Here is a 50523-nt window from a genome sequence, read left to right as displayed (position 1 = left end):
AGAGGTGGGTGTGGCTTACACACCTTAGACTTAATTTCCATCTGGAAGAGTTGCCCATCCACACAGACCATGACCTAACACATGCTGGTTCTCACACTGACCCTTCCTGTATACCACTATTCACACTTTTTAAAAAATTGAAATCTGTCAACTAAGACAAGGGAAAGAGAAAGGGTGGCTGTCACATCCAGAGCCTCTCGTTTCCTTTATAAAACAACAGCCCCTTGTTATCTGGATTGTCAAACCATATCTGACGACACTAATACACTTAAGAGATTAACCATGAAAACCCGGCCTCTCAGGTGACTAGTAGGTACAATTAGGTAATTAAACCTGATCCATTCTCAGCTTTACAAGATAATGTCCCCATTTCTAGAAGTGCTATGAAACATGTGACCAGTGTTCACAGGCTAAAGGCCATCGGAAGGCATGTTCAGAACACAAGCATGAAGACTAAAGCAAACGTGTGGGGAGCATGCGTCAAGGCACCATAAAGGCACCGATGGCAACTGAAACCCTCAAGGTCAGGGAAGTCTTTTTTCCAGTTGGTTCAGGAAAACTAACGGACATTAGGGTTGCAGTTTTTTTTTTTGGAATGTCAAAGACACAAAGAACTCTCCACGTATTCAGAAAGGCATTCTAGTATAATGAGGCTGAGGGCCTGCCTGCTCAGGAAAGGGATGGCTGAGCAGCCACCAGTGGTAATGAGACCTCCCCTCTTCTTAGACACAGGCCCTCTGCACACCGCCCCTCGCACTTCACAGGCCTTGCCCCTCAAGCCTACCTAGGTGGGCTCCCTTTCCTCCATCTCTCTAGATCTCCAAGAGAGCCTCGCTAGCCCTGAAACCTATGCTAGGATGGCAGACTTCAGACCCCTCCATTCTCCTAGCACTCCTAGTCTTTGGGAGGTGCTGCCCAATCCTCCTGACTCAACCAAAGGGACAAAGGCAGACACCTGGAGTTAGGTGTTCAGTCCAGGGCCTGGGCCCCCACACTGTAGCACCCCTCAGTCCTACTGGCCTTCGCTCCAGGATGTACCACAGAGGAGGATTCTCAGCCTTTTCTCCTCCTGTGAACAACAAGAGGTGGCATTCACCTGCATGCCACTCCCACGGGCCTAGGGACTGGCCAACTGGTAAACCCAAGCTGGGTGCCTGCGACTCCACGCTCTTTCCTCCCACCTAAATGACATTATAAGCATAACCTTGAATTTGACCTAATCTATACACATTCATGTGCTTTAAACCCTCACTAGTACCATTTCTGGCACCTCACAATCAAATGTGACTGGTACAGAACACACAAGAGACTGGGACAGCAGGTTTCAAAAACTCACTTTATTCCAATGTGAAATGAAGACGTGATGGTTTAAAAACAAGAAAAAGTTCTTGATCAGCTGTGGGGATGCTTTGCTTGCTAGCTCACACCCACTCCCTTTGAAACAAGGTATTTGGACAGACCATACCCATAAGCAGCTCTCCGCAAAGCCCCCAGGCAGAGGCCCGTTCCTGGGAACAGCTCCCTCAAGCTCACAAGGGTGGCGATCTCCCCCTACCCGTTGGGGCTCCAACAGCAGGCACAGAGAAGCAGCACAGGCAGGCAAGAGAGGGAGTAGCTGGGGCCTGTGGGGGCCATCACCTTCCACGCAGCCCCCACCCTGCCACTCCCAGAGCTACTCCCTATAGAAGGTGCTTGTGTAGCAAGGACCAGGTAGGGAGCTGGGCTCCACAAACAGTGACAATCACTCCTGTATCTGGTAACATCCCCCCAGGATCCATGATTCAGCCCTGGTTCCCCTACCCCTCACTCTCCCCACCCCCACTGTGCGTTAGGCAGCTCAGGTTAAATGGGGAGAAGGATACATTCAGACTGTAGCCCCCAAGGTGAACCCCAACTGGGGTGCAGGGGGTGGGGAGGCAGCGCCTCCTGCTGAGGCCCAAGGGCAGACAGGCCACTGCTGGGCACACGGCTGTCTGGGGAACCACCGCGGCCACCCACCCCTTTCCCCCACCCTCAGCACAGCCAGGCCAGGCCCATCCGGATCAGTAAAGCCGCTGCTGCAGCTCCCACCTTGCCACAAAGCTAAAGTGCACCCCAACCCTCCAGCCCTGCCACGGAGCTCTGGCTCCCCATCCCAGGACACAGGAAAGCTCCCCTCTTTTCGGCTTCAAACCTGGACTCTAAGCCAGGTTGGACCCAGGGGTAGTGGCAGCAAAAGCAGCAACCATAATGTCAAACATACAAATGACCTGAGAAATCTCATCTGCACGTCACCCACTCAGAACTGACTCGGGGCTATGTACAAGTTAGGAAGGACGGGCCGAGACATTCATGGGCACGGACACACTCGCACGCACTGCTCGAGGATGGGGGGCCTGAGGGGACACCTGCCCCCCAGTTGGGAACTGATGCCCACACACTCCATTCACATGTCTTCAATTAGGCCTCTGCATTGTATATTCATTGAACCAGTGCAAAAACATCTTTCGGGGGACAGGCAGGCCAGGCCGGGGTCCCAGGAGGATGCTGGGGGTGGGGCTGGGGTCGGAAACGTGGAAGAGGGACTTGTTTCCTCTCCTGATCTGCAGGGCATGCCCCCCTTCTCCTGGAGTCTGGATCACTGGGTAACGGGGCAGCTGACTGTCCGTCTGTCTCTCCCTCTCTACCCCTGAAAGCTTGAGGAAGAAGGGTCCTTGGCAGCCTGGGGCTGGGAGGCCACGTCCTCTGGGGCCCCCGCTGGCTCAGGCTCGGTGGCCATGGGCTCCTCAGCTTTATCCCTGTTTTTGCTGGCCTCCTGGAGCTGGTGCCGCCGCGCCACCTCGGCTTTCAGATTCTCCAAGTCTTTTTGGCTGAGTAGAAGGATGGGGGTGTCAGAGTGGGACTGGTCCCCCGTCACCTTACTGGCTTTGCTTAAATTTGGGACAAGATCAGGCTCTGTGCTTTGTTCAGTGAGAGATGTGTGTGGAACAAGTGCTTCCCTCCCCAGGCAGAGAGGCCCAGAAGTGCTAAAAAGTAAGAACTCGTGCACTCGACACACCCTCCAGGTAAGGCCAGGCTCCCACTCAGCCTTTACGTCTAGTTCCAACCCGCTGCACCGCGTGGTCTCTCCTACAGCAGGTCACACACAGGAAACGAGTAGGGCAGGGTGCCCTCCCAGCAGGTAGTGGCAAATGCCCTAACCCCTGGTTGCCCAAACCCACATCCCACACTGGGGGGAGGGAGACAGGATCAGGGGCCCACGAAGGCAGCACTTTTTTAAGAGCCACACTGAAACTCTCAGGGCCTGGTTGTAAGGCACATCTCTACAGCGGAATAGCAGGAGGCCAGAGAAAGGAAGCCACTCTTTATGGACTGATGTGGAAAGGCTGCCAAGATACATTAAGTGTAGGGAAAAAAATACCTGTGTGCATGGCTTGCTACCATTTTGTGCCAAAAAAAAAAAAGAGGGAAAAAAGATTACAGCTATATGTTTGCTCAATTACACATGGAGTATTTCCAAAATTCACAAGGAACTTTTCACCACTGGCTGTACTTTCCAATTTTAAGCCATGTCAACGTATTATATATTATAAAAAACAAAAAACTAAAGGCCAACTTCCAAGTGGGGGAGGGGGGCAGGTGGGGGAGGGGGCCTCACCTGAGAGGAATGAAGAGGATGCCGTTGATGACATTGAGCTGTTCCAAGACACTGGCCATGCTGGGGGCTGTGAACTGAGGGTGGCAGGGAAGATGAGCCAACACGCGGGCGCGGGGAGGCTGGGGTGGCCCACCCAGCTCCACCTGGGGATGTACCTTGAGGGGCGGGATGTTGGCAGTGGAGCCGTTGCGGTAGATCTCGTTCATGGTGCGCTGCAGGGCCACGGCCTGCTGGGTCAGGCACTTGAGGTACTCGGAGCTCTCCTTGGTCTTCTCGTGGTCCTCACCCAGCTATGGGGGGAGAGGCAGCATAGGCAGGAAGAGATCAGGGCTGCCTACAGCCCACAGGCCCAGCTCCGCCCCCTCAGTCCCTGCCGCGGCCCACCTGGGTCTTGTAGATGGTGTAGCCTTCCTTCTCATGCTGCAGGGCTGACCGGAACTCGGCTTTGCTCTCATAGACCCGGGCGACAAGGTGGTGGCTGCAAGGAGACATGGCGTGGGGGGTGAAGGAGGATCATGAGTGGGCCAGGGAAGTGGGGGCCTGAAGGGGGGATGTGCACACTACTCTGGGTTCTGCTATGCAACCTACCCACAAACAAGTCCAGGACTCAGAGAAGAGATGAAAGTTGAGAGAAATTTTCTTAAGAGTCAGTGAGAGACAGAGCACTGGATCCCGTGCCCACCTCAATCCAAGTGCTTCCTGGAACCCTGTCCCTGTGGCCTTGGTATCTGGGTCTGGGGACCCCCCTAACCCAGCACAGCCTCACCTGAGGGCCACCTTGAGGGATTTGGGCCCGTGGTACTTGGTGCTGACGGCCAGCGCATTCTCCAGGAAGCGCAGCGACAGGTCACACTCCATCACTCCGTGCAGCACCAGCCCGATGTTGTTCTGGGGGCAGTCGGGAGGGCCCTAGTCAGCTCCCGCTCCCCTGGGGATGAGGCTAGTCCCGCTGCCACTCCCCAGCACTCACGTCCAGCAGTGCCATCTCCGGGTGGTCTTCCCCGAACACGAGCAGTGTGAGGTAGCGGGCGCGGTACAGCAAGTTCAGGGCCGTGGACAGCTGGCTGCTGGCAAAGCAGTACAGGGCCAGGTGCATCTGCGGGGGCAGCTGCGTCAGGCCAGGGCGGCCAGAGGCCCCGCCCACCTGCCCAGACCCCGCCCCCGATGGCTACTCACATATTCCTGGATGGTGTTGGGGTGCTCAATGCCCATCACTCGCTCGCTCATGAGCACTGCCTTCTGTTGGTTACTCAGGGCCTGGGAGGAAGGGGGGTCATCATCCCAGGGTGGGCACTGCCCCACACCGACTCTGCCTGGCCTGTGAGCAGCTCAGCCTCATCCCCTCTGGCTGCACCTCCTATTTTTACTTTGTACAAAGCCAGCGGAGAAGGGACCGAAATTCAGCTGTTGTGACCATGGAAGTCTATGCCCCACTCTGAGAGTGTTCTACTATTTAAAAAAACTTGTCTTAAGCCTTTTTTCCCCCTTAACAAAGTTGATGCAAATACATATACACAAATCTAAGATTGCACTAAAAATAAAGTATTTTAAAAAAAATAGGCTTCTGTAGACAAAAGACGACACAAGAAAACAAAAGAAAGAGTTGCTGTGGGTGAAGGGTGAGTGGGGAACCTACAGTGCGTCTGCCCCAGGAAACAGCCTCTGGAAGCCTCGGGGGCTGACAAGGCAGGTTCGCACCCCCAGGCCACATGATGGGTAAAGACAACAGCAGAGACACACCTAGCAGCTTCACATGGCACTTACGAGGTACCAGGTGCCGTGAGTCTCAAAATTTACCCTTCCCAACGTCCCTGCCATCACTCCCACTTTGTCCACAGCCACGGCAGAGACACGGGGAGGAAGCCCAGGCAGAAAAAGTGACTCGCCAGGTCTCCCTGGTATCTGTCTGCTCCTCCCTGGGGGATCCAGAAGTGGGCAGCATCCTAGGCCCCTTAGACACGGCTCCAGTTCCGCAGGCCTGGACTCCCACTTCCTGTTGCCGCCAGGGAGGGAACACAACCCCAGCCCCCTCACTCGCCATCCCCCAATGCCAGGCCAGGCCCCAAGGCCTCTGCTGACACAGCCCAGAGGGTGCTCAAGGCTCACCTCGGCGTAGTCACCCATAATATAGTGGAGACGGGCCAGGAGGCGCAAGCAGGCGCAGATCTCCACATGCATGGCTCCGTACACGTTGTTAAACAGGTTCAGGGCCTCATTGATGAGCTCGCAGCCCTCCTTCAGGAAGCCTGCAGGGCACCCCCAAGGGTACCAAGGTCAGGGCCGGGCGAGGGGACCCCCCTCCCCCCAGCTGCACCTGGCCACGCACCCTGCTGTACTTTGGCCTGCCCGCTCTGGAAGAAGTGGAAGGCGTCTGAGGCCTTCGGGTTGACGTGCTTGACCACAGGGAAGATGTTGAGCACATCCTCCTCGGTGAATGCGGGTTTGTGGCGGCTGTCGAAGCTGTACTCCTTCAGCAGGATCTAGAGGACACAGCCCAACATCCACAGGCAGCCTCAGCCCCAGGCTCAAATGGCCAGCACCTCCCAACCCACCACCCTGTGTCAAGAGAAAGCCACCTCCTGCCATGGCCCTGGGGCCCCGCAGGAACTGGGGCACAGGAGGGACGATGAACCGTGCCCACCTGGATTCCGGTTTTCAGGGAGATCTCCCGTAGCAGCGTTATCTTCTGCAGGCCGTATGTCTCCACAGCCTGGTCCACGGTCTCACTGGGGAGAAGCGGCAGGTGGGCCAAGCAGCCCACACTCTGCCCCTTTCCCAACGGCTGCCTCCTCACCTGAGAACCAGGCCCGGGCACCCCTCCCGGCCACTCTTGCCCTCCAGCCAAGACTCGGACTTATAGCTCCCATCCCCACTTCCCAAAACGAGTCCCGCACAGCTCCCTCCTTTCTCCTCTCCCCGTCCACTGCCCCATGCTGTCAGAGGACCTCGATGCTGGTGGGGGCCCAGCACCCCTGTGCCTGCCACGCTACCCACGCACCACTCGAGGCTGAAGTCGAAGTAGTTCTTGGCCTCCTGGCAGATGTTTTTCCAAAGCTCCTGGGGGGTCATGACAGCCCAGGCCGTGTTATCTGCCGCCCCTGGGGGCCGGTTTCTCCTCCTCCTGTTCCTCTTCTTGGAGACCAGCTCGTCGGCGGGCAGGTGGGCCACGGGGTTGGGGTAAGAGCTCAGGAAGCAGTTTAGGAAGTGGCTGATGGCAGCCGAGAGGCCTGAGAGCTCAACTCCCTGCGAGGGAGGTTTGGATCAGTCATGAGGGTCCTCAGGCCTCAGCCCAGGGCTCGTCCCGATAGGCTGCATGACCCGGGCTGGGGAGGGAGCCATGGTACCTGTAAGTATGTCTTGAAGATGTGCTTGGCAGAGCGGGTGATGAGCTCTCCAATGCCAATTTTCTGCAAGGGTTTAAAGAGCGAAGTCGGTCGGGCCCCAGGCCTCCGTCTCGGCCCCACTGTCATATGGCCCACCCTAAGCACCACTCACATAGATGTGGTCCAGCTGGTCTCGAGCCGGGCTCCGGAGCACCAGGTCCAGCACCTTGCCCAGGTAGCGCATGTTGATGCCACGCTGGCGCATCACCTCAGCCAGTGTGGCCCCGTCCATGGGCAGCACCGCATGGTCTGCACAGTCCTTCACCTGTGGGCTGCAACAGGTCAGGCTCCCCAGCCCAGGTCCTCGGCCTCCTCCTCCCTGGGTCTTCCCAGGGGAGCTCACACTCTGCTGAGGCCCTGGGAAGGAGGGGACTAAGGTCCCAGCTCCCAGTCAGGACGAGGGAAGGAGATAAAGCAGCAGCGAGGATGTGAGAACTTGTACCACAGCCTTCTGTACAAGCCACAGGAAAGGAACAGCAGTCACCCTGGGAGTGTCAGGCCCACTTGATGGGGAAACAGGGATGAGTCAGCCCCAGAGGTGATGAACTGAGAGAGCCCAGCAGGCAGCACAGGCTCCCCCGTGTGGAGGAGCTTCCTTCCTCCTTGCAGGAAGGAGCAGAGGGGACCACTCGGGGGCCACAGCTTCACCCTACCCCTGTGCCGAGCCTTGGAGGAGTTGGGCAGGGGCCGGGCAGGGGTCTAGGGCACAACAGGCTCACCTCAAAGATCTGAGACAAGCGTGCCACTGACCTCAAGGCTGCCTTAGGAAGCAGCAAGCACCCTGTCATCCACAGGGCCTACATATAAAGCTTGTGAGGGTGAAGAGGACAGGGCCCCCCCCACACCTTTTCTCCCAGATGCCCCCCTGACCCCTCTGTCAGCCATCCTGTCACACAGGGGCTCAGGGGACCAGACCCCCAGCTGCCAGCCCACATGGAGGACACTGTAGAGCAGAGCCTGCGCCTGATGCCTCCCCTCGGCCTCTCTGGGTCAGCAGCCCCATTTGTACAACAGGGATGAGCACTCTGCCCCGCCTGCCTTGCAGGTCAGCAACTCTAAGGAAGTCACTCCTGTGAAGCTTCCACAAGCTTCCAAGGTCGGAGATGGATGAGACCCCAGGGCCTGTAACTGCACCCTCCGTGCAGGCCCTCCCCCCTCGTGGCCCCCCCTCACCAAGCCGGGGATCTGGCAGGAGAGCAGGAAGGCAGCAGCATCTTTCAGCAGCTGCTTCTGGTCCCGAACTTCCTCCTGGCAGGACTCGGGGAAGCGAACCCCTGCAGGAGGAAGAGCAGAGGCTTGAGCCAGGCAGAAGGGAAGCAGAGGAAGATGCCAGTGCTCAGGTGGATGGACAGGGCCCCAAGATGACCCCCACGGCACTGTGCCTGCCCTGTCCCACCGCTTGCCTGGCGAGAAAATGTCAGGGTTGAAGCGAACGTCGAAGGCCGTGCTGCTGATGGAGCCGACTGCCTTGCACGCGTTGCGGATCACCTCCCGGCTCCGAGGGTCTGCTGTGGAGACACGGCCTGGTGGGAGGCAGCCCACTCCACCATTGGTGGGGCCAGGCTGCCCCGAGCCTCCCCCATCTCCTTGAAGAAATGTCTGCCTGCCTCTCTCGGGGCTGGGTCATGAGCCACCCTGGCAAGCACGAACTGCCAGGACAGGCCTGGGGCTCCCCCGGCATCCACAGCAGCCCCACCTGTCCCGTCGTCCGAGGCGATGGTCTCCGCCAGTTCCTTCACCTTGGCCAGGCCACTAGCACTGCTGCCCTCCTCCTCACTTCCCGCCTCCGGTCCCGGAGGGTCTTTAGGCTTGGACTCCGGAGAGGGAAGACCGCCGTTTTCCAGCGAGGTGGGACTCTCCAATTTGCTGGCTTTCTGCTGCATCAGCTGCAGGGCAGCCAGCTTCATGAAGAGGAGGTACCTAAAGTGCAGCAGATAGGGCAGAGCAGGGGATAGGAAAGGGGAATCTAGAAGCCCGGCTGGCCTGGCAGCTGCCTGCAGGCTGTCGGGAGCAGAGACAGGCCCCAGGCTTCCGGCCTGCTGGGGTTAAGGAAGGTTGGGGCTGGACACCCTGGGACATGTCCTGCCCAGTGTGTAAGAGTCAATGCATGCATGCAGGCGCCAGCCCAGCAACTCTAGCAGGTGGCAGCAGGGCACAGCACAATCCGAGATCTTCCCAGACAGGAAGAGGACAGCTGGGGGATGGGTGGGGGAGTGGCTCACCATGCAGGCCGGGGCTCTCAAGAGTGACAGGAACCCCACTGGCATTTTGAGAGGAAGAATTATTCGTGGTGTGGGACATCTGATGTGGCTGACACCTAAGCACTAAATGGCTGCAGCAGGAACACCCCTGCCCCTCCTCCTGGCCCCTGGCACTGGGACATTCAAACTCACCCTAGCAGATTTCCACATGCTCCTTAAGGGACCAGCATGGCTTTGGTTGAGAGCCACTGGTCTAGCTGCTCACTAGTTTTCAACCAAAACTAAAGCTCTGGATGTCTGTGTTGGGGACCCTGATGTCAGAGTGGGTGGGGCTGTGGCTAGGGCTATAATGACTGCAGCCAGAGCTAGCTCTTCTTCACTTTCCAAAGCCCCTCCCGTCAGGGATCAGGCCCCAGAACCACCTACCGGCTGGGTGCAGCCCACCCCGGCCTCCCAGGCCTTGCTCCTTACCTGTGCTCCACGAAGGCATCCACCAGCTCCTGGCGCAGGCAGCAGAGCTTGTGCCGGTGGGCACGGGGGAAGCCAGCACGGGTGCACTCCTCAGGCAGCCCCTCACCAGGCACGGGCAGGAAGTTGAGGTCAGGGGGAAAGGTGCGCAACAGGTCGAGGATGTAGTGGCGCCCATCGTTGCCGATGATGCCCTTGCACTCCACGGAGGAGCAGAGCTCCACTTCCTCGTCGCGGTCGTTGAGCACCCGGTGCCGCAGGATCTTGAGGGGCCGGCTCGTGCGTTCCAGCAGCTCCAGGTATCGCGGGTGCGACACCACTGTCTTGCCAAAGTCAATGGAGCCATAGATGACGCTTTGCTCCTGGTCCCGCTCCAGGATGCCGGGGATGATGGACTGGGCCGTAACACGGTAGCCACGGTAATCCACCACCACCGTGCCCAGCGTGTAGAGCCCCTCCACGTCCACTGCGTTATATGTGCGCACGCCGTTCAGGTCGTTGGTGGGTGCCACGTAGGCCGCCACGTCCCCGCCAAAGTCCTTGTAGTGGTCACGGACATCAAAGCCCAGGCTGAAGAAGATGTTGTTCCAGATGAACATTTGCATCTTCGTCTCCTCACTGGGATTGATGGCCATCACGTTGCCATCGATGACCGCCATGGCACCGCGCGTGGCTGCTGCAGTAAAGTCACTGTGCACCTGGGGGGGGGGGGCGGTTGCAAGGGTGAGAGGCTCCAACCACAAGAGCCTCAGCTTTTGTCCCCCTGGCCAAGCTCACCCAGATGGTGGGGGCAAGAGGCCCACTGTGGGGGTCAAGGGACTCGAGCCTCCATTTCCTGACAATTGGAAAAGGGCAAGAAACCCATTTTTTGAAAAAACTTAACACATATTCAGACGACAGAGCTCAGTGACTGAGAGAGCGGAAGGACTGGAGCGGGTTTGGGATCTGCCGATCATGTGCCAGGTGAACTTGGACAGGTCACCTCTAGACCCGTTTTCTCATCTATAAAATGGTGACAATAAAAGCACCAACCTTTACAAGGTGTCTGGAAAACTACAAGAGATGATGCCTACAGAGCACCCGGCACAGCCCCCGGCAAAGTGAGTATCCAGAACACTTAGATCTTATTTTTACCATTATCATCTCCAGGCAGTAAGATTATGGGAGATTTTAAATTTAATTTTTTTTTGAAAGCACTATTTTTTCCTAATCTCTCTACCTCAGTAAAAGCACTAATAACATCACAGTAGGGCACATGACCCCAGGTGAGGGCCCCATGGCGGTCAGCGGAGGGTGAAAGGCTGGAATGGACCCTGTCACTCATCCCACATTGGAGGCAGGTCCTTCTTTGCCTATGGACTCCAAGTTCCAGAGAGGCCAGAACAAGGAGCTGGGGTGGTCTGCCAGGAGGCAGAAGGCAACAGAACACCCTGCAGGGTATCCCAGCTTTCCTCCTGTCCACAAGAAACCAGCTGGCAGGTGGCAGGTGGGCCAGAGGCTGCTAGTCAGGCAGGAGGGGCTACAGGCACCTTGAATATGGCTCTCTCTCGCAGCAGCCGCTCGGGCAGGTTCTTGCGGGGCAGTTCCCTTGTTGTCTGCAGCTCCTCATTCCAGTCCCGGGTCTGCAAAGGGCCCAAGGAGGGAGACACCAGCTCAGCCTGTGCCCCACAACCTGCTCTGGTCAGTCCCTTCCTCCACCTCCCCATGGACAGTCCTACAGGCTCCCAAGTGAACAAGACAAGCAGATGGAGCCTCCAGGGAGGCACACAGAACCCGGCCTGGCACCCACCAAGGGTGGGGGAGGGAGGTGCCCAGGGAAGGCAGGGCTGGGCCACAGGCACCTGTCCGGGAATGTGCTCCTCGTAGCCCAGCCTCGAGGTGTAGGCATCCTCCGCGCGCACGCAGTCCATGGCATGCTCTGCCTGGGGGGCCGTCCAGCTGTACACCTGGAACGGCGTGGCGATCCTCTCGAACGGGTGGCGCTGGACCCTGCGGCAGGCAGAGGAGGGGAGATGGGGCAGCCCACCAAGCTCAGAGCCCTGCCCTGGGCCCCCACCAGCTCCAGTGTCTCCTTGTCCTGAGACTCCATCCCTGGAGAATCCCACAGAAGCAGATGGGTGCCTCTCCTACGGATGCTGTCTCAGGGCCTGGCTGACAGCTCCCTAAAAGGAGCTGAGGGGCTGGGGGCTGAGCTTCTTAGGGCAGAAGTGCCGCAGTGCAGGCTGGCCTGTTCACCCCAGCCCCTTGTGGTACAGCAGACAAGGGGCAGGGACAGAGCAAAGGCACTACCTTTTCTTCTGCAGCACGGCAAAGTTTTTTTTGAAGGTCGGGCTGATCTGGTTGAGCAGCTCCACCAGGGAATGGCTGAGGAAGCGAGGGCTGGCAGGCTTGGGGTTGAAGTGGTACGCTGTGGACCTACAGGGAGAGGGTGGTCACGGAGGGCACCCCAAGTGGCTGTGCACAGACTGGAACAGGCTCGCACAGGGACTCACTGGTTCAGGTAAAAGCCCCGTGTGGACGCTGTGATGCTGACTTGCCGGTCCTCGGCCGTGATCACAAACAGGTACATGAGGTCCCCATGCATCTTACGGTTCCCAGGGGGGGGGTTCCAGCCGCTCATGGTGAGCACCTTCAGGCACTGCAGTGGCTGCAGGAATGGCCAAGCATGAGTGGCCAGGCCTCCCCGTGTGGTGGCCCCCGCCCTACCAGAGACCTCTCGGCTCTGCTTTGGGAGTCCCACCTTCCAGTCACGGTTCTGGGGCTGCAGGGGACACAACGGCCGCTCCCGGCTCCCTGGAAGGATGTACTCGGGTGGCGTACAGTCGATGGGGTCCATCTCCAAGCCCTTCTTCCGCTTCCCGCTGTCTGAGGGACCCGAGCCTGGTGGTCAGCACAATGCCACCCAGGAACCAACCATCTCTCAGCCTAAAATGGGCCCGGTCTGGGTGCCTCCAGCCCCACCCTCTCTGGGTGGGAAGGCCTGGCCCTCAGCCCCTTTGTCAGCCTCTGGCCAACTTGCTCCCAGCCCCTCTGCCCAACCCCTGGCCCCAACGCCTCCCGCACCTCCCAGGTCGCCATCGGTAAAGACACTCAAGAAGGACAAGGAGTTGCAGTCAACCCCGTTGAAGGCATCGGATGGGTCCAGGCTCTTGAGCAGGTCTCGGACATGGCGCACGTGGATGCGGGCCTCACGCACCGTGTATGGCTCTGTTGGGAGGGGGAGGGGGAGGGCGTTACCTGCAACATCCTACCCAGCATAGAGATGTTGGCCCTAGCGCTACCATGGGTGGTCTTGATTTTCAATTCTAGGCTTCCATTTACAAATTCCATTATGAACACCTAAGTTGGAGTTCTGGTTTCACCACAGACACCTGCCTCTGTGTGGGCAGGGATCTCTGATTGCAAAGAACCTTCTGCCAAAGGGCACACAGGCCTCAGAGAGCCACAAAAGCCCCCTGCTCTGTCCATGGGCAGCACAGTGGGCAGGCGTGCAGAGCTGCTGGGCCCCTGTGGCCTTGATCGTGTCTCCCAGGACAGCCCTCGCTCAGGGCTGGCCTGAGGACTTACCAGGACCCCGAACTACAACACTGTCCCCCAATATGTGTTTAGTGAAATTTTAATGGGGGCTCTTTGTGGGGAGGAGAGAGGTTTGTGATCAAGTTAAGTTTGGGCACAGCTGGGTTACATTTTTTCCACATTTGCTGTTAACAGGCTAACGTGCCCAGAACCTCTGAGCCACTTCTCCCCAGGGGACTCAAGTTCACAGGAACTTTTATTTTACAAGCAAACCAGCCTCACCACACCAGCTGATTACTCCACACCGGGCCTGACTTCCCTATTAGAGAGCTGTGAAACTTGTTTCCTTAGAAGATTTAACGTTTATCTCTATACAATTTGGGCTGATTTCAAGCCCTTGCTTGGTACTGTCTGTTTTTTTTTTTTTGTTAATCACGACCCTGATATTTAACCCACGAAGTTGGAGGGTGCGCGTGTGTGATGGCCTGAGAAGCAGACCTGTGCTCCAATCCCGCCTCCACAAGTTCGATTCCGCTCTGAGCCTCCATGCGCTCATCTGTGACACAAAGATACCAGCTGGGACGGGTGGAGTACTGCCTGTCCCTGTCTCCATGTGCCCTCCCTTGCCAGGCCACCCGACTGCCGGACAAACCTTCTACCACACGTAGCACAGAGCCCTCCTGCAGCCCCTCCACACTGCGCAGCTCTGAGAAGTGGTCCAGCATGTTGCCATCCAGGTGCAGTGAGAAGCAGGTGCGGTGACATGTGTCTTCACGATCCATGAGTACCTGGTGGATTTCCTGTACCATCTCCTGGGGGGACACCTGCCAGGGAGAAGGCCCCGACCACCCTGGTGAGGACAAACCACTTTCCCCAGCCCAAAGTACCTGGGTCCCTAGAATCAATGCCCTAAATACTCAATTTCCCGCTTTTTGGCTATTAAATTCCAGGCCCTGTTCATAAATACCATGCCCATCTGCACCTGTGTGTGTGTGTGTGCAGGACAGAGCCTGGCCCTGTCACCCTCAGGTCTACTATTCCTGTAGACCAAGAGCAAGCCCTGAGCAGAGGAGCAGGAGATATAAGATTAGGGAAAAGAAATTAGCAATCTTGCCTCCGTCCTTGCCCAATGCCAAGGCCCCCAAGACAAATGGCCTCCCCTTTCAAAGATTTTTTTTATTTATTTATTTATTTATTTTTTCCCCCAAAGCCCCAGTAGATAGTTGTGTGTCATAGCTGCACATCCTTCTAGTTGCTGTATGTGGGACGCGGCCTCAGCATGGCCAGAGAAGCAGCGCGTCGGTGCGAGCCCGGGATCCGAACCCGGGTCGCCAGCAGTGGAGCGCGCTCACTTAACCACCAAGCCACGGGGCCGGCCCTGGCCTCCCCTTTCTAAGAAGGGATGCTCTGGGGCCCAAGCTTGCGGGGTACAAAAGACATAAAAGCACATTGCCTGGTTCCCCAATGAGTTACCAGTTTGCAAGACCTCTGGGTTGGCTTTTCTCTCAGGCAGACGGTAAAACCAAAGCCAGAGAGGTGACTTACCTGAGGGCACAGAGCAAGAGACTGAGGAGCCCTGGGACCCCAACACCACCCAGCCACTACCATACCTTTCCCCAAAAAGGGGTGGCAGTCCCAGCTGGGAGCTGTCCTCTAGCAATGGGGCAATGACTTGAACCTGGACTCCCACATCCACCACGCTAGCTGAATGACCTTGGGCAAGGCACAGGACCCTCAATTTCCTGCCTATAACATAGGTACAGGACGAGCAAAGGCAAGGCTTGGCTTTCCGGCTTCATCCTCCCTAACAGGCTCTGGCCCTGGTCCCCAGCACCCCTCCCCCATCTCACCTGCAGGGAGAAAGGCTCAATCCCAGGGGCCAGGATCTTCACAGAAAAGCCTGTGTCCTGAATGACAATGACTTCCTGTCCAGTGGTCTCCTCTCCCGGCTCGGCCTCATCCAGCCCATTTTCCCGGGGTGGTTCAGTGGCCCCCTCTTCCCTCTTCAGGCTCTCTGGACAGTCCCCATTCAACAGCATGACTGACGGCAGCTCTGCAGGTGACAAGAAAGGAGTTGAGTCAGATGGCCCTAGTTAGTCAGATGGGGCCATCCGCTTCACCCACTAGGCTGCGCACGTGCCCTATAGAATGGTTTCTCCACGTCCTCCCGAGACTCCACAGTCTCACCTCACACTGGGCAACAACTTCCCCTAGCCCTGGCCACCTGCAGGCCAGGGCCTTCTCCATGCCACACCCCAGGCACCCCCTTGCATCCACTCCTCAGTCCACCAGTCCAGCTTACATCTGAGCATGCCATCCAAACCACTCTCCCTAGAGTCACCAGTGCCACCCTGAGGGCCACACCTCAGGGTCTTCTCTGGCCTTAATGTGTCTGCGTTCTCATCAGCCACCCTCCCACTGCTCACTTCCTCCTCTTCTTCCCTGACAGATGCTGATACTCTTGTTCCTCCCTCTCCAGCCCCATCCTCTTCTAGCAGTCCGAGCCGTAGGTGTCCCTGGGCCCCAGCCTCTGCTCACTCTCATCTCACCCTCTCCCATGGCTTCAAATGCCCTCCTGCCTTGCAGCTCACATGGCCAATCCAGGCCTTGCTCAAGCTTTTCAATACGCGGCCATCCTTAGGCATCATCAAAGACTCATCTTGTCAGCATGGAATTCATCTTCCTCCACAAACCAGCCCCTTCTCTGCGAATGCTCCCCCAACTCCTATCTAGTCACCCTATCTAATCTCCAAATTGGTCACGGGACCTAGCCTCTGCAGCCATGGCCCTGGTGCAGGCCATTTCTCCTATTTCAAAAGCACCACTTAGAACCTTCTAATACTCCCCACTGCTCACCAGAGCCAAGCTTCTTAAGCCAACATTCTCAGGCACCAGTCTGAAGGCCATCTCAGCTCCTGCCAGCTCTCCCTGTGGCGGTATGGCCACACCAAACCACCTGCAGCCTGAGAACAGGCCACACGTCTTCCCTTCCACCTGTGCTTTTGTTTATGCTGTCCCCGATAAACCATTCCATGGGGCAAATTCCTACTCACCCAGACAGGCCTGGGTGAAATAAACCCTCTTCTCTAAAGCCTGCCCAAATGACCCGACAGCAGAATTACTGCCTCCTCACTGTCCCCAGAGACTTGGTTACCACCTCCCAGGGCACTTGTTCTACTGCATTCTGGGTGGCTGGCTGTTCACACCAGCAGCTCTATCTTCCTCCTCTGTCTTGCCCGCACTCAACAGAAAGGGTACTGAAGTAATGAATTAATTACTGTAAACGTGTAGTTAAGTCCAATATTTGTGAACAGTACTGAACTCACACGCTGTGGAGAGAGGCGGGGGAGCAGGTGACAAAACCTTCCATTTCTGCCCAGGCACCAAGGGAAACAAAGGAGAGCCCCCTCCCTGCTCTGGGGAGCAAGAGGAGCCTCTCCAGCAAAAGACAGGCCTGCCTAGATCCCCATTTGGGGATCCACTGGGCCTTCCCACCCAGGGTCCACCTGGCAGCTAAACTGGCCCCTTGCTCATCTGGGACTTCCAGACAGGGCAGCTTGCCCAGCTCTGCTCTGGACCCTAGCCTATCCCGTCCAGAACGCACCTCCTCTTCCCCACCTAGCTGTTAGGAGTGGGGATGAGGTGTATTTCCCCAGAGCTGTGTAGGCCCTACCCAGACCCCCCAGAAACGTGGAGCAGGGGCCTCAGGAAAGGAGATAAGTCCAGCACACAAGGGCACGCCAGGGGGACGTGGAGAGAAGCCACTCCCTCGTCTCGGTGCCCCCTCCACTCAGTGAGAAACAGGACCTCCAGCAGCTCAGATATAGTCCCCTCCTCCTTCCCCCAAATAAGGACGTCTGAGACCCAGAAAAGTTCAGTCTTGCCCAAGGTTAAGAGTGGACCCCAGATTCCCCATCAAGAGACCACACCACCACGTGGCTGCACTGCCCTCAATCCTGACCACTGTGGACCTTCAATGACTGTCATCACCCCTGTCCTACTCCCAGTATACCTCTCCAAACCGGAAACTCCGGAGAACGACAAGGACCCCTCCTCCCAGTGAGCCCACAACCCCAGGCAGGGTGACCCCAAGCCCCTAGAAAGTGAGCAGCTGGCCCCAAAGGGAGAACTTGGCCAACTCTATGACAAAGCAGACAGGGACAGGAGGGCGGGGACAAGGGCGGTGGTTGGTCAGCTTTCAAAAGACAGCAAGAGGGATGGCAGATATAAGGAGGCACTTCCCCCAACAGTCCTTGAGAAAGAGAAAGGCTTTGCTGGCTGGCCATCCCCCAGGATGAGGGGAGATGCAGTAAGGGGACCCCATCCAATACGGAACAGTAGCTTTGAGGTCTGAGACCCCAAAAGTGGGATGTCAAAGACCCAGACAGGTAGCCTGTGCTCCCTGAGTTCAGACCAGGGAAGACGGGGAGGAGGGCAGGGAAGACAAGGCAAGAGTAGCCACAGCTCCAACTCCCCCTTCCTCAGCCCAGGAAGCCTGCTCAGAAGGCACCTCGGCACCAGGTTCCTGCCCCAGGGGGCACTCAAGCCCCTATCAGATTTCAAAGGAATGTGGCTGGTTCCCAGGGGCCTCCTCTCACCCAGGACAGCCCGCCCTGCCCCTCCTCCTTCCTCCAAAGGACCCTGAAGGTCTCCCTATCACTGGATTAAGACCAAGTGATCTCCCCACAAGAGGCCAGCCACCTGGCTCACTGCCCCCACAGCCCACCTGGTGCAGTCGGCGGCTGCCCTCTCCTGGGCTCTGGAGTCTCAGGACCGCCATGGCAGCGAGGCAGCCAGCTCTCCAGTTCAGGCCCGGCAAAGCCTGTGTCCCCTGGTCTGGTCTCTGCTACTACCCTTGCCCCCATGCAGCTGGTCGGCCCAGGGCTGGAGCTCCGGCTGGCTTCGGGTTTCACTGGGGCCAGGCCTGCCGGGACGGCCCTGGGAAGGGCACACTCCCCCTGCCTCGCATCCTGCTCAAGGTCGGCCAGAAGGACAGTTGTGGGCCAGGAGGCCCCGGTGGCTCCAGGACTCCAGGTGAAGCTGCTACCAGTGCTCAGGCCCAATTTCCTGATCCCTCCAGAAAGGGGGTCACTGCTGCTGAAGCTGCTAGAGGGGCAGGAAAATCCTGCGTTTGGGGTACCTGGGCCCCTCTGGATCAAGGGCCCCAGGGACTGGCTGGCAGGGGCAGGGCCCAGCAAGGGGGTCCTCTCCTCACCCCCAACCCCAGAGGGAGTGCGCAGGACCGCTTCAGCCAGCTGCCGGCAACAACTGGCACAGACCTGGGCCCAGGCCATGAGGTGGCCGCCCCCTGTCCACCAGGCGCACACACTGAGCACCCTGCCTGCCTCCTGGGTCAAGTGACTGGCCAGGACCTCTGGCTCATGCTGCCCCCTGCAGGTGATCTGGCAGCTCTCCCCTTCCTGAGAGTCACTGGTTCTGGTGGGAGGGGGATGGGCCCCCAGTCTCCCAGAGGACAACTGCACCCGTGCCCCAGGCCTCCAGCTCTACCAAGAAGCTGGCAGGCTCCATCTTCCCTTCCCAGCAGCCCCTGCGCTGCCAGGAGAAAACCAAGTCTCCCCCCCGGGGAAAACAGAGCTGGCAACAAGAGGCCGAAGGCCGTTCGGCTGTGGAGAAGGAACATGCCCAGCCTCGCCAGGGCGCCTTCCCAGGGCCTCTAACTTGTTGCCAGGGCCCAGTCAGGACTGTTCTGGCATCCATACTAACCAGGGTGGGGGCGGGGAGCCAGGCTCGCTCCAGCCACCACCCCCCGCACCCCCCACGTCCAGTCTGATCCCAGGCAGCCCTGAGGCACCAGCACCCAGCACACCCTCAGCCTTTCCATAGCCCCCACAGATAGTTCTGGCTCACACACACTGACCCTGGTGTGTGTGGTACAAAAGGCCAGGCCCAGGCAGAGCCCCTCTTATCCCACCCTCTCCCCAAACACACCCTAACCTTCTGGAGAAGGGAGTGGGACAGAGCGGCCTGGAGATGACCCCCTGAGTGGTGGTGCCAGCCACCTCCATTCTGGTTACCACACAGCCATTGCTCACTCTAGGCCCAGCCCACAGCAGGTCCCTCAATCAGCTCAACCAGCCCATCTCACTTGAGGAAACTGAGGCTCCAGAAAGCTAGTAAGCAAGCAAGCTACCCAAGGTCGCAGAGGCAACAGGAAGCAAAGCCAGGTCAGGAAAAAACCAGGCCCATCAGATGCTCAAGCCCATGGTCCTGAGTGCTACTCACCCAGGCTACAGCACCAACCAGGTACACAGTCCTCCCTTCCCCCTCCAGGCCTCAGGCCTCCGCCCAGGACGCAGGTCTATCTTCGGCTACAGGATTCCCTCCTCAAGCTCTACAGCCCTGGGCCGGCACCCCTCCTCTCATATCCCAGGGGCCACCCCTGAGGGTCTGGGCTTCAGGGAAAAGGTGGTTCTCTGCAGAATGGGGAGGGGCTGCCCAAAGAGCACTGCACACACACACCCTCAGTCTTCACTGGCCACATCAGAGTGAAGAGATAAAGTGTACCCCTGCCCTGGCCTGGGAGCACGGGGACCCCAGGGGCAGCAGAAAGGAGTTTAGAAAAGAAACTTGGGCCATATGGCGTGGCCTCTGTGTGCCTTCCCCAGCTTGGCATGGCCTCCCTCAGTAGACTGTGCCAGGGCCAGGCCCCGCCCCAGCGAAGACCTCAGCAGATGAGGTTCCTGCAGGAAGCAAGGCCACAGAAGACACATCACCCTATCCCAGGAACCCACGGCTTCAAGGGAAAGGGGTGGGGACAAGCAGGCAGCCTACGGAAGACGCCAAGGAGGTGGGCACCTCTTTTGCCTCATTCCTGTTCCCTCAGGTCAGAAGCAGGTCTGCAGGGTGTGGAGTTAGTCCAGTGTTCCTCGAGCTGCTCTCCTCAGACATACCCAAGAGAAGAGCTTTGGGATCCTGTCAGGGACCTCCCCTAAGCCCTTAAGTCCCTCCGCAGTCTGCCAGCCCCCTTCTCCACTCTGGGCCTCAACTCCAAGGAGCCCTCCCCTAGACAGAAGGAACTTGACACACCACTGTTAACTTGAAAAACCTGCCTGTTCTCTTAACCCCTAAAAGCAGCTTTATTCCCAAGAAGGTAACTGACCCTTGCTCCTCCCAACAAAAGGCCTTAATCACCTCCTCAAGGGACTGTAGAGCCTTCCAGAGCTGGATCCTGAGGTCAGAAGCCTGAGTAAGAGCCTGCTGAGGGACTCCAATAAAGTCCCCTCCTTCTTTAAGTAGATTCAGGCTGGCTGTAATTCGAGTCCTAGCTATCTACACCAGCTTCCCAAAGATGTAAGGAGCCTGCTGGTATGCTCCCAGTTTCCCCAAAATGAACAGCTGTGCCCTTCCCCCAGCCCAGGGTGCCCCAGACAGAGCCTCTCAGCACACAGCTGAGAAGGGGCTTCACTCAGGCCCTCAGAGAAATCCTCCAACAGACTCTCCCTTCCTCAGCCCCCACATTCTCAGCATATGATCCCAATATGCCTGTCCCAGCTTCCTCTGGGGCAGGCCAGAACAGCCTTGGCACGTTGGCTGTGAGCCGGAAATCCGAATGCTCCCCCCAACAGCTAATTCGTCGTGTGACCTTGGGCAAGTCGTTTCATCTCTTCAGGTCTCTTTGCTAGAGGGAAAATCAGCCAGCCCAACCTCCTCTTATCTAGCCTGCCCCACTGATTCAGAGCCACATCAGGGCAAAGCCTGGCAGGTTGGAGTCACCAGCATTTGTGGTTCTGCTCAAACCCTGGGCTTGTCTAGGCAATTAGCAAAGCTGCCACAGTACCTACCCCCCATCACAAGGTAACCCTGCTGTGACAAGGTACAGGGTCAGAGAGTCTACCTAACGTTGCTCCCCTCCTGACTCACTGTAGCTGGGAAGGGAGATGAAGATGACATGGCCCTGTTGAGCAGACTGGGGAGCGTGGGAGACAGGAGTAGTTCTGCACACCCACTGCCGCCCAGGGCAGAGAGGGACCACAGGCCAGCCCTGGGCTCTGAGGAAGATTTGGAGATGACAACTGAGGAGCTGGGAAGGGGCTTCCACCCTTAAGGCTGGATTCTAAGACATGATGGAAAAAACAGAGGCGGCTCAGGAGAAATGGACAGAAGCAGGCCCCACCTGAGAAAAGCTGCAGCCACTCCCAAAGCCACTGCCACACAGCCCCCAAGGGGGAAGAGCTGGAAGCTGGACTCCACACGGACGACCTTTGCCTTAAAAACAGCAACTCTGGGCTGACCCACTTTTCGCAATAAGACGGGTTAATGATCAAGTTCTGGCACAAACACCTCCTCCTGCCAAGGAGTTTGGCTTTGCCCGCATACACAAGGAGACCCCTAGGTCTGCCAACCAGGCCAACACCTAACAGGGCAGAGATCAGACCCTGAAGACCTGGGGTTAAAGCCTTGCCTCTGGGAATGAACCAGAGAAGCCCCCTCAAAATACACACACCCAACTCGCGCTCTCTCCTCAGACCAAGCCTGGTAAGTCCCAAGTTGAGCCTCATTGGCAGGGCTGCAGCCCTGAGCACAGGGAATACTTGGGATCCTGACGCGGAGGAGTGCCTGACGAAGCAAGTGTCAGTGACCCTAGCCCAGAAGGCTCCCCATTCCCGGGCGCGGAGGGGGTGGGTCCGCCGATTCAATGTCTGCGGCGGCGGCGGCACACCCCGAAACCGCGTGTGCGTGCACGTGTCCCCACGATCTAGGGCGCGTGTGACCGCCGCCGGTGCCCGCCACTGCTGCCCTCCCCGGGACCCCACGTGCGAAGCCGGGGCCGCAACCGGGGGCGACAGTGAAGGTGACCTTCAGGGCGGGGGCCGCCCGGTGGAGGGGCCAGCGAGATGCTACCTGGCCTGGCGCGGAGGGAAGGCGGCGGTCCCCGCGCAACCCCGAACCCGCCCGGCCGCTCGGCCCGGTCCAGCCGCCCACCCGGCTGCCCGCCGGCCCCCGCCCCGCTCACCGGCCGCGCCCGGCCGCCCCTTGCCACCGGCTTGCGAGCTGGGCTCCCGGGTGCTGTCGGCCGGGGCGGCCGCCGGCAACTCGTCCGTTTTGATGACCATGGCGGCGGGAGCGGGCGTCCGGCTAGGCTGTCCGAGCCGCCCGCCGCGCCACTAACCCAAGTGCCCTGCGCGCCGCGGCCGCTGCGGGAAGGACGGAGTCACCGGCCCACGTGGTGCGCGCTGTAGCCTTTGACCCCACCACCGCTCCCCTGCCCCGCCCTCGCGCCCGGCCCAGCCCACGGTGGCGCGCGAGGGACAAAAAGCGCAGCGCCTCGTTGGCCGTTTACCAACGCGGTGACTTTCCCGAACGCCTTAAAGGGAACGTACCCTGACTCAGGCGAGAAAGAGGCTTCCGGCCCCCTCGAGGGGCGGGGCTGAGGAGAGATGTCCTTGCGATTCCCTGCCCGTCGGGCGGGCGTCTTGACCTTGGGTGGAGACTCTTCCAGGACTGCCATTGCTAACCGTCCCCTCCCCCAATGTGCCACTGCTTCCTATTGCAAATCTGCCAAATGACCACGCGGTCTCTAATCTGAGGTGTTAGTGTGAACCTCAGCGCCCTCCTCACCAAGCTGCCCTTTGCTCCGAAGGTGTGGAGCTGGGGTGCGTCCGGCTTTTTGAACAGGGGGTGGAGGGCAGCCTAGGGCATGGTCACTAGAGGTGAGGGTGACAGGTGGCTAATGGAGATAAGTGTCAGAAATAGACCCACCAAACTGTCCTGAGCCACAACGGGCTCCTCCCTACCAGCGGCCTCGACCCCCTCCACCAGATGGGTCCGCACTTCCAGGCTGGTACGTTATCCCCATTGTGCAGTGGAGGAAGCTGAGACCAAGGTCACAGAGAGCTGGGTCAGGCGAAATGTGCAGCCTGGACACTTTACGGTAGTTCATATTACGGTAGTTCAGTGTTTGGGGCTGGTGAGGACTGAGAAGTGAGGTCAGAGAATGCTCCCCCGGGCGACATTTTACCAGGTCTTGCCAGTGAGCTTAAGTTCTCCAGGCTGGCAGAGTGGGGAGGGTCTTCCGTGCAGAGGCCCAGGAAGCCATTGGGAAGCACCTAAGGCCTGTTCCTGACGTTTGGCAGGATCTAATCGCGATTGAGAAACTGAAGCTGCAGAGGTGCACTGGGACGGGCACTAGGACCTCGTAAAAATTGCAAAGGAAAGTGAACTTTGTCCTGGAGTACACGTGGTGGGAAGGGGAGCTAGTGAAAGGCTTTAAGCATTTAAGCAGGAGGAAGGGAGGTGAGAAATGCTCTGGCTGCTGTGTAGAGGATAAGGAGGACTGAGCCTGACTTGGGGGAGATGAATTAGGACTATTGCACAAGAAGGCTGGAAACAAAAGCAAGACCTGACTACTGTGTGTACGGGGAAGGCAGGCAGCCAGAGTAGTACATGAACCTAACATTGGGTTGTCCTGGATTGGAAATCTGCATCCTGCCACCTCTACCTTGTCTCTTCTTGTAACCTGGAGCAAGTCACTTGACTTGCACCCCACTGAGTCTCAGGTGCTTCCTCTGTCAAATAAAAACGGCCGTCTGTCTAGCCTCACTTAGCTGTCAGGGGATGGTGGTTGTCAAAGCACTTTAGATATGTAAAACACTCAGTGATTTACTCAGTCTTTCTAGCACAGCTTGCAAGAGCTCAGTGCTGCAGAAAGATCAGAGATGAACCAGACCCAGTCCCTGCCAGGAGAATTTTCAATCTGGTGGATGAAGTGAGAGGCTCACAGTAACTTCATGTCTAAGGCTTCAGAATAAAGGCGTTTAAAGAAGGCTGTTTTGAGCGTGCAGCGGAGGTAGTCAGGGAGGGCTTCTGGAAAGAGGCTGCTCTGAACTGAGCTTTGAAAGTTAAGGAGGATTTTAATGAACAAGGCAGAGGAATCATATGGGTAGATACAGAAGGAGAGACTCTGGGAATTTATTCACTCATTTAGTTATTTATTTTTAAAAAACATTTTAATAGTATTTAGAATTTTGAATAGGTAATAGATTCACATGGTTCAGGCTTCAAAAAGTACAAAAGGATATACAGTGAAATTTCCCACCTGCCCCAGCCACCTAGTTTCCCTCCTCAGACCACCAAGGTTACCAGTTCTTTTATATTCTTCTAGAGACAGTCTTTGCATATAAAAGTATATATATATATATGTCAATTATACCTCAATTTAAAAAAATATATATATATCTTTTTCCTTGAGTTACACAAATGGTAACACTGTACCTCCTTTTCTTCACCCTGGTTTTTTTACTTAATAATATATTCTGGAGATTGTTCCATATGAGTACAGAAAGAGCTTTCTCATTCTATTTTATGGCTGGATAATATTCCGTTGTGTGGTTGTACCATAATTCTTTTAAACAGTCTCCAGACTGATGGGTACTTAGTTTGTACTCATGAAACTCAAAGAATTTGGAGAATTGTACCTAGTCCAGGGTAGCTGAAGTTGGAAGCCCCCTCGTGTTGGTAACACTACTCATAAGCAGAAGCATAACTCAGTTTTGACACTGGCCAGCAAGCCTGGGGACGGGGAAACCGATACACACAAAAAGCATCGTCCTCTGACCACATTCTCGATAGTCTGGTGGTCTGACCTCCGATCATATATTGAGCAGACTTTTCTTGCTTTCAAGCTGCCTCCACCAATGTCTTTTCATCATGGTCTTAACAGCAACTACTCCCACCGCTTTCCTCAACTATTTCCACCATTGCCTATACATTGTGCTGTGGGTAAGGTGTGTGGTGTGTGTGGTACGTGCCATCAAGTTGGCTCTGACGCCTGGAGACCCTGTGGATGAATGATATCCACAACGTCCTGTCCTCAACAGCCCTGCTCAGCTTCTGTAGACTCACGCCTATGGCCTTCTTTACGGAGTCAATCCATCCTCATATTTGGTCTTCCCCTTTTCCTGCTGCCTTCTACTTCTCCCAGCCTTATTGTCTTTTCCAAAGAATCCTGCCTTCTCATGATGTGCCCAAAGTTGGACAGCCTCCAGTTTTATCATTTTTGCCTCCAGCGATAGTTCAGGTTTTATTTGCTCTAGGAGCCACTTGTTTGTCTTTCTGGCAGTCCAGGGTATCCCTAGATCTCTCCTCCAACATCATATTTCAAATTAATCCAGTTTTTTCCTGTCCTTCACCACCCAGCTTTCACACCTGTACATAGTAATTGGGAACACGAGGGTGTGGATAGTCTTGGCCTTAGTCTCTAATGACACTTCCTTACACTTGATGATGATCTTTCCTAATTCTTTCATTGCTGCCCTTTGGAGTCTCTGTCTTCTCTTGATTTCTTGGCTGCAGTCTCATTTAAATTGATGACTGAACCAAGGTAAACAAAATCTTTAGCAATTTCACTGTCTTCATTGTCTATGTTAAAGTCGTGTAGTTCTTCCGTAGTTATGATTTTTGTCTTCTCGATGTTCAAATGCAGTCCTGCTTTGGCACTTTCTTCTTTCACTTTCATCAGAAGTCGTTTCAAGTCATTGCTGCTTTCAGCCAGTAAGATGGTGTCATCTGTGTATCTTAGATTGTTGATATTTCTTCCACCAGTTTTCACTCCTCCTTCATCTGAGTCTAGCCCAGTTTTTCGTATGATATGTTCTGCATACAGATTAAACAGATGGGGATGGTTAAGGTGACAGTATAACTTATCATCCAAACCAGGACACTTTTGAGAGTAAAGGTGGACACTATTAATAATAACATTGGAGAGCAAACATACATCAGTACTGTCTTGGCCAAACTGGAATGTCTGGTTCTCAGGTGGAGTCCACTGCTAGACTGGGGGACTTCTTAAAGGCAAGGACCATACCTTATTTATCTGGGTATCCCCAGCATCTTCCCAGAGGCTGATGCATAGTAGGTGCTTAATGCACATTTGTTGGTTGAATGGATGACCCAGGAGTAGGGGGGTGCCAAGCAGTCCTTTTGAGAGCTCCACAGGATGCTGAGGGGGGAGCATTGCTGGCAGCCCGGTGTTTCACCTTTGACCCCCATCATTATTTATAACATCTGGGCTTTCCTTGCAGATATCACTTTTGTGTCCTGTATGCTTTGACCTTTGTATCCAGAGCTTCAGAGCATTTCCGCAATGCCCGGCTGAGACCCACCGGTTTGAGCCCTAGAGAGGCACCAGCCTGCACCATGCCCTGGCCTTCCTTCCCTGTCCTCCTCACGGTCAGGGGCTGAGTGCCTAGTGGTCAGCATGGGTGCTGGTGATCGTTCTGTCCATGTGTCTCATGACTAACTGGTTCCAGCAGCTTTAGAACCTGCAATTTGGCTTCTGTGGATCCCCTTCCGCTTTCCCTAGCAGGCTCCTGTTACACAATCCCCACCCTCAGGGCAGCCTGGGTGGCATTCTTGAGCACCTCAGTTTCCCTATCTTTAGGGCCCCTGGGTAAAGATGCTAAGTAAGTATGAAGGGAGGTTTATCGAGGCTGAGACCGAGCCTACATAATTAGCCTGCTTAAAGCCTCCCACCTCCCTAATTATTGTTATGATGGAAGCACCCACTCGGCTGGACATGCCTGTTTCCCCTCGCCTTCTTAGAGTTCCCAAGGGGTTGGAGAGGTGAGCAGGAACTCAAACCCCCTGGATTGCTGGAGGGAGTCTCCTACCTCACAGGCTTGAGTCTAGGGACCCATGAGAGAGGAAATGCCCCACCTCCCTCAACCCCAAACCTGTGTGGGCAGAACTCCCAGGAGGGAAGGGACGACAGCGAGCCACCCTGGGCCTCAGTCTCCCCATCTGTAAAATGAGGGAGTTGCACAGCTGACCTCTGAGTTATCTGGTGCTGACATTGCACATCTCCACCCTGTACTGTGACTGAGCTGGGCTCAGCCGAGCACCCCCAGGGATCTGTGGGAGGACCCGAAGGCCAATCCCTTCTCTTCCTTCCCCTTCTCTCCTTTTCGCGAATTGAACATGGGACCCCAGAGTCCTGGGCAAATGTTTATCCAGAGCTGGGTCTTCCATCCCCTGGCTGCCCTGGGAGATAAAAGGCCCGGGACAAGCAGAGGCCTGGGCCGTACTTCCCAGGTTTGCTGCAGGTGTAGTCCAGTCTGCTGGACATCCAGGCTGATGTTCTGCCATTTTAGCCACCCTAGAGTGTCCTTCTCAATAGTCCTGTTTTGTTCCCTGTTGTATCCTAGCACTTAACTTGGTGTGTTGAATGAATGGTTCCAGTAAAAGTCCTGAGATTGACTCTCATTGGCTCAGACTGAGTCCAGTACCCATCTCCAACCCAATCAGTGTCACAGCCCCCCCACAACACATGGACTGAGATGGGAGAAGGGCAGTTGCCCGAAAAGGAGGTGATGGGTCCTGTTATCAGAAGAGAGGTTGCAGGCAACAGCAATATGTCCCCTGCATCCTTAGAATGCAGAGCTGCTGCTTTTTCTCCTAGAGCCAGCCACAACATAGACTTACACCGAAAATGTACAGGCTCGAATTCTTGTGGGTGCTGGGTGTGCTGAGCTCCCAAGCTGCAGTCCCAGGATAACCCTCATTAGTGGAAGATAAGAATAGGGCTCTTCTCTGGGATGCAGCTGGATCAGGTGGGGGTGGGTGTCAGGGAAGGGGAACCAGCATGGCCAAAGATGCCAGAACCCCAGGATTCCTTCTGGACCAGGACAACAGGCAATTCCAGGCATGGAGCTCTTGCAATTTATCCCTCCCAATTCTAGCCAAGAGCCTGTGATCTAAGGCCTTGTTTGTTCATTTGGTTTGGGGTGGCATGGAGAGAAGGACAGGGCTAGCCTGAGCGTCGGGTCATCTCAGATGAGTACCTTACACCTTATGTGAGGAATATCTGAGGGGACTCCAGAGTCTCAGCTCCCAGTCTCACCTAACCCACTGGCTGACTCCCGAACTGCTCGCTATCTCCTCCACATCCTCTCTCCACACTTGTGGGGATGGGGGTGAGGTGAGGCAGAGTGCCCACAGAGAAGAGGTCTGACTTATGTGTTTTTCAGATATTTTATTAAGAATAAGGCATATGACAGTCACCCCTAAAGCCCAGGGCTCTATTTCTGTGGGTGAGTGAATACACTCTGAAAAGCATTGGATTAAAAAGCGCAGCCAACAGAGAATTTGGAGCAGGATTCCTCTGCCCCACCCATAGGGCTCCTGCCAGGTGGTTCTGAAGCTCTCATGTCCCCCATTCAAGGCTGGCACCTCAGTGACAGGGTGCTTAGGCATGCCCCACTCTCCGCACTGAGGAGATGCTGCTCCACACCCTCTTGGCCTCCTTCTTCTCTACCAGGGAGGCCTCTATTCTGCTGCTTATTTGGGGAAGGGCTACCCCATTTCAGCCCCGGACTGGTCCCTAAACTGCAGGCCACTGTGGGTGGGATATGGGAGGCAGGGGTAGAGAGCCTCATGCTGCATTGCCCACTGGTCCCTGGCTGGCTTCCAGAACAGGGAGGGGTCCCCACCTGCACTCTCCTTCCTGGGTCTGTCCACACTTGGGGCGTGGCTGGAGCTCCAACTAGGGCCCCTGAGTGTCCCTGTCAACATGCCCCTCCCCCAGTGGGGATTCATGCAGCAGAGAAGAGGGGGAAGAAACAATCCTTTCCCTTCTACTTACCCAGGTGTTCCAGGGGCTTGTGGGAAGGGGTCTTTCCTTTGCCAGGGTGGGTCCCCCAGGCTAGGGGAGGGGGAAGGCCAGAAGCTGAGGGCAGGGCCTCTCCCAACCCTGAGGGTGAGGCCAAGGGCAGGACACTGACTCCCAGTCCCATTGTGCTGCACCGAGGGTTCTGTTCCAAATCCAGGGGGCAGGTGGGTGGAGGAAAGTCTCTAGTTTTTTATTTCCAGGAGAGGGATGGGGAAGGGGAATTTCTGTTAAAATTGGAACCCCGTATCTGCCTCAGCTCCTCCTCCAGCTTACTAGTGGAGCGGGGAGGGTTGCTTTATTTCCTTTCCAAGCACCCCCAACACCTCAGCTGAGAGTCAGCTGCCTCAGGACTCAGGACTTTCATCTGGGGGATCTCCAAGCACCCCACAAACAAATATCATTATCTCAGGTTGCTGGAAGAGGGACAGGAGTTGGGAGGTGCTGATGGGGTCACTTGGGGAGAGACAGGCAGGCCACTGGAGGATCCCTGGGGTGGGGGTGGGGTGGGGGCCCCCCAGCCAGACATCTTGGGTACCCAGGAGGGAAGGGGGAGGAGGGCTATTGCTATAGAGCTGGGGGGAGGCCAGGCGGGCATCGCTATGGCTTTTAGTAGGTGGGTGGGTGGATTAAGTACTTCACCATCTCTGTAGAAGAGTCAGTGTAACAAAGTCACCCTGTTCACTCCAAAAGTGTGGTTGTGGAAGATGAGGATCTGGGTGGATGCCTCCCGAAAGACACCCTTTCCCTCCTTCCCACATCCTCTGGGCTCCTTGAAGTGAGTGCAGCCAAGAGAGAAGAGAGGCTTCCTCACACAGACCCGTTCTGAAAGGGAGGGCAACAGAACGAGGGGTACAGGGTCACGCACACTTGAGGGGAGACACAGAAGGCAGAGGCACAACCATATAGACTGGGGTGGGAGGCAGAGCAAGGACCCTGGGCCACTACTGTGGCCCAAGTTAGACTGGAGAGCACTGTCTGTCTCAAGGATGCCCACACCTCGGCCGTATGATTCCAGCGGCTGGACACCCAGACCAGGCCTGGCTATTGCTCAGTGGTCTCAGCAATCCTGAGTGCTGCCAGCTGGGAGGGGGCTGCACGTTGGTGTGGGCTGGAAGTGTGCTCACTGGGTTTGCTTCTTGCTGATTTCCCGCTCGCTCTAACATGATAGAGTGAAAGAGGGTATGATTGGGGATATCCCCCCTCTTCTTCAGGGGGGCTGTGATGGGAGGAGGGTTCATCACCCCCCGAGATTAACTCTGCTCACCTCCCGGATCCCTGGGTGACACAGAATGTGTGGCCTCAGCCAGGGTCAGGACCTGCCAGGATGGGGTGTTTGTGAGGGAGGGAAAGGCCTCTCTCTGCCCCACGTCCTCCCTCGGCAGCCCCTGGAAGACCTCACAGGCACTTAGGACTCAATGCAGGACCAACAGAGGAATGGCATGGAGGGGCTCTAGGGGTTTGTCTTTCTTTCTAGGCTGGGCTTGGGGTGGGGGCAACCAGCTGGACTGGAACTGCACTTCCTGCCTTTGGTGGGGAGAGGGGAACAACGCAGCTAAGAGGTGGGGCACGGTCCGCTTTCCGGTTCACCATTGCTCAACCTAGACAGAAGGGCACCAAGCACCTCACCACCCGACAGGATTGGGGACCTCCCTGGAGGGGGCCAGGCTGAGGACTAACCTGTGCTCCCTCCTTCCCACCCCAGCAAACTCAAACCTCTACCAACTGCCACTTTCAAGCAGCCAGGCCCCTTTCCCGCCTCTGGGTGCAGCCAGCTAATTAGGAAGCTGGGCAACATGAGCACCAATAAACAGGACTAGGACAGCTCCCAGGGCAGCCTTCAGGTTCCCAGCCACCTCCTGAAGGCGGCTGTTGCCCTTCCATATTCTGGCAGGGCAGCCCGACTCCGGAGTGTTCTCCCTCAGTCCCCAGCATAGCTCCTAGTCTAAATACCGAGGTTGGCATCCTGGGGAAGCACTGAGCTGCCCAGGTTCTGCCACCAAACCCACTCTGTAATCCTCTCTAAGGGTCTATGGCTGCTACTTTGCAGAAGGTCAAACTTCCATTAGGCCACACTTTCTCCCCAGGAGCTCTGGGAGGAGGTTCTCCTAAAGTGTTCGGTGCTCACCTGTAAGGACCTATCAGCGGGGGAGGAGTAGGAAACGCGGCTTCCGAGGGAAAGGTCCAGCCTCTAGCCCTCAGCCAGAGCCTCTCCTCAGAGGAAGGCTCGGTGGGAAGGGCAGCCGTGCAGGGCCGGGGGAGGCCACAGGGAGGAGCTGGAAGGCGTAAGGGTGCTAAGTGCCACTCTGGGTCCTTTCCGGAGGCCAGCCCGGCCTTCCCCCTCCCGCCAAAAGATTGTCAGCTTGCCTGGGGCAGGGCGTGACCCTTGCCCCCTCCCCTCCCAATGGCTGGGTGGGGACCAGATAAGGATGGGCACTGCAAGTACGCTCGCTGAACCCCGCGGAGGAGCTCCCTCGCGGGAGGGGAGAGCTCGAAGCTTCGGAAACATCGGGAAATACAAAAGGCGGGGGCGGTTGGAAGGGGTGGGGGAGCGGGGGACGCCTCCGCCCGCCCCCTGGAGGAGGGACCGGCTCCCTCGGCCTCTGGGACCTGCCAGCGCCGCCCGAGCTGCGTCCCCAGCCGGGGCCCGGGCTCGGGCCGGCCTTCCCCCACTCCCCACCCCGCCAGCCCCGCGCCTACTCCGGGTCCCCGGGCGCACTGGGCGGGCTGGGCGCGCCCGGCGGGCTCCGGCAGGGCCCGGCCTGCAGGCCGGCTTGGTCCGGGGGCTCCTGGCGAGGCGGCTGGCGCGGGCTGCGGCCGCTGGGCCGCGGGGGCCTCCGGGCGCAGAGGAAGAGCGCGGGGTCGGGCATGGGGTCCACGTCGTCCAGGGCGCTGGCCGCGCGGTCCCAGGCGGCCCAGTCCCGGCCGGGGCCCTTGGCGACGGCCTCGGCGGCGGCGGGCAAGCGGCGGGCCCGCTGTGCGCGCCGGCGGGGCCGGGGCTCGGCGGTGGCCCCGGGGCCCGGGCGCGGAGTCTGCAGTCTCTGGCGCGCCGCGTGCAGCTGGCAGGAGAGGTAGGCGGCCGCCTCGGTGTGCTTCTGCAGCTCGGTGCCCAGCACGGTGGCGCGGTGGCTGCGGCGCCGCAGCTCCTCCAAGAAGCGGCGCTCCTCGGCGCGCAGGCTGCAGCGCAGCGCCGACACCAGCGCCTCGCGCTGCGCCACCTCCCGCCGCAGCTCCGCGTTGGCCGCCGCCCGCGCCGCCAGCTGGGACTCCAGCGCGCGGCACTTGCTCTCCAGCTCCCGGGACGCCGCCTCTGCAAAGAGGAGATAGAGGGCAGAGGTGACGGTCCCCCCCTGGCCGAACCTGCACAGCCCACCGATGCGCGTAACAGAGCCCCGCACCTCCCCAGCTACGTGTCCTGCCGCTCTCGGTCACTCCCCACGCACCGGCTACACTGGCCTGCCTTCCTCAGGGCCCTCGCACCTTCCTGCCTTCTGCTTGGCCTCTCCTCTAATTCTTCAGGTTTCAGCTTAAATGCAAAACCCTCCCTGACCATTTATTCACCCCAGAAATATTTGTTGAGCCCTAACTATGTGCACTGTGTTAGGCACTGGGGATATGGTGGATAATAAAACAGTCCTCATGCAGCTTACAGCACTACAGCATAGTAGGGGACGTATAGTACAGAATCACAAATGAATGTGAGGTTGCCTCTGTGACATGTGCCAATGCCGTGACTGTAACAGGAGAATGTGACCTAATCAGGGCAGGCTTCTCAGCAGAAGAGCTGCTTGGGCTTGGCTCCGAAGGATGAATAGGAGTTAAGTAATGAAGAGGGGAGAGAAGGGTGCTTCGGACAGAGGGAACAACTTGTGCAAAAGCCCTGTAGCAGGAGAGACACGCAAGAGCAAGGGACTGAAAGAACTGGGAGCGTGGGCAGGAGAGGGGAGTCAGTGTGCCCGAACTTTGTTTCCTTCACAGAGAAAGCAATTTACTGCACTTTGTAATTTTTAAATTTGTTTGTCTGCCTTTGCCACTGCAGTGGCGGTTGCCTTTGCCACTGGATATATATTGGAACCACCTAGAGAGCTTTATTTTTATTTTTTTATTTTATTTTTTTGTGAGGAGGACTAGTCCTGTGCTAAGATCTGCCAATCCTCCTCTTTTTTTTGCTGAGGAAGACTGGCCCGGGCTAACATCCGTGCCCATCTGCCTCCACTTTATATGGGACGCCGCCACAGCATGGCTGGCCAAGCGGTGCGTCAGTGCGCGCCCGGGATCCGAACCAGTGAACCCCGGGCCGCCGCAGGGGAGCGCGCACACTTAAGCGCTTGTGCCACCGGGCCGGCCCCACCTAGAGAGCTTTAAAAAAATAGTTTCCCAGGTCCAACTAAAGACCAATTGAATCAGAATCTGAGATTGAACCTGGGAACTGGTACTTCTCAAATCTTCCCAGGTGATTCTAATGTACACCCAGAGTTGAGGGCCCCTGCCTCCTGGATCACAAGCTCCATTTCAGCAGGGACAGTATCCTGAGGTAGCATATGTGAGTGAGTGTAGGGACATAAGTAGTGGACAGGTGACAAAAGGTAGGCAAAAGATGGAACTGGAAGGGATATGAAAATCACTCCGTGATTTTCATAGAAGAAAAGGACAAAAAAAGAAAGCTCTCAAGGCCACTGAGAAAGAATGTAAAAACCAGAACACTGTGGCAGTGCCTTGAGCCCAGATGACCCCAAAAGCCCTTTCAGAGGAAGGACAGTAGGGAGAGTGGAAACTGCTGTTGTCACAGAACTGTCCTTACCTGGTGTCTGGGATGTGTGCCCCCTTCCTCCAAGCACCTAGGCACCAAGAGGTCGCCACTTAAAGAAGTGGGCAGAATTCGTTCAAGTCCATAAGTGTTTAGATCCTTATGCACAAATATACAAAGCAATTTGTAGGGCTTCTAACATTTTGCCTTAAGCTTCCAGCCTTCCCTATCCCTAACTCTTGGTCATGCAGCTCTTGCTCTATAAGCAGCACATTAATCTGGCAGGGAGTCCATTCTTAAATCTCTCCCGGCTAAAAAAAGGCTATTTTTGTGATTCTTCTTCTTCTTCTTTTTTTTTTTTGCTGAGGAGGATTGGCCCTGGGCTAACATACGTGCCCATCTTCCTCTACTTTATACGTGGGATGCCTGTCACAGCATGGCTTGATAAGCAGTGCATAGGTCTGCACCTGGGATCCGAACCTGCAAACTGGCCCCTGTGATTAATTTTTAATTAAACATTTATGGAGTCCCTCTCCATGCCAGGTAATGTGTCTTGTACTTGGAGACAATGGGTCACACCCAGTCTAGTTCTTAGACATCAGATAATCTGGTGGTTAAGATCTCAACAATGCAACCCCTCCCATTTAAAAAAAGTTTTAATTGTCATAAAAAAAAAACTTAAAATTTACCATCTTAACAATTTTTAAGTGTAGTTCAGTAGTTTAAGTATACTCACATTGTTGTGCCACAGATCTCTAGAACTTTTTCATCTTGCATAACTGAAACCCTATACCTACTGAACACCATCTCTGCCCCATGCCCCATTTTATGGGGGAACTAATAATCTGTAAACAAATCTTTTAGTGGAATTGCTACATTGGCAAGAAGTCATGCTTTTGCAAAATGAAGGATTTGCTAATGTGTGTGTCTCTTTTCCCCTCATCTAGACTTAAGTTCCTTGAAGTCAAGGACCCCATATTGTCATTGTGTTGCATCTTGACACTCAGCATCTTGGAGGGCATGGACACTGACCATGGGAATCGTTTGTGCAAGGATGGGAGGGATTGGGGAAGTGGGTCACAGAAAGGAATGAATTCGGCCAGGTAGACTTCCTGGGCACCATCTCCTTCCTGCATTCATTCTGGTACTTTGGACAGAGACATGGATACAGGGCACTACGTATGGTGGTGCAGGTTGTTCACTGCACAATGTCACCCAGCTGAGTGGGCAAGTGGGGCTGACATCCCGCATCTGCTTAACAAGCTGAGGAGTGGAGTCCCCAAGTCTGGACTGGGGATGGAGAAGGCTTGGGTCCTACTAAGTGGTGGGGAAAAGGTGACCTGTTGGCCCCGTGGCACTTCCCCACCAGTCATTCTTCTCTTACCTTGTTGGTGAGACTGGGCCTCTCTCATCTCCAGGTCATGGGTCAGTTCTGGGGGAGAGAAAAGAAAAGGCAGTCGTGTCTGTGTGTGTGTGTGTGTGTAAGAGAGAGAGAATGTGTGTGAGAGAGATCAGGGAATCACAGCCCAGTAAAAGTGGCAATAAGGATCCTTAGAAACGCCCCCATACCTCTTTGACCACAGCCCAGTGAGCGGAACAGATGAAGAGAGGTGCCAAGGCACAGCTTAGTTTCTAAGCCCAGAGATCTTTCCAGCGCAAGCTCTGTGGCCTGGATTTGGGGGTTAGTTCAACCCTTGTGGAACTGAGGAGCCTGGCTTGCTTTTGGGGCTGGAGAAGTATGTGCCCCTTCCCAAGGGTGACATGCAAATACTGAACATGCCAACCAATCAGGGTTCTTGAGGACCCCCTGCTGCGCAGGGGCTGGACCCTTTATTTTTTAGTTGGTAGATCTGGGAAGGCTTGAGTGTCCTGGGCTGCTTGGGACCACTGGACGGGGACTCAGGGCAATGGCGATTTACCAATAGGACACATGCGTTTCACTTTTCACAGCCGGTACCGCTGTGCCTCTGTTATTTTCTGAACATCAGCCCTGCCCCTTTCCAAGCCTTGGTTCCGCCATATTCCGCACGGCGGGAGGGGGCTTCAAGGAGGACAGCGCCACCTGGCGAGGCAAAGCCTGCATGGCACTTGGCTTGGTGCTGAGGGGGCGGGGCGGGGCAGCCAAGGAGCCCGCCAAGGGCGCCGGTGCAGGAGCAGTTTCCTCCTGGGCACTGGCAGCCTAGCCACCATCCCTCTGCCTGCCTGACTTCCCAGTCCCCATTCCTTAGAGCCCAGAATGCCCCACCCCTCAGCCAGCAGAGTTGGATCATTTTTCCAGCCCCGCCCCCATTCCGGCAACTCCACCAGGGCTCATGAGCTGCCAAGGGGCAGGAGGGAGTAGGGGAGCTGCAGCTGCCTGTGACGGAGGGCACCTACTCAGGAGCACCTGTGTGCGCCTGCAGGGAGGTGTGTGAACCTGGGGGTTGGGGAAGGTAGCAGGTCTCTGGGACCACTGCCCAGCAGCACCTACAGAGACTAGCCTCGTGGGCTCTCTGCCTGCCCCTCCTCACTGCCCCATCCGCTCTTCTGGAGACCAGGGGCTTCGCTGGAGGTGCCTTCCCTGGGGAGGCCAACTATTGCTAGGAGACAGAGAGCTTGGGGTGCCTGGGCTTTCTGCTGTGACCAGAGCCTGAACCTCCTCCCTGGGGCCCCTGGGAGGACTCGGATGCCTCCACCCCTCAGGGCTTCCTGGGGCCAACTTGGCCCTCCTCCAAGGCCCTGCCATGTAGCCCAAGGAAGCCTGGACTAGGTTCAGGGACATAGCCCAAAGGATTTTAGCTCTGCCATTAACTCCCTGTGGGCTGGTTTCTCCTCAGCCCTTAATCACCGGAGCTGGGGGAGGGGAAACAGAATTCCAGCTGGGCTCTGCTCCCCCATCCATCAAATCTCCCTGCCCATCTTCTGAGCAGAGTCCCCAAGGTTTAGATGAGTATGCTGTGAGGCCACATACATTGTGTGACCTTGGGCCTGTGACAGCACCTCTCTGAGCCTCAGTTTTCTCATCTGCACAATGGGGACAGAATCACACCTACCTCACCAGGGGCTGTTGCTGGGATTAAGTGAGAGAAAATAAACAGAGGGTTCAGCCCATGGCTGAGTCAGTGCTGAGTACACGGGGGCAGTTCTTGTCATCCAGGCTGCCCACCACCCAGAACACACCCACCCACCTCTCAAGCCCCTCCATTCTGAGTTGTCACCCCTTTCTGGCAGGCTCTCCTGCAGCTCTGCCCCCATAGCTCCTACACCAGCCCCTCTCCTCTCCCATCCCCTTCCCAGCCTCTGGGTCCCTTTTTAATCTTTTTTTTTTTAATCTTCTCCTTTGCTCTACTCTTTTCTCTTCCTCACTCTCCCACCCCTTGGAGGGAGGGCCTTATTCAGTCATATCAGCCCCAAGGGTGGCTGTTCCAGGCCAGAGTTATTTTTATCTCCTTAATCAATAACCAAGAGGCTGCAGGTCCACACCAGCCTGAGAAGGGTGGGAGGGGCGGGACGAAGGCCCTCTGTTCCTGCTATTACACCTTCTTGGGATCCTGGTCTGTGTTCTGAGTGGAAGGACCAAGGTCTTCAGGATTAGGGCAAAGCAAAAATAAATCAGAGGAAGAGCTGTGGGGTTTTAGGGTTTTCTCATCTTAGTTTTCCTTTAGTGTTGTCATTGCAATGAGAAAGTGGTACCAGGCAGGAGTGAGTTGGCCTGGGCCATCCCTGCCCCCTGGGCCAGCCTCTCTTGTCATCCAGGCTTTGTGCGAGACTGCAGGGAGCCTGGCCTTGGGATGTGACAGGTGCTGGAGGAGGCTGTAGGGGCTGAGAGTCAGGACTGCTGGCTCCTCGTGCCACAGAGTGAGAAGCCAGGCAGGTCATCACACCCTCTGGGGGATGGGGGGCCTCCCATGAGCAGAACCTGGAAGGGAGGTAGAAATCTGAGCGTCTTGGGGAGAGAATGTGCAGAAAGCTGCAGAGGCATGCATGACTGGGAGTCTGGAGCCCTGGGTTCTAGTCCTGGCTCTGCCACTAACATATTGTGACTCTCTCTGGGCCTCAGTTTACCTACCTGTACAATGAAGAGGTTGGGCCGTTCCAGCTGAGACATTCAAGGAGTCATTGGCTCTAAAGCCTGCACTTGGAGACTCAGCCTGGATGAGCACTTGGCCCAGGACCAAGCCTCTGAGAGGCCCAGGCAGCCAAGGCCTGAGGGCCAGGAGTGGAGGTCAGGCCTGGGATTTAGTTCATCCTTGGCACCTCCCTCTGTTCTGCTCACAAATCCAATCAGTTGCCAAGTCCTTTCCTTCAATCTGCCTCCCACTGGTCCTCCCCTTTCCATCCTCCTTCATCTCTCCCCTGTCACTAGTCTCTCTGCCTCCTCTCCCACCAATTCATCTTCCATACCACTGCCAGATTGAGTTTCTTTTTTTCTTTTCTTTTTTTTTTTTGTGAGGAAGATCAGCCCTGTGCTGACATCTGCCAATCCTCCTCTTTTTTTGCTGAGGAAGACCAGCCCTGGGCTAACATCCGTGCCCATCTTCCTCCACTTTATATGGGACGCCGCCACAGCATGGCTTGCCAAGCAGTGCATCGGTATGCGCCCAGGATCCGAACCGGGGAACCCCAGGCCGCCGCAGCGGATCGCGCGCACTTAACCGCTTGCACCACCGGGCCGGCCCCCAGATTGAGTTTCTTAAGGCAGCATGATGCTGCTCAAAAACGTTCAGTGGCTCCCCACTACCCAGGAGGACAGGCCAAACTTCTTAGCTGTCCTAATATCTGTCAAGGTCTTCCGCGATCTGGCTCCAGCTGGATTTTTCATCAGCTTTAAGCATAGCTTTATCCAGTCAAATAGAACTTTTCAGGAGCTTTTGGTTTCCTACTTTCAGGACTTTGCCATGCTGTTCCTGTCATTTGGAATGCTTTCTCCACCCTCATTCCCCCGTAATATCTCAGCGTGTCTAAATCTTGCTCAGCCTTCAGGAAGTGGAAACGCTCCCTCCTCTGGGGAGCCTGGGATGCCTGGTCCCCTCCTCCATCACCCACGCCTCAAGCTGGACATGATCCTGCCCGTGAACTCCCGCCGGCTTTCTTTATTTTCTCTATATCTTAATATAACCTGTTAGTGTGTGTGTCTCCCCACCTAGACTAAGGGATCCTTAAGGCTGGGAGGTCCTTGATGGACATTTAGTAGAAAAGGACAGGAATCCCCAGGAATGTCCCCAGGTTTCCCTCTGCTACCAAACCAGAGCCCTGTGCCCTGAAACTCGTATCTCACCTCCCCAAGACTCAGTTTCCTCATCTGGAAAACAGGTGATGAACACCCACCCTGCAGGATTGTTGTGAAGCTTAAAGAGGCTCATGGTGGGCACCCTATCAGAGATAGTGCTTATGATGGGGACAGTCGCCCCCGCCCCCACCCCTCACCCAGCTGTCCCTCCTGGCCTCACCTGAGCAGCGTTTCTGCAGCCTCAGGATTTCCAGGTGCAGGTCTCGCAGCAGGGCCATCTGCTCTTTTTTCAGGAAGCTGATGTGTCGTTGCACGCTCTGGATCTGATGCTCCAGGGACACGGTATCCATGGCAACCCAGGCCTGGGCCCCACCTGGGGAGGATGACAAGGTGATCCCACATCTTCTGGGCCCATCTGCCCTGCTCATACTCAAATCCCACAGTCTCCTCCAATCTGGGGTCCTGCTGCCACCAGGTAGAAAATTCTGCCACCACAGTCGTTGCCCCTGTATTTACTCACTGAAGCTTCATGAACAGGTGGGTGTGTTGGTAGGGAAGATTCCCATTTAACAGATGAAGAACCAGAGGCTCAGAGGGAAATGGCTTCACTCCCCTGCACCCATGTAACTTTAGCCTCTTCTACTTCTCGGAAAAGAAAACAAACGGAGCAGCAAAGTCAGCAAAGAGAGACAGAGACTTGGGCTCTATCCTGCTTCTTACCCAGCTGGGTGACTTTGGGCAAGCCCTCTGCCTCTCTGGGCTCTTGGTTTTCTCATGCATAAAATGAGGGAATTGTGGAGTGGATGAATCCTGAAGTCTCTTCCAGCACTGCCATCCTGCAAGCATCCTAGCTCAAGGGTGACTGTCAACTGGCAGGGCAGCATGATGGTTAGAGCACATCCCTCTCCCAGTTCAACTCCATTTCTCTGACTTAACCTCAACCCAGGACTCTGGGTTCTTCCAGATCACAGAGGAGGAAGATCTGATGAATGTTTTACTAACACTGACTCTGGGCTGAAGGCAGGTGGTGGAGTTCCTTTTTAAAAGAGGAATGGAGGAGGGTGATATGGAGACACAAGCAGTGAATCCATGGTGGAAACTTAAGACACTGTGATGGGAGGGGGAGGTTTGCATCGCTGAATCCTGATGATGGCCTGGTTTTCAGCTCTTTTCCGGCCCCACCCCTTTCCCAGTGAGTCTCTTCTGTGACGAACAGCGTCCTGGAAAAGCAGAGGCAGAGGGCAACAACAGGAGGCAGAGGGCAGTGGAGGCCCAGACCTTCGGAGCCCAGCACTCAGAGCTCATGCCTTTTCTGCCAGGGACTCCCTAAGCTTTGAAGGACCCGCCTCCACCTGCCCCAGGAATTCCCTGGGCAGTGGAGAGGGAGGCCAGTGGATGGACGGTTCTGTTCAGCAAATGGTCCCCTCCTGACTGGCTTCCATGTCAGTCTCTGCAAATCGAGATTTTCATTTGTAGGGTCACATCAAGCAGGTCCACTGGAGAACCTCACATTCACAGGTTCCTCTCTCCGAGCCCCCTCCCCTTGTACCCCCAAGCTCCCTCACCCAACCAAACAGGGCTTTCATTTCAGCAGGGGCTGGCCCTTTGGCCTGTGGGAATCAGTGGCTACATTTGCTGACTATCTGCTATGTTTAGGGAACTTTATACACGTTATCTTACTTCTGCCAACCACTCTTCAGGAGGTAGTACCACCTACATTTCACAGACAAAGAAGCTGAGACTCAGAGCAGAAGTGACTTGTGCCAGTTCACATGGGCAGTAAGTGGTGGCAGACCCAATTCTCCAGCCAAGTCTTTTTTATTTTTTGTGAGGAAGATCAGCCCTGAGCTAACATCCATGCTAATCCTCCTCTTTTTTTTTGCTGAGGAAGACCAGCTCTGAGCTAACATCTATTGCCAATCCTCCTCCTTTTTTTTCCCCTAAAGCCCCAGTAGATAGTTGTATGTCATAGTTGCACATCCTTCTAGTTGCTGTATGTGGGATGCAGCCTCAGCATGGCCAGAGAAGCGGTGCGTCGTTGCGCACCCAGGATCCGAACCCGGGCCGCCAGTAGCGGAGCGCACGCACTTAACCGCTAAGCCACGGGGCTGGCCCTCCAACCAAGTCTTGAATCCAAAGAAAGTTCCCAATGTTTGCACCGAGAACAGTCCTGGGTTTGAATCCTAGGTCTTTCAGTTACCTGCTGTGTGACTTTGGGCAAGAAGGTTAACCTGGTTTCCCTCTCTGTAAAATGAGGCTACTAACAGGGACAGCCCTAGGATAGCTGAGAGGATGAAATGAGATTAAAGGGTGTAGAGCACTTAGCACAGGACCTGGCTCAATCAATGCTGCATCCCTTCTCTTCTCTGCCTTTTTGTTGTGTGAGCAGGTTAATCCCTGTCTTTTATTTTGGTGAGGAAGATTCGCCCTGAGCTAACATCAGTTGCCAATCTTCCTCTTTTTCTTTTTTGCTTGAGGAAGATTAGCCCCCACCAACATCCATGCCAATCTTCCTCTATTTTCTATGTGGGACGCCTGCCACAGCATGGCTGACAGAGTGGTATAGGTCCGCGTCTGGAATCTGAACCTGCAAACCCCGGGCCACCGAAGCGGAGCACGCTGAACTTAGCCACTATGCCATGGGGCCAGCCCCATCCCTGTCTTGATTTGCTCGTTTGTTCATCATTCATTCATTTAATGATTTACTATTACCAACCACTGTGCTGAGTATGGGGGAAGCAGTGATAAAACAAAATTCTTGCTCTCATGGAGCTCAAGGGGTGAGGAGGAGTGAATCAAACAAATAAATACATGCATCAAACAGACAAATAATAATACAAATAAGTATACAATTGCAATCTGTGATAAGTGCCATGAAAGAAACTTACAGGGTAATGTGAGAGAATATAAAGTGGGACCTATTTTAGCTTTAGGGTCAGGGAAGGGCTCTCTGAGGAAGTGATTTTAGGCTGAAACCTTCAGGCAGGCAGAATTCCAAGATGGTGTCCAAGATTCCCAGCCCTGGTGTGCACGGCCTCCTGTACCATTCCCCCTCCTTGAGTGTGGGTGGGGCTGTATTATGATGGATTTCACTCCTGTGGTTAGGTTATACGACAAAGATGGGGCCTGCCCCGTGGCTTAGCGGTTAAGTGTGTGCGCTCCGCTACTGGTGGTCCGGGTTTGGGTCCCGGGCGCGCACCAACGCGCCGCTTCTCCTGCCATGCTGAGGCTGTGTCCCACATACAGCAACTGGAGGGATGTGCAACTATGACATACAACTATGTACTGGGGCTTTGGGGGAAAAAATATAAATATGACAAAGGTGAAGGGATTTTTCAGATGTAATTAAGGTCTCCAATCAGTTGACTTGCAATTAATCAAAAGCGAGATTGTTGTGGGCAGGCCAGTTCAAAGGGCCCTTACTGAAGGAAGAGATCTGAAGCCTGAGAGAGATTCTGCTGCTGGCCTTGAAGGGGTAATCTGCCACACTGTGAGCGAGCCTATGGAGGAAGCCACAGGCAAGGACCTGAGAGAGGCCGCTAGTATTGAGAATGGTCCCTGGCTGACAGCTGGCAAGACAAAGGGAACTTCAGTCTTACAACCGCAAAGAAGTACATTCTACTAACAACCTAAGGGATCTTGGAAGTGGATCTTTCCCCTGTTGAGCCTTCAGATGCAGCCTGCCTTGATTTCAGCCCTGTGAGACCCTGAGTGGAGGACCCAAGTAAAACATGCCAGACTCTTGATCCTGGGAAACTGTGAGACAATAAATTTATGTTAAGCCACTTAGTTTGTGGTAATTTGTTATGCAGCAATAGAAAACTAATACAGACTTGAAGGGGGTGGGGTAGGAGTTAGAAGAGTAAAGGGAAGAGCATCCCAAACAGGGAACAGCATCTGTGGAGGCCCAGAGGGAGGGTAATAATGATAGCTTACATTTATCGAGTGCCTACTATGTGCCAAGCCCTGTGCTAAGTGCTTCACATGGTCTTTTTGAGGAACAGAGATATTGCTACCACTGGAGAAGCCTGAAGTGGAAGGTATTGGGGGAGGGTCTCAGGAAGTGAGGTTAGCAAGAGAAGGATCACACAGGGTCTTGTCAACTATGTCAAGAATTTTGGGTTAATAGTAAGCGAATTGGGAAGTTAAAGGATTTTAAGCAGGAGACAGGTGTGATATGATTTGCATTTTTAAAACAGCATTGGCTGCTCTGGGGAGGGCGGATTAGGGGGGTGGGGAGGTCAGCTGGGAGAATGTAGCAGTGGTCAAGGTGAGAGATGATGGAGGCCTGGACCAGATGATGGAGGTGAGATGGGGAGAAGTTCCAGGTGTATGTTGGGGGTAGAATTGGCAGGATGTGGGGATGGATTGGATTAGGTCATGATGACGCGGAGAGCAGTTCTCCAGCTTTGCCAACTCAAGTATGAAGGCACATTTGCTGGATCGTTCCCCACTTCCTCATCTTTCACATTAGACCTCTTCTCTATCTAATCACCCCTCAGGTGATCTCGTCCAATCCCATGGCTGTAAATACGATCTATATGTTGACCCCTAGACTAACTCTCCCCTGCACACTAGACTGATTCCCTAATATGTCCATTTGGATGTCTAATAGGTCCTTCACAAGTCCCAGGACTGAACTCCTGTGATCCCTCCTACAAACCTGCTCTTGCCCACAGTTCACCGTCTTGATAAACAGCACTGCTATTTACCTGTTCTGTCAGTTGGTCAGGCCCCAAACTTAGGAGTCATCTTTGATTCCTCTCTTTTTCGTAGTCCACAGCCAATCCATGTGCAAATCCTGTTGGCTCTACCTTCAAAAAAATGTCTTAAGGGGGCTGGCCCAGTGGTGTAGGGTTAAGTTCGCGCCTTCTGCTTTGGTGGCCTGGGGTTCGCCAGTTCAGATCCTGGGCGCAGACCTACTCACCACTCATCAAGCCATGCTGAGGCGGCGTCCCACACAGAAGAGCTACAACTCTACAACTATGATATACAACTATGTACTGGGGCTTTGGGGAGAATAAAGAAAAAGAGGAAGATTGGCAACAGATGTTAGCCCATGGCCAGTCTTCCTCAAAAAAAGTGTCCTAAATCCAATCAGTTCTCGCTATCTCCATTGCTGTCTCCCTAGTCCCAGCCATTGCCATCCCCCTGGTACCACTGCAGTGGCCTCCTACCTGACTTCTCCCTTCCACTCTTGCCCTTGTTTTTCACACAGCAGCCAGAGTCCCTTTAGCAAATCTGATCATGTCTCCCCACTTCCCACTCAAAACCCTCCATTGGCTTCCCATCACACTTAACACCAAATCCAAAGTTCTTACCAGACCCTGCACAATCGCCCCAGCTCTGTCTGCTCTCATCTCCTACTGCTGTCCCACTGCTGGCTCCACCCCAGCCACTCTGGCCTCCTGGCTGTTCCTGAACGTGCTAACCACACTCTCGCCTCAGGGACTTTGTATGTGCTATCCCCTTTGCCAGGAATGCCCTTCGCCAAGACGCCCTCATGGCCCAGACCCTCCCTTCATTTGGGACTCTCTTCAAATGTCACCTCCTCAGGGCCCTTCTCTGATTGCCTGATTTAAAACAGAACCCTCTGTCACTCTCCATTCCCTTAATCTGCATTGTTTTTCTTCCATGAACTTATTACCACATGCATATATTACATTTTTGTTTATTGTCTGTTTCCCCTGCCAGATTGTTGGCAACACAGGATGAAGGACTCTGTTTTGCTTCCTCCTGTTTCCTAGTACCTAGCACAGAATCTGGCAAACAGGAGGTACTTGGTAAATATGTGTAGAATGCATGAGTGAGTGAATTTGTGGAGCTGGGGCAGACTGATGGAGGAGCAGATTTACAGAGAAGGGAAAATCAAGCCTGAGACATGTTAGATTTGACATACTCAAGAGACCTCCAACAAGGAGAAATAGATGTCAAGCAGGTAGTCGAATAGACATACTGGTGCATAACTCAGAAGAAACAGGTGAGCTATGTCTGTCTACTGTCTATCTATGTTGGGATGTGTGTGCCTATGTATCTGTACATGTACCTGAGCCTGTGTGTGTGCCTCGAAGAGTGCAGGTATGTATACATACATGCATGTGTGTGTGTGTGTGGGGGGGTTCTTGCTTCTCTTGCATCTATGTGTCTGCTGTGTGTGTACTTGGAGGATGAGGGTGTGTGGGTCTGTGCTTACAATGAAAAGAGAAAATGTCTGTTCCCAGCCGCTGAAATGCAAATGTTTCTAAAGAGTAAAAGCCCCTTCCACACAGCCCTGGAGACTGGACTCTGGCCACAGTGAGAGGCTGAGCCAACCAGTTGTTTCTGCGCCTTCCCAGAAGGACTTGAGTGTTTGCTTCTAACTAGGCAGGTTGCTTTCCTCAGGGCAGAAATTTGGGTCACAAATGACCTTGGCAAATATTCTTTCTTAGATGTTATTTAGTTTGTTTGGGGAGGGCGGGAGATGCAGTGGAGACGGGGGCATCAGGCACAACTCAGATCTCTCTGTGTGGCTAGGGAGTCGCACGCACTTCAGAAGGCCCAACCCAGGAAAATGTCAGGGTTTTGCATAGAAATGCAGTACTGGAACCTCCTGGCTTTATTTTATTTAATTTTTTATAATTTTATTTATTTATTTTCCCCCAAGCCCCAGTAGACAGTTGTATGTCATAGTTGCACATCCTTCTAGTTGCTGTATGTGGGACGTGGCCTCAGCATGGCCGGTGAAGCGGTGCGTCGGTGCACGCCCAGGATCAAACCCAGAGCCGCCAGCAGCGGAGCACGAGCACTTAACTGCTAAGCCACGGGGCCGGCCCATGGAACTGTCCGGCTTTAGAAGAAGCTTATGCCTGAGGACTTGGTCCAGGCCAGTGGCAGCAGCTGAAGAGTTAGAGCTATCAGCTCCATCTTCCCCGACATCCAGCCCAAAATGCCCAGCCTCACAGGTTAAAGTGAGAAAGGTCCCTCACCTCTGACCCCTGTCTTGACCACCTCAGGGCCTGCATTGTTTCTGCTGTCCACCTTTTCCCTGTGCTCCTAGATCTTCTTTGTTTTAAATTTCTAGTTTGATAAAAAATGTTCATTCTTAAAAATTGTCATCAAGAATAAAAAAGGGCCTGTAACACACGGTTCACAATTTATAGAGTTAATCCCAAGTGCTTTTGATATGCCTCTCATCTGTTTGAAAGTTACAGATATTTTTCCCCTTGGGGAAGTTGGTGGGAGAAGCCTTCTGTGCTCAGGTCCCCAACTATAGACAAAGTGTCAGGCTCGGGAATCCTCTGACCTTGGCACAATTCTGACCCTCTAAGGCCTGGGCTCCTGGTCTCTGAAAACGATCTCACCGGGGCCGGCCCGGTGGCATAGCGGTTAAGTGCATGCGCTCTGCTGCAGTGGCCCGGGGTTCATCGGATCCCAGGCGCACACCGACACACTGCTTGTCAAGCCATGCTGTGGCGGAGTCCCATATAAAGTGGAGGAAGATGGGCACGGATGTTAGCCCAGGGCCAGTCTTCCTCAGCAAAAAAGAGGAGGATTGGCAGATGTTAGCTTAGGGCTGATCTTCCTCAGAAAACAAAAAACAAAAAACAATCTCGCCTCCTGCTTCTCTTTGGAGCTTCTAGGTACCCACTTTCCTTCCCAGCTATCCGACTATAACTGACTTGGCAAGTAGGAAATTGTAGTTCTCTCCCCTCTCCAGTTTTTATAGTTCTTTGGGTTGGAAGAGCCACAGAAAGTACAGAATCATAGCACTCAGGGCTCAGAGGGCCTTCCAAATCATCCGAATCAGTGGTTTTCAAATTTTGCTCTATAGGCCCCAGAGTTCTGCAGATGTTGCCAAAAGGGTTGGAGGCAAAGGGCAGAGCTTGAGGCTTTGCTAATTTTATCTCTCTTTTAGAAGATGGGCTTGGACATACAAATTCATTGGAGAAAAGGCTTCTGCTAACCAAAAGTTTGAAAACCACTTTTACAGTCCAATCTTTCCTTGAGTGGCTAACCACTCCCCCTCCCTTGGTCTCCTCAGTGTCCCCTGGCCTCTGCTGCCCCCATCTCTTCCTCAGGCAGACCAAGTCCCTGGGAGAGGAACCAGAACTGAAGCCTCTTGCTTTCTGCTTGCGTGGAGTTTGCGTTGTCTGCCACCCCTCACCCCCCGACCGCGTCTCTTGTCCCAGTTTCAATTTCATTCTTAATGTTTCTTTTCTCTTTGGGACTGAAAATATTTATTGAGTCAACAAATACCCTTGCACTGTTCTGAACACTCAATACCCACAGTTTGTTAAAATTCTTTAAGAATGCCTTCTTGTTTTAAGGAGCATGTTAAACTTATTTTTATTATTCTTATAGCCAGGACAGGTATTTTAGATAGGACAGGCATGGTAATAAATGAATAAATAAATGAATTAACATGTTTTTTGACTTTTCTTAGTTGTTATTCCTCTTTACTACCTGAGTCTGAGGCCCAGGGTAGGGGGGAGAGCAGGAACTCAAGAATTGTCTTTCTCAGATATGGATGCACAGGTAATAATACTTATGATAATAATAATAAGTGGCTGGCACTGTTCTTAGCATTTTTCATATATTTACTCATTTACCTTTACAACCTTCATTGAAGGGTCTATTAGTATATCCACTCCATAGATGAGGAAACAGAGGCTCACAGAGGTTAAGTAACTTGCCCAGTATACACAACTACAATGCCTGGCAAGTAGGAGCACCCCACTGGGTGCTCACCCTGGCATTTAAGGCCCTTCACAATCTAAACGCAGTCCACGTTTGCAGTCTGATCTCCTCCTCTTTCAGATTCTACCTCTTGCTGCTCTCACAACAAACTCTTCCCATACCCGTGGACATCCCCTCACTGATTATCCTCTGCCTCCTGAAACCTGACCCATTATTCAAGGTCCTGCTCAGATGCCATCTTTCCCATGAAGCCTTCCCTGACCCCCACCAAGCTGTAATGACTCCTGCGTCTGTGTTTCCCAGGCATTCTGCCATGTATCACACTTCATTCTGTGTGTGTGTGTGTGCGCGCACGCGTAGGGGTGTGTGTGTGCACCTGCCTTCTGCTCTAAGCCATAAGCTTCCTGAGGGCAGGGCTTTGTCTCTGGGAATCCCCTGCATTGAACAGGCATGCAACGAATGTTGGTGAGACAGGGAGAATAGGTTGAGTGTTATTAGGAATCACCAGGGCAAGTAAGTACATGCACAAAAAAATAATTACTCCCCTCTCAAGTCCTTGGATCTCCTGGGGACTTGAGTTTGGAAGTAGAAGTCAGCCCTTGACAAATGTCTGGGACTCTTTGCAAAGTGGGGTCACTTGGCCAGTGATGGAGCCACGTTCTTTAGGGGTCTTGCGGTCCTCTCCACTCCAGAGCCCCTCCTCCCCCAATACCCCTAGGCTATGGATTCCCTCCTCCACTGAAGATTTCAGGACCCCCAACCTCAGCAAAGCTGAGGATCCAGCGACACGGGAGTGGGATGTATAGGAAAACCGGAGCCCCTACCCCCTTCAGTCTTGATGTTCTGCCCTGATTATGCCTCGAATGTTACTCCCAGAGAAGGCAGGGGGGGATGTGGAGACTGAGGAGGACGGGGAAGAGAGGTACCAGGGAGGACAGGGAAAGGGAGGCAGAAAGAAAGATGTGTGTGGTGGGAGGTGGCAGGAGGTAGCGATGGCTTGACCTCGGGCAGCTCTGGACTCTCCACCAGGGCCAGGAAGGGCCCGAGTCTGGGCAGCAGAAGACAACTTCTGCCAGCAGCCCGCGGGTCCTGTCCGCCTCCCGCGCGCCGCGGTGCCCAGCCCGGCGCCAGCCCTCCCGGGGGAATCCCGGCGCCCACCCCCCACGCCCACCGGCATCCTCACCTTCGGGACCTGGGGGAGCGACGGGCCAGCGGAGCCCTGGGTCCGGGCTTGGCCGGGTTGGGGGAGGCGCTCTTCCTCCCCGCGCTAGCTGCGCCCGGGGATCCGCAGCGCCCGCCCCGGCTGCGGCGCCATCAGCTGCTGCGAGGCTGCGGGGCGTTCGGGCCGGGGCTCCGGGGGGCTCCGGGGCGCTGGGGGGGGGGCCTGGGGCGGGCTCCAGGCGTAAACACCCAGCAACGTGACCGGAACTGGCGAACGAGCCGTAGGGGAGAGCGGGGGGCGGGAGAGATAAGGGGGGAGGGGAGGGACCTGGGACTGGCGGGGAGGGGCCGTGGGCGGGGCGGGGGGAGGGGAGGCTGGCGGCGCGCGGTCGGGGGAGGGGGAACCCCGGAAGTCCCGGGAGCCAGGCCTAGGGACCCCGGCGGGCCGCCGAACTCTCGGAGCTGGCTTTGGCTGGGAGCTGGAAGGGAAACCCGGGGAACCCGCCGGCCACTTGGAGAGCAAGGGCGCGGCGAGCGGATCAGCACCGCGGACAGCGCCCAGGCCGCCAGGCCGCGATCCGCTCCGCCCCTCCGCCCACCCCCTGGTGTAGGAACAACAGACAGTGCCCCCACTGGCCCAGGGAAGGGTTGGGGTGGAGGGCGAGCTGACCAGGGGTCAGGAAACCTACCCTGTGCCTAGATGGTAGCAAAGCTGCCCCAGACTTCTCTCTAGCTGTGTGACCTTGTGTGAGTCACATCACCTCTCTGGGCTCCAGTTGATAAGACACCCTCTTTCCCTCTATGTGAGGGTCCCAAGAGCCAAGAGACAATCCCTTATAAACTCTAAAGTCCAGGACATTGGTGTCGATCCGTTTTCACTGCCCGTGAGAGGCTTCTGGAGCAGGCCTGCTTAGCTTCTAATTCTGGCTCTACCCATACCTTCCTCTTCCCTGGGCCTCAGTCTCATCTGTAAAATGGGACAAGGATGGTCCATGCAGCTCATAAGATCTTTGGGTTTTTGTGAAGATTGAATGAATTAACACAGGTAAAGTGCTTAAAACAGTGCTGAGTGCTCATTAGGCATTCATGCTCATGATGACAAGGGACCAGGTGGCGTTGTGTGAGTGGCAGGTGTCTCAGAGCCCTGGGCAAGTCATTTCCATCCCTGCCTTCAGGGACCAGAGGAAGGGACTGAGGGGATTCAGACTAAAGGGCTGGTCTGGCTTTTCCCACTCCATTGCCAGCCAAATTCTCACTGCTCTGCCCCCTGGGCCAACTGTCCAGAGAGGTCCTCTGCCTTTGTTTCCAGAACTGGGAGACCCGGCATGAGGGCCTGGGGGAGTGTCCCTGCAGCCCACTGACCTCAAGGGCTCCCTGCCTTCTCCCTATGGATTCCTTTCCTCCCTACCCTCCCCAGTCATCTTTTAAGCCTTAACTGGTCTTGGGTGTTGTTGGGGGGAAGAGGGAGAATCTCCCTCTGCCCTTTTCCTTAAGGTTCTTATGGCTGGCCAAATAATTAATAAGACAGGTTAGCAGGAGAAAATAATACCAAGTTTAATAACATGTATACATGGGAGAAAGCAGGGACACTGCGTTTCTCAACACAATAGCAGAAATTCTGTCTTAAATACCATGTTCAGCCAATGACAGAGGAGGATTTTGGGGGTGGGGGGAGTCAGTTACAGGAGATTACCACTAAAGCACAGTAAACAAGAGTAAGGTTTATTATGCAGCCCCAAGGCCTCACCTCCCACATTGATAAGTCACTGGAAATGAGCTCATCCCCCCTTTTTCCAATACAGAGAGGGAGATAACCTTTACAAATGGAGACTTCCCTTGTAAATGATTGTCTGACAACTCCTCGCAGGGCCATCCAAAGAATGTGGCCAGAGAGACAGAACTC

General features: G+C 55.2%; 2 protein-coding genes across 11 annotated transcripts; both read right to left on the bottom strand.

The window, feature by feature from the left end:
* Window positions 1–1317: 1317 nt before the first annotated feature.
* Window positions 1318–22359, bottom strand: CLUH (CLUH binding protein of NUMT mRNA). 9 transcript variants are annotated; one of them, XM_087440635.1, is made up of 26 exons: window positions 22336–22359; window positions 15056–15258; window positions 13858–14029; window positions 12753–12896; window positions 12430–12569; window positions 12182–12336; window positions 11979–12104; window positions 11531–11678; window positions 11219–11311; window positions 9693–10387; window positions 8717–8940; window positions 8424–8528; window positions 8194–8294; window positions 7133–7285; window positions 6982–7044; window positions 6636–6880; window positions 6279–6363; window positions 5964–6117; window positions 5744–5883; window positions 4814–4894; window positions 4608–4733; window positions 4404–4525; window positions 4022–4115; window positions 3793–3927; window positions 3638–3711; window positions 1318–2849 (listed from the first exon to the last, which is right to left on the bottom strand). In XM_087440635.1, exons 2-26 carry the CDS (start codon window positions 15242–15244, stop codon window positions 2663–2665), a joined length of 3951 nt encoding a protein of 1316 aa, XP_087296761.1. In that variant the 5' UTR covers window positions 15245–15258; window positions 22336–22359; the 3' UTR covers window positions 1318–2662. The 9 variants fall into 9 exon arrangements, 8 of the variants coding, with proteins under 8 accessions (XP_087296761.1, XP_087296760.1, XP_014645175.1 ...); XM_087440634.1 differs by lacking the exon at window positions 22336–22359 and adding an exon at window positions 22180–22329; XM_014789689.2 differs by lacking the exon at window positions 22336–22359 and adding an exon at window positions 22180–22329 and having other exon boundaries at window positions 12430–12554.
* A 9133-nt stretch (window positions 22360–31492) lies between these two features.
* On the bottom strand, window positions 31493–48776 carry CCDC92B (coiled-coil domain containing 92B). Of its 2 annotated transcripts, XM_014789811.2 has the most exons (4): window positions 48643–48776; window positions 39004–39156; window positions 34959–35006; window positions 31493–32137 (listed from the first exon to the last, which is right to left on the bottom strand). In XM_014789811.2, the coding sequence occupies exons 2-4, from the start codon at window positions 39131–39133 to the stop codon at window positions 31524–31526; spliced, it is 792 nt and encodes a 263-aa protein (XP_014645297.2). In that variant the 5' UTR covers window positions 39134–39156; window positions 48643–48776; the 3' UTR covers window positions 31493–31523. The 2 variants fall into 2 exon arrangements, with proteins under 2 accessions (XP_014645297.2, XP_087296757.1); XM_087440631.1 differs by lacking the exon at window positions 48643–48776 and having other exon boundaries at window positions 39004–40124.
* Window positions 48777–50523: the final 1747 nt, after the last annotated feature.

Source organism: Ceratotherium simum, chromosome 16, assembly GCF_057802395.1.
Source record: "Ceratotherium simum simum isolate JZ-2026a chromosome 16, ASM5780239v1, whole genome shotgun sequence".
In the NCBI taxonomy this organism is placed as follows: domain Eukaryota; kingdom Metazoa; phylum Chordata; class Mammalia; order Perissodactyla; family Rhinocerotidae; genus Ceratotherium; species Ceratotherium simum.
Note: the sequence above shows the minus strand (reverse complement) of the source record. Positions and strands in the feature narration are given on the sequence as shown.

Bases quoted from the DNA above. Each gene is read 5' to 3' on its own strand.
- CLUH (XM_087440632.1), bottom strand. From the start codon at position 18,499: ATGGCCTGGGCCCAGGTCTGTGCCAGTTGTTGCCGGCAGCTGGCTGAA. The intron at 7,286-8,193 runs GTGAGGGGGGGC...TGCAGCCCACAG, and splicing joins CCTGCCAGATCCCCGGCTTG to GTGAAGGACTGTGCAGACCA. The intron at 6,118-6,278 runs GTGGGCACGGTT...TGTGTCCTCTAG, and splicing joins CCCTGAAAACCGGAATCCAG to ATCCTGCTGAAGGAGTACAG.
- CCDC92B (XM_087440631.1), bottom strand. From the start codon at position 39,211: ATGAGCAGGGCAGATGGGCCCAGAAGATGTGGGATCACCTTGTCATCC. The intron at 35,007-39,003 runs GTGAGGCCAGGA...TCTCTCCCCCAG, and splicing joins GCTGCAGAAACGCTGCTCAG to AACTGACCCATGACCTGGAG. The intron at 32,138-34,958 runs GTAAGAGAAGAA...TCCTCTTTGCAG, and splicing joins GGCCCAGTCTCACCAACAAG to AGGCGGCGTCCCGGGAGCTG.